General features: G+C 46.6%; 1 protein-coding gene across 6 annotated transcripts; it reads left to right on the forward strand.

The window, feature by feature from the left end:
• Positions 1-28,843: 28,843 nt before the first annotated feature.
• C1QTNF4 (C1q and TNF related 4) lies at positions 28,844-60,514 on the forward strand. Of its 6 annotated transcripts, none has more exons than XM_063944559.1 (3): positions 28,844-28,947; positions 57,331-57,458; positions 58,717-60,514. In XM_063944559.1, the coding sequence occupies exon 3, from the start codon at positions 58,722-58,724 to the stop codon at positions 59,829-59,831; it is 1,110 nt and encodes a 369-aa protein (XP_063800629.1). In that variant the 5' UTR covers positions 28,844-28,947; positions 57,331-57,458; positions 58,717-58,721; the 3' UTR covers positions 59,832-60,514. The 6 variants fall into 6 exon arrangements, with proteins under 6 accessions (XP_063800629.1, XP_063800631.1, XP_063800632.1 ...); XM_063944560.1 differs by lacking the exon at positions 28,844-28,947 and adding an exon at positions 29,053-29,179; XM_063944561.1 differs by lacking the exon at positions 57,331-57,458 and having other exon boundaries at positions 28,846-28,947.
• Positions 60,515-60,948: the final 434 nt, after the last annotated feature.

Raw genomic sequence — 60,948 nt, forward strand, 5'->3', positions numbered from 1 at the left:
CGGAACCCTTGTGGCGCCATATAAATAAAGGATAATAATAAGAATAATAAATAAGAATAATAAGTTACTGATGCACCATCCTGTTTATTTTTCTTTATAAAACACCAGAAAGTCAACTTGATGTGTCCTTGCTCCATATTAGGGCAGTGACTGATATGCCTGAATATAGTTACAGTATTTGTACAGCACTACATGATGTGTTGGTGCTATATAGTTAATGAATAATAATAATTAGTTGAACTAGAATGATGAAGAGGCCTAACTGCGTACTTTCTTCTAGAACTACTATTGCCATATTCTACATCCCCCCCACCCACCCTCAAAAAATGAGGAAAGCATATGAACAGCATCATAAAATAGCTCCATTGTTTTGCCATAAATGGGCATCCTTTATGTCCTGTCTGTTATTGCTGATGGAATGAGTGTGTCTGTTTTACACACACACGCGCGCGCGCGCACGCACGCACGCACGCACACACACACACACACACAAACCTATTGTGTTTTATTGGGATGGAGATTTTTGGTTGCCATGGTAACTTGCACTTTCCAGAGCTTGGATGTTATGACTGTGCCGTGGGCGGAATTGTGTTGTGGCGATCCGCCTGGGCTCTTGGTGTTCATCCTGTGTTTATCCCTCCTTATGTCCCATCGTTAGGTCACCAGCTTTGCCTGCAAGTACCTCGCTCCTCTGGGGAACGCAGCAGCTGCATTGCAGAGGGGTTATCTGAAGGTAGAACCAGCTGACATTCTCTCCTGTCAGTCACACGATCAGCAAACACAAACATCCAATGTTACACATGCATAAACTGGATTCAGTATGATATACCGGCTGCTGGGACCCCGCCGGCGGGCAGGAGATCGACGCCGGGATCCTGACAGCCGGAACACCGGCGGTGAGTGCAGTGTGTGTCCCCTCGCGGGCCCACTGCGCTCGCCACTCTTCGGGCCCGGTGGCACAGGCTTATATTTCCCCTCAGGTGGTGGCATGGGCTGCCGGTATTCCACCGGATGTCGGAATTACGGCATCGGTATCCTGACAGCTGGGATCCCGACAGCTGGCAAATTGAATGCCTCCCATTTATACAGTCTATAGTTCACAGTCCATTGCTGTAATCACTTGCTCGCAGAACAATAATCTGATCCTTGGTCTTCATGAGCTGGTAACATGGATTTCCTTATTTCAGCAGAGCCAGGCTCTGTAATTTACCCATCAGCTCTGTAAGGGATATAGGGGCAGATGTATGAACTGTTTTTCAGTGTAAAAACAGTAACTGCGCACGCTATTTGCTGCAGTTACCGCACCTCCTGATGTATGATTGAGGATTTTGGTATCTTTATCGTGCTGCGGTATGGGCCCCTCCCCTTTTCGCCATTGCCACCCTCTTGCCGGTGGTGTCGGGATTTACCAAATGTATGAAGGGCTTTTTCGGATCTCCGCTTCGTCGCCTGCAGTCTTCGACTTCGCCATTGGTTTGCATGCGGTGTGCCTCCCTAATCTCTGTTTTTCTGCCGGCGGCCATGTTTTTTTGTGATCTTTTCAATAAAGTTAATTGTATCACGTGACACCATAGCGTCCCTAGTGGTCTTCTGTGGGCTTGTTTAGTCTGTTTGAAGCTGGTTAACAGAGGTCGCGCACGCGCACTACTACAGGCGCGGAGGACTGTGGGAAAGAGGTCTCGTGCGCATGCACAGACCTGCACTAACGCACGCTAGGGCACAGGAGCACACTTCACGCCAGCCCAACATAGCGCAGCGGTAAGAGACCTCGCATGGGGGACATACATTCAGGTGAAGTGCGGGAGCATATCGCTGGCAAAACAGCGATATACCCCAGCACCCATGATGCACCAAAAAGAAAAAAATTATACATCTACCCCAGTGTTTTTCTATTTTTTTATTTAAACTGTTTTTTATTAAAGTCAGCAGACAAATCATCACAACAGTACATTTCCAAAAGAAGGGGACAAGATCATCGCATATCATATATGTCAATATAAAACATTCGAGCATCCAAAGCATGGAAAAAAGGTTGTCTGCTTATTTTCCAACATCAAAACATGTAAAAGGGGAACATTCTAATAAAACAGCTTAGGAAAATATAGGAAAGAATAGAAAGAGAGGGAAGGAGAGGGAAAAAGAAAAAGGGAAAGTTGTGAAATGTAGAGGTAGGTAAGAGCATCTGCACAGAAAGGATGAGTCCTTCGGGAGATAAGGGGGAGGGCCCATTAAATTAGAGAGCTGAAACATGCTAGAAAGACACAGTATACATAATGGGAGAAGAACTAAGTAGTTATATAAGACCGATACACAGGTGACTCCTTGAAGTCATACCAGGGAAACCAGATGGCTGTGAAGTCAATGGTTTTCCCAGATGAGAAGGAGATAAGGTCTTCCATATCCAAAAAGTAATCAATCTTTTTAAACCATAATTTAATCGAGGGCGGTGAGGTGGATCTCCAAAGAGTTGGGATAACCGCTTTTGCTGCTAAGATGTCGCAATAGGGAGCATTTGTAGGAATGCGCGCCCGCGGAGGTGTGATTGAGGAGCCAAAATCCAGGGTCTTTTGGGACTACATCCCCCACTATCAGTTCGGAACATTTAAATACCTCTGTCCAGAACGGAGTTATAAGTAGAGATGAGCGGATTCGGTTTTACTCGGTTCTCAAAACCGAATCTTATTGGCTATCCAAAACACGTGACATCCGTGAGCCAATAAGATTCGGTTTTGAGAACCAAGTAAAACCGAGTAAAACCGAATCCGCTCATCTCTAGTTATAAGAGGGCAATCCCACCATATGTGCACAAAGCTCCCTGGGGCGTTTCTACATCTCCAGCAAAGATTCGAGAGAGAGGGAAACATTTTATTAAGAACAAGAGGAGTCCTATAACACCTATATATGAGTTTATAGAGAGTCTCTAATGTTGATAAATATAAAGAGCTCGCCTGGGCGTTGCTAAATACAGCATCCCAATTGATCTGTGTAGGTAGCCCTGGCAGTTCCCTCTCCCAGGAAGCCATAAAGGTAGGAGGTTGCGGAAACAAGTCTTCCATGATAAGCGCATAAATTTGGGAGATAGTATGTGTAGGAGAACTAGGAGAGACGCACATTTTTTTCAAATACGGTGAGAGCCCTAGTTATATTAGAAAGGTTCTTCGAAGATGTTATGAAATGATGAACCTGCATTTCGATATAATGTGGGAGGCAACCTTTCTCCAATATAACCCATTGTTTGCGATCTTTAGCCCGTGACCATTCCAGAATCCTATTCAAATGTACGGCATGATAGTAGCTAGAAATATGTGGAAGTTGTTGCCCGCCTTGATGTTTTCTCCTAAATAAAATATTGTGCTTAAATCTAGGTGTGTTGCATCCCCAAACAAATGCCCGCGTAAGAGTCTGGACGTCTCGGAACCAAAGTAGGGGGATGTGTATAGGAAGGGTTTGGAGGAAGAATAGTATCCTAGGGAGGGCATTCATTTTGACAACATGGATCCTGCCAAACCACGATAATCGCAGGGCTTCAGGGCTCGACGCTGCTGCAAGGTCGACCAGGCGAGATCAGGAAATAACTGAATCTTGTCTCCTTGAAAGTCAATACTATCCAGCTGACGGGCCGCCCTCATTATTTCCTCTTTTTGGACATAATAGTGGAGCCTGCAAATCACATCGCGTGGCCTGTCAGACGACAAGCCGCGAGGACGGAGGGCACGGTGTGCTCTATCAAATATAATGTCCTTGTTTGGGTCCAGGTCAATAAGTTCTCCAAATATAGTGGTTAAAGCATTCGTCAAGTCAGCCTGTTGGACGCTCTCGGGCAGACCCCTGACCCTGATATTATTTCGCCAGCCGCGATTATCCATATCTTCAATACGTGATTTGAGAAAGGAGATATCACCCCTCTGATGAGACAGAACCTCCCGAAATTTAGTTAGAGTATCAATGCTAGACGACTCATGTCGTTCCAATATATCTACACAGACCGCAATTTGAGACATGTCTTGTCGAATCGCTGCTACTTCCTGAGTGATGGTGGAAAGCAAGCGAGCCTCCAAGGCCGAAAAATCCTGTTTCGTGGGAAGTGATTTAACATGAGATAGGATCTCGCTAATCTCTGCAGACAAAGAGGAGGCCTGTGGAGGCTGCGGGTTCCCAGGGGACGACATGTCGTCCACCAAACCGTGCAGAATCGTTTAATATCGGTGTAGTTAAGAACTGACGTAGATCCGACGAATGTCAGGCTGCAGGGGACCGGCTTGGTCTTGGCCTTTTTTTTCCTTTATGCCTCTCACCATGAGATCGGTCTTCAAATAAGGCAGTGCAGGGTTACACTTTCACATGACCTTGGCAATATAAAAACATGTGGGTCGTCGTCGTGCAAAAGCCCCCACGCGGCCTTAGGGCGACATCAGGCAGGCAGACACATAGTTAGGGAGCTGTACGGCTAATCACAGCGACATAACATCAGGGCTCGATCCAGTCTGGATGTAGATAAGGGACACCGTGTGCCAGAAAGCATGCGGCTGTAACACTGCTCCCCAGGTTCCGTGCCCCCCCCCTTCCTCCCCCCCCCGGCTAGAGGGGTCAAACTGGTTATGAATGGCAGCAGCGAGCAATAATTTTGTGAGAGCTCCGATAAGAGCAGGGAGCTGGCTGAAGCAAATGGGGAACGCACCAGGGCCATAAGCAGTATGCGGGCGGCAGTGAGGTCACCACCTCTAATACAGAGTACAGCCCTATGGTCAGGGCCGGTGCAAGGTTTCTCGACACCCTAGGCAAAACTTCAGCCTGCTGCCCCCCCCCCACCCCCCCCCTCCCAACCACACACTGGTACCTACTATCCAGCCTCAGGTGAAAGTGTAAAGGTAGCATCTTAGACGTTTAACAGCAGCAGCTGCATTAAGTTAAATAAGGGTGCACCTCTCAGTTATCCTTAATTTTGTGATAAGCAGACCCCTTTTGGTCACATCCCTTTTGTAGGTTGACCACACCCCTAAGATGGGCCCCTACCACTACATTTTCCCAGTGGGCCCTTCATGCCCCAGTCCGACATTGGATCCTGGTGTCCTAGGCAGCTGCTAAAGTTGTCTAATGGTAGAGCCGGCCCTGTTCCTACCTTTATGTGTGTCTGTTATTACCCAGTTTTGTTCTATCAGTGTGTGTAATTGTAAAGCGCAGTGGAATATGTTGTGCTATATAAGAAACTGTTGATAATAATAATAACTTGTGATGTATATATTAGAGATGAGCGGGTTCGGATGTAACGCAACAATTAACGCCTGTTCGGTTTTATCCGGATGTTTCTTATTGGCTACCCAAAACACGTGACGTCCGTGAGCCAATAAGATGCCGTTTTGAGAACCGAGTAAATCCGAGTAAAACCGAACCCGCTCATCTCTTTTTTATATATATATATATATATATATATATTAGTTAACAGTTGCTCAAAATTTAACAAAGCGCACGCCCCCCACAAGTGCAATTATGGCTTATTATGCATTATTTCTCAACAACTTAACCACTTAGCAAAATTATGTGAATGTATTGCAAATCTTCATCACACACCCTATCAAATTACACCTGAAACATCAAAATCAGGGTTGACATTTCGGAGTAGTTGCTCTCACTAAAAAAAAAAAAATGTGTCTAGACGATTAAATTAACTCTCAGTCTCTCTCTCTCTCTCTCTCTCTCTCTCTCTCTCTCTCTCTCTCTCTCTATATATATATATATATACATACACACACACACACACACACACAGATGGGGGCCCGCCCCTGGCTCAACAGCAGGCTGATGTGCAGTGAGTGCACTCCCAAAGTGTGCACTGAGGCAGCTCCTGGTCTCTCCGCACATCACCCAGGGTCCAGAAATATTAACCAGAAAAATCCTAAATACAATATGCATTCATAATACCCACACTGCTTTTTGTTTATCATACATGTTCACACGACTGCACAACAATGGGGGTAATTCAGAGTTGATCGTTTGCTGACGATTTTCGCAGCGCAGCGATCAGGTCTATACTGCGCATGTGTATGCACCGCAATGCGCACGTGCATCGTACGGGTACAAAGCGGATTGTTGCTGAGCGGTGGTTTTAACGAAGAATCCATTCGCACAGCCGATCGCAAGGAGATTGACAAAAAGAGGGCGTTTATGGGTGTCAACTGACCATTTTCTGGGAGTGGTAGGGAAAACGCAGGCGTGTCCAGGCGTTTGGAGGGGGTGTGACGTCAATTCCGGGACCAAACAGGCTGAAGTGATCGCAAGGGCTGAGTAAGTTCAGAGCTACTCAAAAACTGCACAATCTGTTTTTGCAGAGCTCGGCTGCACAGGCGTTCGCACACTTGCAAAGCAAAAATACACTCCCCTGTGGGCGGGGACTATGCGTTTGCACGGCTGCTAAAAGTAGCTAGCGAGTGATCAACTTGGAATGAGGGCCACTAGCCACTATAGGACAGCTCATAAAACTTTAATTTGGATACAAACTACCATAAAAAATGCATAACATCAAGATTATGCCAACACTTTGAAGACTATTTAGGAGAAAAATATAACATATTATTTATGGTAATAAGCCTGCACTATAATACTACTATCTATTGGGACGGCACTTTATCTGATGGACATTTTGCCAAGAGATCCCATATTTCTGGAATATGAAAATGGACACAATTTTCAAAGTGAAGTGCAATCTATAAAACATCCCTGGATTGTGAAAGGGGGGTAATGCCCAATATGCCATTAGTAATCCTAAATATATAACATGCAAATATGGAAAACGGTGAGTCCCTTGTATGCGCAATTTAGCAGCCAGACAAGAAATAAACTTCAAGGAGTTTTTCTCAAAACACTTTTTAAATACACACAAAATCTTAAAACAATAAGCAGTTTCACTGCTTGTGCTAAATATTTAAATATATGTACATTCCTTCAATACTTATATCAATGGAGTAGTGGTTTTGCACACAGTGTTTGATCCACCGTATTAATCAGTGAGCCAATGTCAGGATTCGTTAATGTGGTTTTCTCCACCAATGACATGCAACACAAGACAGGGGAAAACGCATAGTATAATACGTTTTAATGCGGACACATAAAATAAAAAACACAAAGTTCTAAACACAAAGGGCCTAATTCAGACCCGATCGCTCGCTAGTGTTTATTGCACGGCTGTGATCAGGTCAGAACTGCGCATGCATATGCACCGTAATGCGCTGGCACGTCACACGAGTACAAAGCGGATCGTTGCTGTGTGATGGGGTTTGAGAAGAATACATTTGCATGGGCGATCATAAGGTGATTGACAGGAAGAGGGCGTTTGTGGGTGGCAACTGACCGTTTTCAGGGAGTGGTTGGGGAAACAGGCGTGTCCAAGCGTTTGCAGGGCGGATGTGTGACATCAATTCCGGTCCCGGACAGGCTGAAGTGATCACAGCGGCTCAGTAAGTCCTGGGCTGCGCAGAGACTGCACAAAATGTTTTCGTACCGCTTGGCTGCACATGCGATCGCACACTTGCACAGCTAAAATATATTCCCCTGTAGGTGGTGACTATGTGAACGCAGGACTGCAAAAAAGCCCTAGTGAGCGATCAGGTCTGAATGAGCGCCAAAGTTCTAAAACACTGGAGGTGCACATGTGCTATGTGACCTAACGGTTATGCAAATCAATGTAAATATTAATTAACAAAATAATGACACAATAGTCTCAAATGTGGGGTATGCGATCGCAGGGTTAAGGGGGGTGTAATTACTGGGGTGGGCTGTAATATGCAGGATAAAATCGTGGGAGAGGGGGTGTTACATGCGGGAGGATGAGGATCAACCACAGCAGCATTTGATCAAGTGGGGATTGCTGGTGATTTGTGGGCATTGGGCACCTACAGTAGATTAATATTTAAAGGTTTACACTTCCGGTACATACAAGGCTGTGTGGGACTTTGACGCAATTTGATTCTATGGGTGTCAGCACATCAGTGCACACTTCACCATGTTATTAAACTAGATGAACACACATTCGTATTACTGGCTTGCCAACTTTATTATTTTGTGCCAAAAATTCAATATACAGTATTAGTAAAAAATAAAAAAAAAAGTTAAATGAACGGGATGTAGTTATGTGACCGATTACCGACGGCTACATCCCGGCCCCTCACGATCTCAACAGATGGCATGCCGACTAGCAGGGACTATTCCCACTCATGGGTGTCCACAACACCCATACGGTGGGAATAGAACCTATGCAGGTTGCCACTGATCCCGCAGCGTGGCGAGCGCAGCGAGCCCACAAAGGACTTCTTGCGCTCGCTCCACCCTGCCAGCATTCCACCGCCGGGATCCCACGGTCGGTATGCTGACCACCAGGATTCACCACCACCAGTGGCGGTAAAGCACACCCAACCCAAATGAACACTCCATAAAAATTATATATGTAGCACATGGCCCGCAGCAAAATATAGTCGCTAATTCATTCTTGTGTGCAAAGCATGCCACCAAAATGTTACATTTTATTTAAATTACAGAAAACAATCTGAATGACATAGTGTATTTTGAAAACATATACCTAATATACATAGTTTGAGGAAAAGAGGTTGCACATTTTGCAGAATACAAATAACTACTAGATTTTGTAAGTTTTATAAAAATGTATGTGAGCATTTAATACACACAGCACGTCCATGTACTCTCACTTTCACGGGGGTGAGAAGGTAACATATGGGATGTAATCGCGGAGGGGGGGGAATCATTTGCAGGAGGGGAGTGTGTAACAATCGCAGGGGGGAGGTCGGTTAACGAGCGGAATGCAATCGCGGGAGCGGGGGGGCAGCTACTGTGCGGGATTGCAACCGCGGGAGCGGGGGGGGGGGGGGGCAGCTACTGTGCGGGATTGCAATCGCGGGAGCGGGGGGGGGGCAGCTACTGTGTGGGATGCAATCGCTGGAGGGGGGGCGGCTAATGTGCGGGATGCAATCGCAGGAGGTGGTGGTAAACATGACGGTTGCTATCACGGGAGGGGGCGGGTAACATGAGGAATGCAGTCGCGGGAGGGAGGAGCGGGTAACATGCGGGAGTCTTAATTGTGTGGTGCTGGGCGGGAATGTACTAGGTTCTATCACGGAGAGGGGAGGGAGCATTGCAGAAGCAGGCGCGCTACAGTTCATAACATTATACCTAAAAAGAGCCGCCCTGCTTATCCACGAAGGGTTTCACTTACACTTTACACTGTCAGTGCCGGCTTTTAACAGCAGTTGGGCGGCTGCGGCAGCCCTGCTCCTCACCTCTTAAGGAAGGAAGGAAGGAAGAGGAGGAGCTCAGCTGAGCTAAGGAAATAGAGTATTCTTATATCAGCAGCCTGCGGCGCCGCCCTCCAGTGGCCGGCGCCCATAGGCAGCTGCCTAAAGCTGCCTAATGGTGGCGCCGGCCCTGCCTATGGTCACCCCCTCTCCCCCCGCTGGAGCCCCACAGACTGCAAATCTGAGGATCGTACTCACTTCTGGGGCCCAGCGGGAGAGAAACAGCAGGGAGCAGGCGTGCAGCAAAGATGGCCGCCGGGCGTCTATAGGCCCCGTCTCCCGCAGCGAGTCCCGGAGTCCCCAGGCAGCGGAGGTAGGCAGCGGGGAGCATCTACTAGCCGCGGCCGGCGGCAATATGAGGAGCGGAGATCTAGGAGAGGTCCGCGGCCCGATCCGGATGACACTGGAGCCGCCGCCGGTCCGGGGAAGTAATCGAGGCCCCGGCTTGTGTGAGCCCTGTAGGCCGCAATCCGCAGGAGCGGTAAAAACCACTCCCCGATTCCACGGCACTAGCAAGGGCATTGCAGGGGGAACAGGAGGGGCAGGGGTACAGCTGAGGGTAGTGAGGGAGCCCAGAGATGGGGTTTATAGAGAGAAAGGAGCCCCGGGGCGCAGGAGCTCTTTCAGTACGTGACTGCCTCCATCAGCAGCCAGGCCACGCCCCCCTCCAGTGTTTTTCAACCACTGTGCCGTGGCACACTAGTGTACCCTGAGCAGTCTCCAGGTGTGCCACCATAGAAGCACAGCCAGGCCCGTCAGTATTTTGCCGCTACTGAGGCCCTGGAACGATCAATACTGATGTGTTTAGTGGTTGCAGAGCCAGTTCTAATTTTGGACCCGGGCAATGTTGGGCTCTTCTGGCTTTCTCAGATGTGGCTCAGGTGTTACTTATGGAGAAGCTGCGACAAGACATCCTAGGACACGCCACTGCACCATGCATCACCATTATATTTGAGTGTGCCTTGGCAATATTTAAATCTTGTTCAGTGTGCCGCGAGTTGTAAAAGGTTGAAAATCTCTGTTCTACTCCATAAATCAATATAAACTGTTAATGGTCACAAAGATTGCAGAAAATAAACAATCAAACCACAAAAATGTTTTACTCTTTGGAATACCCTAACGCTTATCATTTACATGGTATACCCCGTAATATAGAAGATTACTATACCTAAACTGCAGGTTCCCCTGTGTAAAGCCTAGAAATACTATCTGCAAAACTTCAGATGTTTGGCATAATTACAAGTGGAATTTTGCAAGCTATTGTTCTTAGGGCCTAATTTAGACATGATCGCAGCAGCAAAATTGTTCTCTAATGGGCAAGACCATGTGCAGTGCAGGTGGGGCAGATGTAACATGTGCAGAGAGAGTTACTGGCTGCTTTATTTTTACACTGCAATTTAGATTTCAGTTTGAACACACCCCACTCAAATCTAAGGGCGGGATGTATTAACATACATCGCCGCCCATCGCAGTGATGTTGATCGCATATGTACTAACATATGCGATCAGCATCGCATTGCGGTGACGGAGGCTCCCCGCAATACCTGTGAGGTGGTGTGCGGGGGGTCTCCATCACCTCCCTGGGCTCTCCACATTCCTCCCACACCGGTAAGCAGCAGCAGGCTTTCCCTGGCACCTCCTCCTCCTCCCTGCAGCCGGAAGGACCTCTGGTTGCGTTGCTAGGGGGAGGAGTAGTTTACCTTCCGGGTCCAGGCTTCCAGGAAGGTATGCCGGGGGGAGGGGGGTCGGCGGAGGCGGCGGGGGGGGCGGCGGAGGTGGCGGGTTGCGGCGGCCGGCGATAAGAAGCCCATAGGCTTCTATAGGGTATCGCCATCTACAGATGGCGATACCTTCATGGGCGTAAATTGTGGCGGCCAGGTGTTATTACATATATGAAAATGCGATAAAAACCCCGAAACTGGGTGTTTTATCGCATTTTCCCTTTAGTACATCCCGATCTAAATCTCTCTGCACATGTTACATCTGCCCCACCTGCAGTACAACATGGTTTTGCCCATTAGAGAACCATTTCCCATAGGACCTTCCACAGCTAGTGCATTATACTGGTCATTATTGAGATTAATGTTCCAGAACATACTGCAAAGCATGATGGTGATGACAAGATTTGGTCCTATGGACAGTTAAAGCAAACAGATTTATATTTCTGCAGGAATTATAGGAGCCCATACTCAGACAGAGAACTGTACCTGACATACAGTAGGTTGACAGTACAACAGATGGTGAGTTCAAAGACGCACTAAGCGATATTTCTGCATCTATTGACACCTAAAGTGGTTGTTTCAGCCGTTGCGCATGCAGATGCACAGCTGCACACCAGGGAAAGGCTTTGTAGCATCATTAGCACAAAAAGCAAGCACAACCGCAGAAACAGATGCAGCCACCTCTGCACCCAACTTGATATCAGCCCCCATGTGCTTTACAGGGCCGCCAAGAGCTGAATGGGGGCTGGGTAATAATACCATGTGAAGTGTGTGACGCAGCATGGCACGATGCAACCAGGCGCTGCCAGGCCCCTGCTAAAAGCCTAAGCCCAGGTACATGTGTGATAGTATGCAAGAGACGTCATTACATCATTACTTATTTTCTTCTCCATGAATGAAGAGGAGTTGAGAAGAGGAGCTGTATGCTCAGGCAGGGAAGTTGGGAAGTGGAAGAGAAGATGAATAAAAAGAATAGAGAAAGAAAATTAGATATTGAGAGAAGAGTATGTAAGTTGGCTTTCTGCATGTTTGAGAAAAACCTGAGTGATAATCAAGTGGGCACATGCATGTGTGAGAAAAGCTGCTGTGCAGGGGGACATGTGTGAGAAAAGCTGCTGTGCAGGGGGACATGTGTGAGAAAAGCTGCTGTGCAGGGGGGTATGTGTGAGAAAAGCTGCTGTGCAGGAGGCATGTGTGTGAAGAGCTGCTGTGCGGGAGGCATGTATGAGAATAGCTTCTGTGCAGAAGGACAGGTGTGAGAAAGGCTTCTGTGCGGGGGGACATGTATGAGAAAAGCTGTGCAGGGGAACATATGTGAGAAGAACTGCTATGCAGGGGGGCATGTGTGAGAAAAGCTGCTGTGCAGGGTACATGTGTGAAAAATGCTACTGTGCAGGGGGACATATGTGAAAAAAAGCTGTTGTACAGGGGGACATGTGTGAGAAGAGCTGCTGTGCAGCGGGGCATGTGTGAGAAAAGTTGCTGTGCAGGGGGGCATGTGTGAGAAAAGCTGCTGTGCAGGGGTACATGTGTGAAAAAAGCTGCTGTGCAGGGGGACATGTGTGAGAAAAGCTGGCTTGCAGGGGGTGGCATCTATGTGGAAAGCTGCTAGGGGGTTGGGGGGGGGGGCATGCATTTACAAATATGGAGGGGAGGGGGAGCCGAAAACATTAGAATGGAAAAACAATACAATGGTAAAACCTCAATCTTTATACTGTATATGAATTTATTTTCCAAATTCCCCTCTAGAATATCCCAGGCCAGTGCTGGAAAACAACAAGAGCTTCAGTGGGTGAGTATGTGCCAAGGAGTGATGGTGAGTGAGGGGAATTACAGTGGGTGAGTTATAGTGCCAGGGAGCTATGGTGAGTGAGGGGAATTACAGTGGGTGAGTTATAGTGGCAGGGAGCTATGGTGAGTGAGGGGAATTACAGTGGGTGAGGTATGGTGCCAGGTAGTTATGTGAGTGAAGGGAATTACAGTGGGTGAGGTATGATGCCAGGGAGTTATGGTGAGTGAGAGAAATTACAGTGGGTGAGGTATGGTGCCAGGTAGTTATGTGAGTGAGAGGAATTATAGTGGGTGAGGTATGGTGCCAGAGAGTTATGGTGGGTGAGGGTAATTACAGTGGGTGAGGTATGGTGCCAGGGAGTGATGGTGAATGAGGGGTATTACAGTGGGTGAGATATGGTGCCAGGGAGTGATGGTGAATGAGGGGTATTACAGTGGGTGAGATATGGTGCCAGGGAGTGATGGTGAGTGAGGGGTATTACAGTGGGGGTGGGATGTACTGTGAGTGATTGTGGGCCATCGCAACGATGCTAATTGCATATGTACTAACATATATGATTACTATCGCAATGCGATGCCAGGGGCACCCTGCGATCTCTGATGGCTCGGAGGAGAGGGTTTGCGGCGGCCACCGTCACCTCTCAGCAGCGGGAGGTGACGTGATGTGTGCTGGGAGTCCCTGGGTTCCTCCTCCCTGCAGCCGGAAGGAGACAAGGCTGTGATGCGGGGGAGGAGGAGGTGGGGGATCCTGGAGCTGAAGAAGCAGACTGCCAGGACACAGGTGAGGGGAGGACAGCATGAGCAGCGGGTGCGGCGGTCGTGACGGGTTGCGGAAAGAAGCCCATGGCGTCTATAGGTTATCGCCATAAATAGATGGCGATACCCTCCGCGGTGAAACGTGGGTGGCCAGGTCTTAGTACATTTGAAAATGTGGTACACCTCCTGAAAATGAGGGTTTTACCGCATTTTTTCCTTAGTACATCCTGTCCTGGGTGAGGTATGGTGCCAGGTAGAGATGGTGAGTGAGGGGAATTACAGTGGGTGAGGTATGGTGCCAGGGAGTGATGGTGAGTGAGGGGAATTACAGTGGGTGAGGTATGGTGCCAGGGAGTGATGCTGAGGGGAATTACAGTGGGTGAGGTATGGTGCCAGGGAGTGATGGTGTGTGAGTGGAATTACAGTGGATGAGGGATGGTGTGTGAGTGGAATTACAGTGGGTGAGGTATGGTGCCAGGGAGTGATGGTGTGTGAGTGGAACAGTGGATGAGGGATAGTGTGTGAGTGGAATTACAGTGGGTGAGGTATGGTGCCAGGGAGTGATGGTATGTGAGGGGAATTACAGTGGATGAGGTATGGTGCCAGGGAGTGATGGTGTGTGGGGGGAATTACAGTTGGTGAATATGGTGCCAGGGAGTGATGAGGAGTGAGGGGAATTACAGTGGATGAGGTATGGTGCCAGGGAGTTATGGGGAGTGTGAGGAATTACAGTGGGTGAGGTATGGTGCCAGGGAGTGATGGTGAGTAAGGGGAATTACAGTGGGTGAGGTATGGTGCCAGGGAGTTATGGGGAGTGTGAGGAATTACAGTGGGTGAGGTATGGTGCCAGGGAGTGATGGTGAGTGAGGGGAATTACAGTGGGTGAGGTATGGTGTGTCAAAGTCAGAAAAATATCACGCTACACATTGCCATATATGCACCTCATGCGTGTGCCCGCTGCACGTGCATGAGCCCTCCCGTGCGTGCGTATACTCGCAGTCACGTGCACTCGCAGGCGCACGGTATGCGCATTTACGGTAGAGTTTGTGTGCGTCTAGCGGGCGACTCAATCGTTACATATTTTAGTCATATAATGTATTTTGTAGATTATGGTCCCTTTGATAGAATCTGAAAGTTTAGTTAATGTAGTATGTTCAGAGACAAAGAGATCCCTCTTTGTTTGATACGAAGGGTCAGACAGGGGTTACACAGTGGTGTTTAGTATCCATCGGAAGAGTATATAATTAGCAATATTCCGGTGTTGGTTAGAAACGGATTAATCGCTCGTGCGTATAGTTATGACTATAAGAAGTTTATGGACATTTGCTATATTTGCAGTTTATTACCCATGCGGCGGGAAACCTGAGTTTCCCTCCCACCTGAACAGTTTGAAATAGTCACAGCCCACCTGTATGAACCAACCTATGACCTTTTGTTATAATGCGGAGACGGATTCCTGTGTCCAATGAACAATAAGAATGTAGGGACCATTGTACTGTACTGTGTATAGTGTATATAAAGACAAGCCGACCTGGGCCAGCTCCACTCTACTCTTCTCAACGGTTCTCATCACTGATAATCGGGAGCTGGATATCCAGGAAGGCGCATGCGATTGTTTCCCCTTGTGCGTAAGTTCTCTGCAACCATTTTACCTCCTATTAATGTTGTAAGCCATTCTCTCTCTCCTTCCCCTTTAAATGTAATTGTGTCACTATTGTATGTTAACGTGTAGTAATTCTGTTAGGTGTTTATGTTAGTTTGGTAGTGTATAAATTGTACTGTGTATCCTTTTGCAATCGAACGTTCATTCTCTCCCTTAAAAGGTGTTAGAACCTTAGACCGGTATTTGAGTGTTTATTATATTGCTAAGTGTTCTCAGAGCGTCACGGATGCTCATACAGCTTTTAAACTAACAAGGTTACACTGCGTTACATTTACACCTTATCACTGCACAAAGGTTTACAGTATAAGTACATTACTTATGGTATAGTTATTAAGGTTTAATTCTGTGAGCGTCAGCGCCGCTTGTGATCTCCTCGTGGTCTCGAGCGTCCGCTACGCTGGTAGCGTATCATTACGGTAGTCGGCAGCCTATAGCGTGCTTGCCTCTACGCATTAAGCCGTGAGCGAACGTGCCGCTTGTGCGTCTCGTCCACGGCTAAGCATCTGCTACGCTAAGTGCGTAGCCTTACGGTACCACATACTCCAATAGTGTACTGAGTCTCTTAACCTTTTAGAGTGTTTAATATAGGATAAATCAGTAGGCTTTATCAATTGGGGGCTCGGCCACTCTTCACATATCTGCACTAGGTAACTTTAGCAGACATTATCGGTCAGCAAAGGGCGGGAAGGTGGTATCCCTCGCAGTGCTGACCAGATAAGCGTCTACTTCGCTTAGTAAGGAGTGCTGAGGGAATCCGGAACCGGAAGGTAGGAACAGTACGTTATTGTTTTTTTTTAAACTGTTTAGTTTCTGTTTTGCGTACGTACGCATAAGCACACACACCTGTATTTCTTGCTTAGTAGTATTTGTCCGTATCTCATTCTCCTGATTGCCACATACTAGTGATAACGTGCTGAGAGATTTGTTGTTATTAATAGTTAAAAGATAAAAAAGTAATATTTAAGGGAATAATTGTAAAGGCACGCACACAGTCTCGCCTAGAAATACAAGGGAGATTTGGGTGGTGTTCAGTGAATGATTACAGTTAAAGATCATTTACATTGATAAACGTGTAGTTGTGTTACTGTGGACGTACTTGGTTTGTGTACACGTGTCCTTACAAGGGCGGGGCGTACACGACGCAAGGGTCGACGCACGGAGCGTATATTACGCAACGGAGCGTACGGATACGCCCACATAATACAAACCGCACGATAGTATTGTTTTTAGTAGGCGATAAGGAAGTAACGCGATAATAACGCAAATCTATCTCAAATCCAAAAGTTAAAGTTAAAAGAAAAACCTTCTCTGTTGCAATTCTTCTGGGTTAGGCTAATACCGAATGAAAGGAATTCTGTACAGAAATAAGAGTGTTCGAATGTAAGAGTGTGTATATATAAGATTTCTATTTTTTTACGGACGTGAGAACCATAGGCCATTAGAAAGAGGTACACCAGCGAGAGTGATAGCGTGGGGTGGCTTGGGAGGCGTCCCTTGTTAGTCTCGACATATTATGAGCAGTAGAGTCTGCTGTACATAACAGACCAGGAGGTCAAGGACCAGGAGGTTCAGGTACAGCAGACTAGAAGTAGAGAGCACAACCGAAGAGGGTTGGTGCGAGACCCATATAGGCCAGCAAAGCTCATTGCTGAAGAAATTTGCAGCCGAAATTTTCGATTCCACTGATCGTTCCGCACATAAGATTAGTTGCTTGTGTGCAGATACGATTGTACCGCATGTGATTGTGTGCATTAGCGTGTCTTGAATATTCATAAGAACGCTACTTGCACATTGTTAACGTGATTTGTGTAATTTTTTTATTTTAAGGGAAGTAGCCTGATCACTCAGGGACATTCCAACGACTGATACTTGCTGGGGAGGGTAACATACTCCCACACGCCCGAGCAAGTAGACGTTCATAGGTGCCCTAGGTTGGGTACGGAACCTCTGGGAACTTTGGTCGCCGTATTGGCCAGCGTGGGCGGAGTTAAGTGGGCGGACCTCGAGGCAAAACCCCCACCGCAGCCTTACCCCGGGCATCTTGGTTTTTGTAAGGGTTGCCGAAGACCCTGATTTGAAGTCAGAGGTAGTGAAAGCAGCACCTGCAAAGATGGGGGCCAGTTGTTCAGGTAAGGGGCGATCAACCGAGGTTCAGGTTGATTTGGTAAACCGACCAATCGGGTCGGCAAGGTATATCATGTGTGAGAAATATGGTCATCACACAGAAATGTTGTGCAATGAATGGGAAAGGATGACTGTGCATGACGGGGAGAAGTTTCCCCGGGTAGGTACTTTTAACCCAGAAGTGTTACAGAATGTAAAGAGAAGAGTTTGCCTGATTAAATCTTCAAAAAGGCGTATTAGACATTATGACTATTTAAAATTGTGGCAACAGGAAAGTGAAATGCAAAGAAATTTAACTTACATATCTGTCTCTCATCTTGGGAAGAGAGACATGGCAATGGAGAGGATTATGGCTGCAGAGAATGGCACGATGGTGTACGATAAAAATGCACTTAGTAACTGTATTAAGACTGAAAGTAACAAATGTAATAATGTTTATAAAAATGAAAGTGTCAAAATTACAAATGTTAACCTGTGCAAGTTGCACCCCATGTTAAACTCCCCTCAGGATTACCAGCGAGAAAGTGAAACCAGCACGATGTCGGCACCGTTTCCAGTAGCCATCCTACAAGACATCCAGGTGGACGCGACCAAATCGGTAAAGGCAATAATCAAACCCCCTAACGGAGGGTCAGGTGAGGTCGTGTCCACAGGTACGTACGGTGTTATATATCACGCACAAACAAATGTACCTCATAAAGAAGAACCAACACAAGATGATGTAATTGAACTTAGCCCTGTCAGGGTGATCACAGTCCCCAATGGGGAGACTGACGCTCAGGGAATCATTCCCGCCAGGGACAGTGCAATGCGCCGTCCCTGGTCCCGGACAGAATTGAGATCAATCATGTCTGAATTCCCTGATCCTAGGGAAGATCTAGCTTCATGTCAGATATTTATTAAAGAACTAGGAAACTCCACAGAACCCACCAACAAAGATTGGCGGACAGTGCTGAGGGCATGTTTGCCCTCCAGTGTTGACCCTGCGAAATTTATTGCTGATTGTAAATTAGACACAGAGGTACCTTGTACGGAGGAACACAATCAGGAATGTATTAAGCAGATCAACCGACAGTTGGAAGTATATTTCCCATCCATTGTGGAATGGGAAGAAATCTTCTCCATAAGACAAAGAGAGGGGGAAATCACTTCTAATTACTTTCATCAGGCACTGCAGGAAATGGCTAGATACACTGGTATAGAAGATATTAAGACAAATGTACACTACAGGAAAGTAGCAGTTTATGTGTTAATAAATGGTTTAAAGAAAGTATTAAGAACGAATATACAAGCCTCTCTACCTAACTGGAGAGATATCTCAGTGGACGATTTGAAAGAGTCCACTATTAATCATGACCGGAACATCAAAAGCAAGCCACAAACCCCTGTGAATAGGTCAAAAGTAAGAAGGTGTTACAACTGCTTAAGGGAAGGTCATGTTGCACGAGATTGTAGGTCTAAAAACACACACAAGTTATATACACCCCCTAGACAACGACATGACCATAATAGTCAAAGAACCAGGGAAGCACAGGGAGAGCGGTTGATGGTGATGAGCATCCAAGCAGTAGAGGAGGCATCAAATCAACCAAAACCCCAGGCCGCTGGCACATGGAGGAAGCCAAGGGTTTGTTATCTTTGTAAAAGAGAAGGGCATTATGCCAACAACTGTAACAACCCACATAAAATCAGACCCCCTAGACAGAAACACGAACAGAGTTATGACACACCAAATTATAATCAGGGATCATATAGGAAGAATTTTGGGCCACACCCATGATATGTAGTCAGGAAAGGTGATCATTAGGACTGATGGTAAGCCTGAGGTTATTGTTAATAAATTGGGAGGTCATTCCTTGAAGACACAGGAATGACCGGGTAAAATTTGTAATGTATCTGTAAAATGTTTTTTTTTTTCCCCATCTCTGACGGTCATCGGCAGGACTCAAACATTACATAGCTACTTGGTCTTTGCAGAAGTCTACCAAACCCCAGCATGACCTACCCGCATCAATGTATCCTGGCCAGATACAAAGGGTGGAGTATGGAAATGCTGGTGGGAGGGACTGCGCAAGGATACCATAGGACATGTAGATGTGACAGCCTGATGATGAACGGAAGATCTGACAATGTTTTTTTTTCTCTCCTGATTTTCCTGTTGTTGTTTATTGTTGATTTATGTGACGCATATATATATATGAACGGTTCTCTCTCTCTTGTTGTTTTTTTTCTCTCTCTCTCTTCTTTCTCATGTTCTCATAACGTTACAGATGGTATGTCACACATCAGTTGGATAAATGGTAATGCAAGATTTATTCTCCTTACAGAAAGAGCACTGAACTAGAAGGAATATTGTATCACCAGAATGTTTAGATGACTGAGAGACAGCACCTTTGAGATGACAGCAGAACAAGAAGAACAACAAGACTAGAGAACTAATTATCGTAACAAGTTTCTCTCCCCCTCAAACTGTTTTTCTGTACCCCCATTACAAATTTCTCCTTTTCTCCTCCTGTAAGATGGACTTGCCCCAAGAGACTGTGATATGGATTTTCCTGTTGACCATGATGTTGACCAGAGCAGTCTGTTTCGGTGAGAGTACCAGTGAGGTCGAGAAAGGATCCAGAATGGGTTTCTGATGACTGAGACGGAGGTGTTAATTTCCAATAACAACACAATCACCGAGCAAAGGCGAGTACTGGAAAACGATCTAGCAGCCATGTTATTCGTAAACATTGTAAAGGATTGTTAGCTAAAGAGAATTGCATCTGTAGGCATTGTGATAACTTAGTTGAGGATGGGTGCATCAAGAAATGTCAGTCCAGTTTTTACATTAACATGGACCGGCATCCATTGGGTGACTATCACTCATTAGTGGGTAAGGTGTTAAACCAAACAGACTGTTGGGTATGCTCTCAAGTACCTCAAGGCCATAGCAAATCAGGACTAGTACCATTCCCTTTAACTATAGGGGAGGTACTTGAGTTAAGTGGTGGGAGGCCGGTGGACAAGAGGTTTAATATCTCTAGTCCTCCTAGTTTGAAGCTCCACCAATACCATGTGGATAGGTCCTTAGTGTGCTTTAACATCTCCAATCCCCGAAAGCCGGGAAATTGGGAAGTGTCATGGAGTAATCAAACCATGACATTCTCACATAGAGCCGACAGATTGCCCATAGACACAGAACTTATACGCCAGATAATCGACCATAGGAAATTCTTTCGGTATAGGTACACCTTAGGAAGTAGGATCATGCGAGTTGGAGAAGTATCACCAGGATACTGTGCACAGATCGTACAAACTGATACGTGTACTAAACAGATGGAAGAATTAGGGTTAGGAGAGTTCACATGGAAAATCTGTCATATAGTTATGTCACACTCCGTCCCATATTTTCTCCCCGATGATGCATACTTCATATGCGGGAGGAAGGCGTATAAGTGGCTTGCCCCAAACTCAGAAGGGTTATGTTATATTTGAAAAGTACTGCCTGAGGTAATGACTGTATCCCACACTAAAATGAAAGATATTCACCGCAGTGCCCAAGCTCCTTATACTCACACTCATTACGAGCACATCGTTAAACGGCACCTGATAGAAAGAACAGAGCATCCGGCTTCTGACCTGATCCATGAATCCACCGGGATTCAATTCCTAATCGCGTTAGATATCACTCGTACCGCCAGAGGAGTGATAAATTATAAATATATATCTGCGCTTGCAAATTTATAAGACAATATCACTGAAATGTATGATGACACATTCAGGTATACTGGGAGAGAGTTACAAGCCTACAAAACAGAACTGGTTCAGCATAGGATGATTCTCAATTATCTCACGGCTGTGACAGGCGGGTATTGTGTTACCCTAGCGACTCAGTATGGAATAAAGTGCTGCACGTATATTACAAACAGCACTGAGGACCCAGCCGAGGTCATAGACCAAAAGATGGATGACATTTTGCAATTAAAATGGGAGTTCCGAAGGAAACACAATCTCACCCTTACTGCTGTGGGTAATGAGCTGACCGGTTGGGTGTCATGGTTAAACCCACGAAATTGGTTCTCTGGTTTAGGAGAATGGGCTTAAGGAATTATAATGGATGTAGGTAAATTTCTTTTGTGTATTCTGGGTGTCATCATATTGGTCGGTCTGATATTTAGATGCGTTCGGGTTTTAACAAAGTGTAAACGTAGCGCCCGAGTGATGAGTTTAAGAAGTGAAGATACTGTAATAACAACGACTGATTTGATTTACGACCCAACCATTGAGACAATGTTGTGATGAAAATGTGATTCCACGGTCCGTTTCTTTCACCCGTTTCTCCTTTGTTTTCCTCCAAGGTAAAAAGACATCCGCTTGGAAGAAGAATTTGACAACCTTTTACACAGACCACTGATGGACAATGCCATAGACCCCCCATATCCCTAGAGACTTTAACTTTACGCTAGCCCAACACTTTTAAAAATTGTAAGTCTATGGACATTGAGAAAGCTTTTTGCTCGCATTTTTGCAAAAGCCCAAAGAGACTACAGTCAACATGTACATCAAGACAAGACACCAGACAAGACTTCAATCAACAAATGTATATTAAACTCACATAGTTTATGACTGCATTTACCATAATTGCTCCTTATCTTCATTTCTACAACCTTCAGGTAATGACACTCATAGTCGATAGGGAATACAGGCACAGATATCAGTACTCACATATCCCCCCATTCATGTATCATCAACTAAAATGTGCTCCCCCATTTTGTTGCAACCAAAAAAACCGAAACGAGCTCGGTAAAGTTTGACAGCCCATCCACAGACCCGTACCACGGGATAAGAAGGAATTCAAATGTATACTTCGCAATACCTCGAAGCTTGATTTAAAACACGTACGGCACGATGATACATGACCCCTCAAACATGGACTCATACATACATGCTTCTACTATCTCACTAGGTCATACCTTTTTCCCACCTTCTTCTCTTCTCCCTTACCCAATCATAGAAATGTATTATACATGACATATATTTTTCTCTTTTTGAACTGTTTTAGGAAGTGGCAGTTATTGGTGACTGCCAAAGGGTGGACTGTCAAAGTCAGAAAAATATCACGCTGCACATTGCCATATATGCACCTCATGCGTGTGCCCGCTGCACGTGCATGAGCCCTCCCGTGCGTGCGTATACTCGCAGTCGCGTGCACTCGCAGGCGCACGGTATGCGCATTTATGGTAGAGTTTGTGTGCGTCTAGCGGGCGACTCAATCGTTACATATTTTAGTCATATAATGTATTTTGTAGATTATGGTCCCTTTGATAGAATCTGAAAGTTTAGTTAATGTAGTATGTTCAGAGACAAAGAGATCCCTCTTTGTTTGATACGAAGGGTCAGACAGGGGTTACACAGTGGTGTTTAGTATCCATCGGAAGAGTATATAATTAGCAATATTCCGGTGTTGGTTAGAAACGGATTAATCGCTCGTGCGTATAGTTATGACTATAAGAAGTTTATGGACATTTGCTATATTTGCAGCTTATTACCCATGCGGCGGGAAACCTGAGTTTCCCTCCCACCTGAACAGTTTGAAATAGTCACAGCCCACCTGTATGAACCAACCTATGACCTTTTGTTATAATGCGGAGACGGATTCCTGTGTCCAATGAACAATAAGAATGTAGGGACCATTGTACTGTACTGTGTGTAGTGTATATAAAGACAAGCCGACCTGGGCCAGCTCCACTCTACTCTTCTCAACGGTTCTCATCACTGATAATCGGGAGCTGGATATCCAGGAAGGCGCATGCGATTGTTTCCCCTTGTGCGTAAGTTCTCTGCAACCATTTTACCTCCTATTAATGTTGTAAGCCATTCTCTCTCTCCTTCCCCTTTAAATGTAATTGTGTCACTATTGTATGTTAACGTGTAGTAATTCTGTTAGGTGTTTATGTTAGTTTGGTAGTGTATAAATTGTACTGTGTATCCTTTTGCAATCGAACGTTCATTCTCTCCCTTAAAAGGTGTTAGAACCTTAGACCGGTATTTGAGTGTTTATTATATTGCTAAGTGTTCTCAGAGCGTCACGGACGCTCATACAGCTTTTAAACTAACAAGGTTACACTGCGTTACATTTACACCTTATCACTGCACAAAGGTTTACAGTATAAGTACATTACTTATGGTATAGTTATTAAGGTTTAATTCTGTGAGCGTCAGCACCGCTTGTGATCTCCTCGTGGTCTCGAGCGTCCGCTACGATGGTAGCGTATCATTACGGTAGTCGGCAGCCTATAGCGTGCTTGCCTCTACGCATTAAGCCGTGAGCGAATGTGCCGCTCGTGCGTCTCGTCCACGGCTAAGCATCTGCTACGCTAAGTGCGTACCCTTACGGTACCACATACTCCAATAGCGTACTGAGTCTCTTAACTTTTTAGAGTGTTTAATATAGGATAAATCAGTAGGCTTTATCAGGTGCCAGGGAGTTATGGGGAGTGCGAGGAATTACAGTGGATGAGGTATGGTGCCAGGGAGTGATGGTGAGTGAGGGGAATTACAGTGGGTGAGGTATGGTGCCAGGGAGTTATGGGGAGTGCGAGGAATTATAGTGGGTGAGGTATGGTGCCAGGGAGTGATGGGGAGTGAGGGGAATTACAGTGGGTGAGGTATGGTGCCAGGGAGTGATGGTGAGTGAGGGGAATTACAGTGGGTGAGGTATGGTGCCAGGAAATGATGGTAAGGGGAATTACAGTGGGTGAGGTATGGTGCCAGGAAGTGATGGTGAGTAAGGGAAAATACAGTGGGTGAGGTATGGTGCCAGGGAGTGATGGTGAGTGAGAGGAATTATTAATGTGATTCATAGTATCTGTGTGTAGTAGTAAGTATCCACAGCCTTTGCTCAGTACTTTCTTGATGGACCTTTGGCAGCAGTTACAGCCTCAAGTCTTTTAGAATATGATGCCACAAGCTTGATACACCTATGTTTGGTCAGTTTCTCCCATTCCTCTTTGCAGTACCTCTCAAGTTCCATCAGGTTGGATGGGAAGTGTCGGTGCACAGACATTTTCAGATCTCTCCAGAGATGTTCAATTGGCTCTGGCTGGGCCACTCAAGGAAAATCACAGAGTTGTCCTGAAGCCACTCCTTTGATATCTTGGTTGTGTGCTTAGGGTCGTTGAAAGATGAACCGTCGCCCCAGTCTGAGGTCAAGAGCGCTCTGGAGCAGGTTTTCATCCAGGATGTCTCTGTACATTGCTGCATTCATCTATCCTGACTAGTCTCCCTGTTCCTGCCACTGAAAAATACCCCCACAGCATGATGCTGCCACAACCAAGCTTCACTGTAGGGATGGTAGTGGCCTGATGATGAGCGGTGCCTAGTTTCCTCCAAACATGACGCCTGGCATTCACGCCAGAGTTCAATCTTTGTCACATCAGACCAGAGATTTTTGTTTCTCATGGTCTGAGAGTCCTTCAGGTGCATTTTGGCAAACTACAGGCGGGCTGCCATTACAGTGCTTTTTACTAAGGAGTGGCTTCCGTCTGGGCACCCTGCCATACAGGCCTGTTTGGTGGATTGCTGCAGAGATTGGTTGACCTTCTGGAGGGTTCTCCTCTCTCCACAGAGGAATGCTGTAGCTCTGACAGCGTGCCCATTGGGTTCTTGGTCACCTCCCTGACTAGGGCCCTTCTCCCCTGATCGCTCGGTTTAGACGGGCAGCCAGCTCTAGGAAGAGTCCTGGTGGTTCCGAACTTCTTCCATTTACGGATGATAGAGTCCACTGTGCTCATTGGGACCTTCAAAGCAGCAGATATTTTTCTGTACCCTTCCCCAGGTTTGTTCCTCAAGACAATCCTGTCTTGGAGGTCTACAGACAATTCCTTTGACTTCATGCTTGGTTTGTGCTCAGACATGCACTGTCAGGTGTGGGTCCTTATATTAACAGGTGTGTGCCTTTCCAAATCATGTCCAATCAACTGAATTTACCCCAAGTGGACTCCAGTTAAGCTGTAGGAACATCTCAAGGATGATCAGTGGAAACAGGATGCACCTGAGCTCAATTTTGAGCTTCATGGCAAAGGCTGTGAATACTTATATACATGTGATTTCTAAGTTTTTTTATTTTTAATACATTTGCAAAAATCACAAAAAAAAACTTTTTACACGTTGTCATTATGGGGTATTGTGTAGAATTTTGAGGAAAAAAATAATTTATTCCATTTTGGAATAAGGCTGTAACATAACAAAATGTGGAAAAAGTTAAGCGCTGTGAATACTTTCCGGATGCACTGTAAATACAGAGCTATAGCTAAGGCGGTGTGATATGCACCACCACCAAGGGTGACTGCTATTGCCCCCACACAAACTGAAGGGTAGGGGGCACTGGTGTTCTCTCTCACCCAGGGCACTAAAGTGTCCAGTTATATCTCTGGTTTCTTGACATACCGGCAGTAACGTGACAGCAATCACCATCACCCGGGACAGCCTCTTATCGAAGCCGCTGACCTGCCAATAATTTCTTTTATAAGTAGCCCTGATACATAATTTCTCACTGCTGTGATGTGGGACGATAAGAAATGGAACATTTCAGGGGCCCCACCAATGATAACTAGACCCCTTCAGGACCATTTGTTAAACTGAAGGTGTTTAGTGGAAGACACTTTCTGCTGCCAAGGTAAGGTGTATTATCATATTTGATAATAGTTTATATGTAAACATTTATTTCCCTATTTTAGGGGGTCTTTCCGTGTTGATCGCTCGCTAGCTACTTTTTGCATAGTCGGCGCCCACTGGGGAGTGTATATTTGCTGTGCAAGGGTGTGATCGCATGTGCAGCCGAGTGGTACAAAAATAGTTTGTGCAGTTTCTGAGTAGCTCAGAACTTACTCAGCCGCTGCAATCACTTCAGCTTGTCCAGTCTCGGAATTGACGTCAGACACTCGCCCTGCAAAAGCTTGGACATGCCTGCGTTTTTCCAAACACTCCCAGAAAACGGTCAGTTGACACCCACAAAAGCCCTCTTCCTGTCAATCTCCTTGCAATCGGCTGTACGAATGGATTTTCCATTAAATCCATCGCACAGCAATGATCCGCTGTGTACCCGTACGACGCGCCTGCGCATTACGGTGCATACGCATGCGCAGTAGTGACCTGATCGCTGCGCTGCGAAAAACGGCAGCGTGCGATCAGGTCGGAATGACCCCTTAATGCACAGTAATATAAGGGAGCTACTATATATTCTGTGCAATCCTTTACTGTCTAAAACCATCTGAAGTCATGAAGTAGATATCAGGATGTCTCTGTACATTGCTGCATTCATCTATCCTGACTAGTCTCCCTGTTCCTGCCACTGAAAAATACCCCCACAGCATGATGCTGCCACCACCAAGCTTCACTGTAGGGATGGTAGTGGCCTGATGATGAGCGGTGCCTGGTTTCCTCCAAACATGACGCCTGGCATTCACGCCAGAGTTCAATCTTTGTCACATCAGACCAGAGAATTTTGTTTCTCATGGTCTGAGAGTCCTTCAGGTGCATTTTGGCAAACTACAGGCGGGCTGCCATTACAGTGCTTTTTACTAAGGAGTGGCTTCCGTCTGGGCACGCTACCATACAGGCCTGTTTTGGTGGATTGCTGCAGAGATTGGTTGACCTTCTGGAAGGTTCTCCTCTCTCCACAGAGGAATGCTGTAGCTCTGACAGCGTGCCCATTGGGTTCTTGGTCACCTCCCTGACTAGGGCCCTTCTCCCATGATCGCTCGGTTTAGACGGGCAGCCAGCTCTAGGAAGAGTCCTGGTGGTTCCGAACTTCTTCCATTTACGAATGATAGAGTACGCTGTGCTCATTGGGACCTTCAAAGCAGCAGATATTTTTCTGTACCCTTCCCCAGGTTTGTTCCTCGAAATAATCCTGTCTTGGAGGTCTACAGACAATTCCTTTGACTTCATGCTTGGTTTGTGCTCAGACATGCACTGTCAGGTGTGGGTCCTTATATTAACAGGCGTGTGCCTTTCCAAATCATGTCCAATCAACTGAATTTACCCCAGGTGGACTCCAGTTAAGCTGTAGGAACATCTCAAGGATGATCAGTGGAAACAGGATGCACCTGAGCTCAATTTTGAGCTTCATGGCAAAGGCTGTGAATACTTATATACATGTGATTTTTTTATTTTTAATAAATTTGCAAAAATCACAAAAAAAAACTTTTTACACGTTGTCATTATGGGGTATTGTGTACAATTTTGACGGAAAAAAATAATTTATTCAATTTTGGAATAAGGCTGTAACATAAAAAAAATGTGGAAAAAGTTAAGCGCTGTGAATACTTTCCAGATGCACTGTAAATACAGAGCTATAGCTAAGGCGGTGTGATATGCACCACCACCAAGGGTGACTGCTATTGCCCCCACACAAACTGAAGGGTAGGGGGCACTGGTGTTCTCTTTCGCCCAGGGCACTAAAGTGTCCAGTTATTTCTGGTTTCTTGCCATACCGGCAGTAACGTGACAGCAATCACCATCACCCGGGACAGCCTCTTATCGAAGCCGCTGACCTGCCAAGAATTTTTTATAAATAGCCCTGATACATCATTTCTCACTGCTGCGATGTGGGACGATAAGAAATGGAACATTTCAGGGGCCCCACCAATGATAACTACACCCCTTCAGGACCATTTGTTAAACTGAAGGTGTTTAGTAGTAAGGTGTATTATCATATTTGATAATAGCTTATATGTAATCATTTATTTCCCTATTTTAGGAGGTCATTCCGTGTTGATCGCTCGCTAGCTAGTTTTTGCAGCCGTGCGAACGCATAGTCGCCGCCCACTGGGGAGTGTATATTTGCTGTGCAAGTGTGTGATCGCCTGTGCAGCTGAGTGGTACAAAAATAGTTTGTGCAGTTTCTGAGTAGCTCAGAACTTACTCAGCCCTTGCGATCACTTCAGCCTGTCCGGTCCCGGAATTGACGTCAGACACCCGCCCTGCAAACACTTGGACACGCCTGCGTTTTTCCAAACACTCCCTGAAAACGTTCAGTTGACACCAATAAACGCCCTCTTGCTGTCAATCTCCTTGCGATTGGCTGTGCGAATAGATTCTTCGTTAAATCCATTGCACAGCAATGATCCGCTTTGTACCCGTATGACGCGCCTGCGCATTGCGGTGCATGCGCAGTAGTGACCTGATCGCTGCGCTGCGAAAAACGGCAGCGTACGATCAGGTCGGAATGACCCCTTAATACACAGTAATATGAGGGAGCTACTATATATTCTGTGCAATCCTTTACTGTCTAAAACCATCTGAAGTCATGAAGTAGACATTAGTCGGCTGGGAGGATTTATTTTAAATATGTGTACAGTTTTAACAATACCTTTACTTAAATGGTGGGGCTATAGTCATCATTTCCTATAAGAACCTTCTCAGACTGCAAACTCCAGCTCTTTATTACCTGTCCATGATTTTGTGCTCTGTACAGGCGGACCCCCCCTCACTGCACCCTCTCCCCTCCAGCGCCCCCCTTCACAGCCCTGCACCAAATCCTTCTTCCCTGTGTCACCAACTACAGATAAAGACAGAAGACAAGTGACAGCCAGGAGCAGGACAGGTAGGTGCAGTGGGGTGGGTGCTGGGGGGTACCAAGGATACAGAAGGGCAGTGGGGGATGAGGCTCAGGGAAGCAGACAGCATCAATATATAGAGTGATGATAGCAGTATAAGGGAGGGGGCAGGGAAGGAGCTGCAAGGATGCTCTGTTACAGTAGCACTAGTTTCTGCAGTGGTACCTGCCCAGGGAAGAGACTTATAGGAATAGCATCCAACCTGCAGCACTGAACCAGGTAACTAGCCACAGATCATCCCTTTATTCTGTAACCCCGTCATCCTGCATTTATCTGGCTCAGCCTGTCTGTTCCTTGCACCCCCTGTGGCATCTGTTTTCCTGGCTGCCCCTTCTTATCAGCCTCGCTCCCTCCTTGGTGGAGAGACATTTTCTCTGGAGAGATCTGGCATTGATTGGCGTCACGTTCTAGTCACCCTCCTGTCCAGCAGCTATTCCACATGCCATCTTTCTTTTCAGCCTGACAGCGCAGGCAAGGTACCCCGGGACACAATCCCAGATGCCCTCATTCCTAGAGAATAATATTATCCTGATAATGGGAATAGTTGTCTGGTGTGACTGGATGAGTGTAACCGCACAACGCAAGATCATTTGCCAAACAGCCTTATTGTTAGAACATATCTATATATATGTGTGTGTGTGTGTGTGTGTGTGTGTGTGTGTGTGTGTGTGTGTGTATATATATATATATGTTATTTGCTGCATAAAAAGTAGTCTGCAAATTGTGACTATGTACTATTTGTATATTTGTATGCAGCAACTGTGTGTGTGTGTGTGTATGTATATGACATACAAATAGTGTGCTTTATACGTGTTTGTAGCAAATAAACACATAGAAGTGTGTATACCTGCTTGCACCATGTTCCTGTATAGTACATGTAACTGTATTATTATTATTATTATTATTATTATTAATGTGTATTTTTTCTTACTTTTGCAATTTACTATTAACATGTATTTTATACAAGCTGATTGTTGGGCGCCTCCGGTGACTGTTTGCTTTGGGCCCCTTAATTTCCCTACTCCAGCCTTGCATATATATACAACGTGTATATATATAATGCCTCTCTCACACTGAAACGTCTGACACGGGGAGAGAGATGCAGGAAGAGAGTCGGATACTTTACAACCTTGAAACGGTTAAAAAACAAGAACTTATGGTTAATTCATGACATGAAGGCAACACTAACAAACCCTCCCTTGTTACATTCCCCCCTTAGCTGGCGTTGTGCAGTGTGGCAGGAAATAGCGGTGAAAATAGGAAGGTTCAGTAACAGCTTCTGGGGCTGATACACAGAGCGTAGGAAATGGATATATTCTGTCCCAAATTATTATTATTATCCTTTATTTATATGGCGCCACAAGGGTTCCGCAGCGCCCAATTACAGAGTACATAAATAATCAAACAGGAAAACAGCAACTTACAGTTGATGACAGTATAGGACAAGTACAGGGTAAATAAACATAGTTACATCAGCAGATAACACTGGAATAAGTATCAGGAGGCAGAAGACTGCTGGATGTGGTACAGTTGAAGATTATTAAAGTAAGACAAAGGATAAGCACATGAGTGAAGAGGGCCCTGCTCGTGAGAGCTTACAATCTAAAGGGGAGGGGCTGTCAGTGCTGCGGAGGGATGAGCTTTATTTCCTTACACAAATGGGATGAATGAAAATAACACCTTGTATAATACACAACCACTTAGAGGACTATTTATCATATTGCGGCACTGTCGCTGTTTATCGCAGGGATAGAAAATCTTCTGTTGCTACAATTTACCCCCCAAAAAGTGTGTTGGGCAGCCGAGCGCAGTTCCGCTCCCTAGTGATACTGACTAGCAGCCAGAAGAAGACCCATATCACTTTGCAGGCCAGACTGCGCAAGTATAACCGGCTTGATAAATTAGTCCGTAAAAGCTTTTCTCTAGCTGTGATAAGGAACCATAGAAAATGTTCCAACGTTCTCTTTGGCCAATACGGAAATATAGGCCCTACAGAGAACCAGATTCAGAGCTGGGCGCAGTGTCGATGTTGAACACAGTAGAGTGATTTTTTTCCCACTGCGCATGCATCGGAGTTGCGCTGCGCATGTGCCGCAATGGCGGTCGAAGGGAGGATTCATTCACAAAGTGATTGACAGTCAGTGACAGTCTGTGGGCAGTAACGGGGGAGTGGTGACTTGGACGATGGCATGTTGCAGCTGTGTTGTGGGCGTGTCACTGCCCGCTACTGCGACCCCATACTCAGTCACAATAGCGCCGGCGTCTTAGTTCTGCTTGCCAATTTGCATGGCTATAGAGTTACTTAGAACTAGAAGATCGATGTTCCACTGATGTGCGTCTGATGGTAGCGCCTTCTTACAAAAGCAGTAGATCTGAGACACCCTCAGTGTGTCTCTCAATACAAATGTCAGCGGCTGCAGCATTTGCATATTTTCGCATAGCTGTGACGACATTTGCGCACGTCTCTGGATCAATCTCAGCTATTAATTACAGCTGTCAAAATATGATTTATCATTTAGACTCCTCATTAATCTGAAATAGCAGATAGGATTTGGGTCAGTGTTCATCTGAATCCTAAATGATGCATTCCCTAACCTATATATCTGCATATAGCGGGCTGCATTTGCCCAGTAAATAATTGCTATCTTGCTCAGACACAGAACAGGTCAGGCATCATCAAGCACCATATAACCAGTCTACTCTATACTGCGTGAGATTACCAGGAGATAACGTAATGTAGGCGCAAACTGGCACAATGCAGCCATATTAGTAACCAATCAGACTCCTGCTTTCCCTGCCTGTACTTGGCTACTTTTTGGACCTCTGGGAGACCCCAGAGGGGAATTGTACAGGACAGGTACTGGGGGTGTAATGATGCAATATTTGTAATCACTGTTGCATTGTACTGCTCAGCTATGTAAATCAGGTCATCACATGTATTTAGAGTTGGGCGCATTAATGCGGACAGCGCCGTCCTCAGACTTCCACCAGTGAGAGCATCTGTAATAGCTATTATCTGCATTTGCACCATCCGTATCCTTGGTGCAGGAGATCCGGCTGAATTTTAATGGCTCTCTGCATACGCTCACCTCTAAATACCCAGCAACTGTCAACATGGGACACTTACCCTATGTGCGAACACCCCATTACCACCCTGCTGCCACACAGTAACACACTTTTAGCCACTTGTGAGATGCACCCGAGATGAATTATTCATAATTGCTCTAAGCTGTGTATGCAGGCAGCGACACATGCACAGATTGCTAACAATATGAGACCTGTCTGCATTTGGAGTTGCATGCAGCACAGAATCAGGCCCACTTTTTGCTAGGACCTCTAGAGGTTGATTCTGAGTCTGGCGCAGAGACGTCCTGCTGTACATCTTTTGCAGCAGTCACGTTTGCGACTTTATGCCAATACTGCAACAAGCCCATCCCTGATGTACAGCCATGCGTCTGAGTGTGCAGGGACTGAGACGCTCACTTTGTGTGTCTTTGAACACTCAAATACCACCGAAGCTTGCATTAGCCCTATGCTAGGTGATCTTTTCTGTATGAGTATGACCTAAAGTGGGAGGAGTGACACAGCCTGGACACTCCCATAAGACAGGACATCTCCATGGGTCTGTGTAGCCACCTCTTAGTCACCACCTAGGAACAACAATGTATTTCTCAGGCCGTGGTTCTCAATCGGCCCTGCGACGTGGTATGCCAGTGGGACAAATGCCCAGTGCAATTTTTGTGTGACTTTGGGGGCATTTAGCAAAAATCAAATTTCCAGTGTAATCTGGGTGCAATGTTAGCATCCAATATAGCACTGAAGGATGCGATCTTACCAGCGCCAAGTATAAAGCGGCACTTGCTGGGACAGGGGCTCTGAAAGGAGCCCGTCCCTGCGATGTGCTCAGTGTAGAAGCTCTGCATACACTGTCCCGCTGACCACACATGCACAGTTACCATTTCCGGAGAGGGATCCGGGGAAACCCCTCTGCCGGCTAGGTTTGTAATGTGTGGCTCATAGGCTTAGCATTCCGCAAGTTGGAAAATCTGGCAGCATCGCATCCCCCATAGGGGTGGTCTTCAGTTTGCCTGTGGGCGGGCTCCCGACGACCAGCATACTGGCGCCGGAATCCCGACCGCCGGCATACTGACAGCTTTTCTCCATCTTGGGGGTCCACGACCCCCCTGGGAGGGAGAATAAATAGTATAGCGCGCATAGCGTGCCACCGTGTCCGCAGCGTGGCGAGCACAGCCAGCCCGCAAGGGGCTCCTTTGCATTCACCCAACTGGCGGTATGCTGACGGTCGGAATTCCGGCGCCGGTATGCTGGCCGCCGGGAGCCCGACCACCGGCATAACATACTACACCCTACTACCCCCATAGAACCCTATGGGTATGCAGCTGCCGGACGGAATGTTATACATTTGAGGGATACTAAATATTTGTGCCCATCACCCCACCACCCTCCGCCAAAAGCACCCGTTGACAACAAGCCGCAAAAATTTTTTTGATAAATGATCCCTGTGGCATATATGCAAATAAAAAACTGGTCCTAAGTGGGGTCCTGGAATCTGCTTTCCTGATCAATTGACCATCAAATTTCCAATATTGAGCACAGCCTCCCTCTGCCTGGAATCATTGGACAATAACATAGGGACACTTAGGGGTTTATTTACTAAAGGTCGATTTTTTTTATTTTTTATATTGATTTCAAATTTACTATGATCGATGTTGGGTTTCAGGGGCTAAAACACACATTTATACCACTCACATCGAATCAATAACCTGGGTTATTGACTGTACGACCTGGGTAGAGGTGCAGTGTGAAAGCACCAAAGTGAATATCACGGGTCGAGCAACCCTGCATTTCAACCAGAGTTAAAAGAAGGGTTAAACACGAGTCGGACCCAGGTCGTTGTGCAGTGTGAAGGCCTCTGACCCAGGATATTCAACCCGGTTCTCAGAAAAAGGTGCTGATTGGCTGTTTACATGTCTGCCCAGAGCAGTCCCCAGCCTGTCCTTTTATTTCCTCTGAAACCTCATCAATGTGAGCCAGAAAAGTCCATTTTAAATCACATCACAGTGTTTAACATGGGTGACCCGGGTTCAGCGTGAAAGGCACCAACCCGGGAATAACTTGGGTTGAAACCCTTAGAAGTCGATTCAGTAAGGTGCACTGCAGTATGTCTGATAATTTTAGAACAGCGGTAGAAATAAATGCTAAACCAGTTTTTTTCAGCATTCAATTCTGCTGGTGTTTTAAAACTATTGCGGCGTGATGTAAAAGAGTCCGAGATCGCAGGATGATCTCGGACTTTTTTTTTTTTTTTTTTTATGAGGCAACCACTTAAAAGTAGAGATGAGCGCCTGAAATTTTTCGGGTTTTGTGTTTTGGTTTTGGGTTCGGTTCCGCGGCCGTGTTTTGGGTTCGACCGCGTTTTGGCAAAACCTCACCGAATTTTTTTTGTCGGATTCGGGTGTGTTTTGGATTCGGGTGTTTTTTTCAAAAAACACTAAAAAACAGCTTAAATCATAGAATTTGGGGGTCATTTTGATCCCAAAGTATTATTAACCTCAAAAACCATAATTTCCACTCATTTTCAGTCTATTCTGAATACCTCACACCTCACAATATTATTTTTAGTCCTAAAATTTGCACCGAGGTCGCTGTGTGAGTAAGATAAGCGACCCTAGTGGCCGACACAAACACCGGGCCCATCTAGGAGTGGCACTGCAGTGTCACGCAGGATGGCCCTTCCAAAAAACCCTCCCCAAACAGCACATGACGCAAAGAAAAAAAGAGGCGCAATGAGGTAGCTGTGTGAGTAAGATTAGCGACCCTAGTGGCCGACACAAACACCGGGCCCATCTAGGAGTGGCACTGCAGTGTCACGCAGGATGTCCCTTCCAAAAAACCCTCCCCAAACAGCACATGACGCAAAGAAAAAAAGAGGCGCAATGAGGTAGCTGACTGTGTGAGTAAGATTAGCGACCCTAGTGGCCGACACAAACACCGGGCCCATTTAGGAGTGGCACTGCAGTGTCACGCAGGATGTCCCTTCCAAAAAACCCTCCCCAATCAGCACATGATGCAAAGAAAAAGAAAAGAAAAAAGAGGTGCAAGATGGAATTGTCCTTGGGCCCTCCCACCCACCCTTATGTTGTATAAACAGGACATGCACACTTTAACCAACCCATCATTTCAGTGACAGGGTCTGCCACACGACTGTGACTGATATGACGGGTTGGTTTGGACCCCCCCCAAAAAAGAAGCAATTAATCTCTCCTTGCACAAACTGGCTCTACAGAGGCAAGATGTCCACCTCATCTTCACCCTCCGATATATCACCGTGTACATCCCCCTCCTCACAGATTATCAATTCGTCCCCACTGGAATCCACCATCTCAGCTCCCTGTGTACTTTGTGGAGGCAATTGCTGCTGGTCAATGTCTCCGCGGAGGAATTGATTATAATTAATTTTAATGAACATCATCTTCTCCACATTTTCTGGATGTAACCTCGTACGCCGATTGCTGACAAGGTGAGCGGCGGCACTAAACACTCTTTCGGAGTACACACTTGTGGGAGGGCAACTTAGGTAGAATAAAGCCAGTTTGTGCAAGGGCCTCCAAATTGCCTCTTTTTCCTGCCAGTATAAGTACGGACTGTGTGACGTGCCTACTTGGATGCGGTCACTCATATAATCCTCCACCATTCTATCAATGTTGAGAGAATCATATGCAGTGACAGTAGACGACATGTCCGTAATCGTTGTCAGGTCCTTCAGTCCGGACCAGATGTCAGCATCAGCAGTCGCTCCAGACTGCCCTGCATCACCGCCAGCGAGTGGGCTCGGAATTCTGAGCCTTTTCCTCGCACCCCCAGTTGCGGGAGAATGTGAAGGAGGAGATGTTGACAGGTCGCGTTCCGCTTGACTTGACAATTTTGTCACCAGCAGGTCTTTCAACCCCAGCAGACTTGTGTCTGCCGGAAAGAGAGATCCAAGGTAGGCTTTAAATCTAGGATCGAGCACGGTGGCCAAAATGTAGTGCTCTGATTTCAACAGATTGACCACCCGTGAATCCTTGTTAAGCGAATTAAGGGCTCCATCCACAAGTCCCACATGCCTAGCGGAATCGCTCCGTGTTAGCTCCTCCTTCAATGTCTCCAGCTTCTTCTGCAAAAGCCTGATGAGGGGAATGACCTGACTCAGGCTGGCAGTGTCTGAACTGACTTCACGTGTGGCAAGTTCAAAGGGCATCAGAACCTTGCACAACGTTGAAATCATTCTCCACTGCGCTTGAGACAGGTGCATTCCACCTACTATATCGTGCTCAATTGTATAGGCTTGAATGGCCTTTTGCTGCTCCTCCAACCTCTGAAGCATATAGAGGGTTGAATTCCACCTCGTTACCACTTCTTGCTTCAGATGATGGCAGGGCAGGTTCAGTAGTTTTTGGTGGTGCTCCAGTCTTCTGTACGTGGTGCCTGTACGCCGAAAGTGTCCCGCAATTCTTCTGGCCACCGACAGCATCTCTTGCACGCCCCTGTCGTTTTTTAAAAAATTCTGCACCACCAAATTCAAGGTATGTGCAAAACATGGGACGTGCTGGAATTTGCCCATATTTAATGCACACACAATATTGCTGGCGTTGTCCGATGCCACAAATCCACAGGAGAGTCCAATTGGGGTAAGCCATTCCGCGATGATCTTCCTCAGTTGCCGTAAGAGGTTTTCAGCTGTGTGCGTATTCTGGAAACCGGTGATACAAAGCGTAGCCTGCCTAGGAAAGAGTTGGCGTTTGCGAGATGCTGCTACTGGTGCCGCCGCTGCTGTTCTTGCGGCGGGAGTCCATACATCTACCCAGTGGGCTGTCACAGTCATATAGTCCTGACCCTGCCCTGCTCCACTTGTCCACATGTCCGTGGTTAAGTGGACATTGGGTACAGCTGCATTTTTTAGGACACTGGTGACTCTTTTTCTGAGGTCTGTGTACATTTTCGGTATCGCCTGCCTAGAGAAATGGAACCTAGATGGTATTTGGTACCGGGGACACAGTACCTCCAACAAGTCTCTAGTTGGCTCTGCAGTAATGATGGATACCGGAACCACGTTTCTCACCACCCAGGATGCCAAGGCCTCAGTTATCCGCTTTGCAGTAGGATGACTGCTGTGATATTTCATCTTCCTCGCAAAGGACTGTTGAACAGTCAATTGCTTACTGGAAGTAGTACAAGTGGGCTTACGACTTCCCCTCTGGGATGACCATCGACTCCCAGCGGCAACAACAGCAGCGCCAGCAGCAGTAGGCGTTACACGCAAGGATGCATCGGAGGAATCCCAGGCAGGAGAGGACTCGTCAGAATTGCCAGTGACATGGCCTGCAGGACTATTGGCATTCCTGGGGAAGGAGGAAATTGACACTGAGGGAGTTGGTGGGGTGGTTTGCGTGAGCTTGGTTACAAGAGGAAGGGATTTACTGGTCAGTGGACTGCTTCCGCTGTCACCCAAAGTTTTTGAACTTGTCACTGACTTATTATGAATGCGCTGCAGGTGACGTATAAGGGAGGATGTTCCGAGGTGGTTAACGTCCTTACCCCTACTTATTACAGCTTGACAAAGGGAACACACGGCTTGACACCTGTTGTCCGCATTTCTGGTGAAATACCTCCACACCGAAGAGCTGATTTTTTTGGTATTTTCACCTGGCATGTCAACGGCCATATTCCTCCCACGGACAACAGGTGTCTCCCCGGGTGCCTGACTTAAACAAACCACCTCACCATCAGAATCCTCCTGGTCAATTTCCTCCCCAGCGCCAGCAACACCCATATCCTCCTCATCCTGGTGTACTTCAACACTGACATCTTCAATCTGACTATCAGGAACTGGACTGCGGGTGCTCCTTCCAGCACTTGCAGGGGCGTGCAAATGGTGGAAGGTGCATGCTCTTCACGTCCAGTGTTGGGAAGGTCAGGCATCGCAACCGACACAATTGGACTCTCCTTGTGGATTTGGGATTTCGAAGAATGCACAGTTCTTTGCTGTGCTGCTTTTGCCAGCTTGAGTCTTTTCATTTTTCTAGCGAGAGGCTGAGTGCTTCCATCCTCATGTGAAGCTGAACCACTAGCCATGAACATAGGCCAGGGCCTCAGCCGTTCCTTGCCACTCCGTGTCGTAAATGGCATATTGGCAAGTTTACGCTTCTCCGACGACAATTTTATTTTAGGTTTTGGAGTCCTTTTTTTTCTGATATTTGGTGTTTTGGATTTGACATGCTCTGTACTATGACATTGGGCATCGGCCTTGGCAGACGACGTTGCTGGCATTTCATCGTCTCGGCCATGACTAGTGGCAGCAGCTTCAGCACGAGGTGGAAGTGGATCTTGATCTTTCCCTAATTTTGGAACCTCAACATTTTTGTTCTCCATATTTTAATAGGCACAACTAAAAGGCACCTCAGGTAAACAATGGAGATGGATACTAGTATACAATTATGGACTGCCTGCCGAGTGCAGACACAGAGGTAGCCACAGCCGTGAACTACCGCACTGTACTGTGTCTGCTGCTAATATAGACTGGTTGATAAAGAGATAGTATACTCGTAACTAGTATGACTATAAAGAAAGAAAAAAAAAACCACGGTTAGGTGGTATATACAATTATGGACGGGCTGCCGAGTGCCGACACAGAGGTAGCCACAGCCGTGAACTACCGCACTGTACTGTGTCTGCTGCTAATATATAGACTGGTTGATAAAGAGATAGTATACTCGTAACTAGTATGTATGTATAAAGAAAGAAAAAAAAACCACGGTTAGGTGGTATATACAATTATGGACGGGCTGCCGAGTGCCGACACAGAGGTAGCCACAGCCGTGAACTACCGCACTGTACTGTGTCTGCTGCTAATATAGACTGGTTGATAAAGAGATAGTATACTCGTAACTAGTATGTATGTATAAAGAAAGAAAAAAAAACCACGGTTAGGTGGTATATACAATTATGGACGGGCTGCCGAGTGCCGACACAGAGGTAGCCACAGCCGTGAACTACCGCACTGTACTGTGTCTGCTGCTAATATATAGACTGGTTGATAAAGAGATAGTATACTCGTAACTAGTATGTATGTATAAAGAAAGAAAAAAAAACCACGGTTAGGTGGTATATACAATTATGGACGGGCTGCCGAGTGCCGACACAGAGGTAGCCACAGCCGTGAACTACCGCACTGTACTGTGTCTGCTGCTAATATAGACTGGTTGATAAAGAGATAGTATACTCGTAACTAGTATGTATGTATAAAGAAAGAAAAAAAAACCACGGTTAGGTGGTATATACAATTATGGACGGGCTGCCGAGTGCCGACACAGAGGTAGCCACAGCCGTGAACTACCGCACTGTACTGTGTCTGCTGCTAATATATAGACTGGTTGATAAAGAGATAGTATACTCGTAACTAGTATGTATGTATAAAGAAAGAAAAAAAAACCACGGTTAGGTGGTATATACAATTATGGACGGGCTGCCGAGTGCCGACACAGAGGTAGCCACAGCCGTGAACTACCGCACTGTACTGTGTCTGCTGCTAATATAGACTGGTTGATAAAGAGATAGTATACTCGTAACTAGTATGACTATAAAGAAAGAAAAAAAAACCACGGTTAGGTGGTATATACAATTATGGACGGGCTGCCGAGTGCCGACACAGAGGTAGCCACAGCCGTGAACTACCGCACTGTACTGTGTCTGCTGCTAATATATAGACTGGTTGATAAAGAGATAGTATACTCGTAACTAGTATGTATGTATAAAGAAAGAAAAAAAAACCACGGTTAGGTGGTATATACAATTATGGACGGGCTGCCGAGTGCCGACACAGAGGTAGCCACAGCCGTGAACTACCGCACTGTACTGTGTCTGCTGCTAATATAGACTGGTTGATAAAGAGATAGTATACTCGTAACTAGTATGTATGTATAAAGAAAGAAAAAAAAACCACGGTTAGGTGGTATATACAATTATGGACGGGCTGCCGAGTGCCGACACAGAGGTAGCCACAGCCGTGAACTACCGCACTGTACTGTGTCTGCTGCTAATATATAGACTGGTTGATAAAGAGATAGTATACTCGTAACTAGTATGTATGTATAAAGAAAGAAAAAAAAACCACGGTTAGGTGGTATATACAATTATGGACGGGCTGCCGAGTGCCGACACAGAGGTAGCCACAGCCGTGAACTACCGCACTGTACTGTGTCTGCTGCTAATATATAGACTGGTTGATAAAGAGATAGTATACTCGTAACTAGTATGTATGTATAAAGAAAGAAAAAAAAACCACGGTTAGGTGGTATATACAATTATGGACGGGCTGCCGAGTGCCGACACAGAGGTAGCCACAGCCGTGAACTACCGCACTGTATTGTGTCTGCTGCTAATATATAGACTGGTTGATAAAGAGATAGTATACTCGTAACTAGTATGTATGTATAAAGAAAGAAAAAAAAACCACGGTTAGGTGGTATATACAATTATGGACGGGCTGCCGAGTGCCGACACAGAGGTAGCCACAGCCGTGAACTACCGCACTGTACTGTGTCTGCTGCTAATATATAGACTGGTTGATAAAGAGATAGTATACTCGTAACTAGTATGTATGTATAAAGAAAGAAAAAAAAACCACGGTTAGGTGGTATATACAATTATGGACGGGCTGCCGAGTGCCGACACAGAGGTAGCCACAGCCGTGAACTACCGCACTGTACTGTGTCTGCTGCTAATATAGACTGGTTGATAAAGAGATAGTATACTCGTAACTAGTATGTATGTATAAAGAAAGAAAAAAAAACCACGGTTAGGTGGTATATACAATTATGGACGGGCTGCCGAGTGCCGACACAGAGGTAGCCACAGCCGTGAACTACCGCACTGTACTGTGTCTGCTGCTAATATAGACTGGTTGATAAAGAGATAGTATACTCGTAACTAGTATGACTATAAAGAAAGAAAAAAAAACCACGGTTAGGTGGTATATACAATTATGGACGGGCTGCCGAGTGCCGACACAGAGGTAGCCACAGCCGTGAACTACCGCACTGTACTGTGTCTGCTGCTAATATAGACTGGTTGATAAAGAGATAGTATACTACTAATATTATATATACTGGTGGTCAGGTCACTGGTCACTAGTCACACTGGCAGTGGCACTCCTGCAGCAAAAGTGTGCACTGTTTAATTTTAATATAATATTATGTACTCCTGGCTCCTGCTATAACCTATAACTGGCACTGCAGTGCTCCCCAGTCTCCCCCACAATTATAAGCTGTGTGAGCTGAGCACAGTCAGATATATATATACATTGATGCAGCACACTGGGCTGAGCAGTGCACACAGATATGGTATGTGACTGAGTCACTGTGTGTATCGTTTTTTTCAGGCAGAGAACGGATATATTAAATAAAACAAACAACTGCACTGTCTGGTGGTCACTGTGGTCGTCAGTCACTAAACTCTGCACTCTCTTCTACAGTATCACAGCCTCAGGTCAATCTCTCTCTCTCTCTCAACCCTAATCTAAATGGAGAGGTCGCCAGCCACGTCCTCTCCCTATCAATCTCAATGCACGTGTGAAAATGGCGGCGACGCGCGGCTCCTTATATAGAATCCGAGTCTCGCGATAGAATCCGAGCCTCGCGAGAATCCGACAGCGTCATGATGACGTTCGGGCGCGCTCGGGTTAACCGAGCAAGGCGGGAAGATCCGAGTCGCTCGGACCCGTGAAAAAAAACATGAAGTTCGGGCGGGTTCGGATTCAGAGAAACCGAACCCGCTCATCTCTACTTAAAAGGCATGGTTCTGGCTCATTTTTGTCCCTTTAAAAAAATGTCCAGCATCCGTACCTCCAGCAATCTCGGACTACAGTACATCCCGCCGTTGGTATTAAAACCCCCAATGATCAAGCTGTGCCTTAATAAACCTATGTGTTGGAACATACATCCCAACTGCTCCCAATAAGACATGACAGTCCTAATTTGAGGGGACTGTCCTCCCATACTGCTTGCAGGAAAGTTGGGAGATATGTCTCATTTCTGGTTGCGCCTTCATGTGTAGAAGCAACTAGTGCGCGCGGCATTGATGGGGTGTATGTATCAGTGGGGGACAGGGCCCCCTTCTTGTTCTGTCAAACTGAAGTTGGGAGTTATGTTTAGAATGCCAGCTAAGGAATTGCAGAGAAGCGCTGATCTAGAGACCACAGCTAATTGCTGATTGGCTATTGCAGTCAGCACCTAAGACATAAGTTCCTTTGTGTGTCACTTCTGCTATCACACCGATATGTCTTCATTAGTGTAAGTAGCACAACAGAGATGTTGGCTTTGCTTACTCAACCAAAGAAGAAATGTTAAGACAGGGATTTCCTGCGGCAATTAATCACAAGGACTGCAGGTCTCAGTGGGGAAGAACATACCACGCTGGGTGGAACTCGTGATGTGAGATAGGTTCCATGCTTGACCTGCTGATTTTATGCACTAGACAGGGCGAGGCACAGCTGGATGGGAGCTAGGCCTTGATTCAGAGCTAGACTACCTGCAGCACTCCAACTGGTGTGTGGAACTACAAGTCCCACATTTTTGTGCTCATTTGTAACGGGCTGTAATTACATTATTACATATAACACTCCTGTGTGTGAAATCCCATTACGACTGGCAAAATTGCATTGAAGTGTCCAAAAAAAAAAAAATCAATGGAGGAATAGGGCAGAGGCTCTTGTGTTTGGCCCAATACTGCCTTCATATATCAACCTCCGGACTGCACTCTGCGATGGGATATGCCACAGAAGCTCAAATGTCAATGGTCACAATTAATGACAACTTTTCCTTTGTTTTCTTCTAAAATACCAAATCCTCCAACAGTGCCGAGCCGAAAACCGGTACAAATAAGGGAAGGTGTGTGGTCACAGCTAAAGGGGCATGGCTAAGTGGCGCTCTCATAGGCTTTACTAGGAATGGGAGATGCCGAAAATCGGTACAAAGACACTTTTGGTGAGTACAGACCATAAAAATTAGGTACTATACAGGGGTGTATCTATGGGTCTGAGTGCCCCTGGTGAAGTAAGGAACTGGCGCCCCCCACCTCCCCCACCAAGGGACACAGATGGGGGATTTACAGATAGGCTGAGGTCAGGAACAATAGGGGAGAATTACAAGGAGGGTGTGGGTAGGGACAATGAGGTGGAGGGTTTACAGGGAGGCTGAGGTCAGGGACACTGAGGGGCAATTACAGGAGTGTGTGGGCAGGGACACTGAGGGGGTATTACGAGAGGGTACAGGCAGGGACACTGAGGTGGAATTACAGGAGGGTGTGGGCAAGGACACTGAGCGGGGAGTCACAGGGAGACGGAGGTCAGGGACACTAAGGGGGAATTACAGTGAGGGTTTGGGTAGGGAAAATTAGAGGGAGGGGCTACAGGGAAGCTGAGGTCAGGGAAACTTGAGGGGCAATTACAGGGAGGGTGCAGGAAGGGACACTGAGAGGCAATTACTGGAGTGTGCAAGTAGGGATACTGAGGGGGAGTCACAGGGAAGCTGAGGTCAGTAACACTGAGGGAGAATTACGAGGAGTGTGCAGGCAGGGACACTGAGGGGGAATTACGAGGAGTATGCAGGTAGGGACACTGAGGGGGAATTACGAGGACTGTGCAGGCAGGGAGACTGAGGGAGAATTACAGGGAGGGTGCAGGCAGGGACACTGAGGGGGAATTACGAGGACTGTGCAGGCAGGGACACTGAGAGGGAATTACGAGGAGTGTGCGGGCAGGGACACTGAGGGGGAATTACAGGAGTGTGCAAGCAGGGATACTGAGGGGGAGTCACAGGGAAGCTGAGGTCAGTAACACTGAGGGAGAATTACGAGGAGTGTGCAGGCAGGGACACTGAGGGGGAATTACGAGGACTGTGCAGGCAGGGAGACTGAGGGAGAATTACAGGGAGGGTGCAGGCAGGGACACTGAGGGGGAATTACGAGGACTGTGCAGGCAGGGACACTGAGGGGGAATTACGAGGAGTGTGCGGGCAGGGACACTGAGGGGGAATTACGAGGAGTATGCAGGCAGGGACACTGAGGGGGAATTACGAGGACTGTGCAGGCAGGGAGACTGAGGGAGAATTACAGGGAGGGTGCAGGCAGGGACACTGAGGAGGAATTACGAGGACTGTGCAGGCAGGGACACTGAGAGGGAATTACGAGGAGTGTGCGGGCAGGGACACTGAGGGGGAATTACGAGGAGTGTGTGGGCAGGGACACAGGGGGAATTACGAGGACTGTGCAGGCAGGGACACTGAGGGGGAATTACGAGGACTGTGCAGACAGGGACACTGAGAGGGAATTACGAGGACTGTGCAGGCAGGGACACTGAGGGGGAATTACGAGGACTGTGCAGGCAGGGACACTGAGAGGGAATTACGAGGAGTGTGCAGTTAGGGACACTGAGGGGGAATTACGAGGACTGTGCAGGCAGGGACACTGAGAGGGAATTACGAGGACTGTGCAGGCAGGGACACTGAGGAGGAATTACGAGGACTGTGCAGGCAGGGACACTGAGAGGGAATTACGAGGAGTGTGCGGGCAGGGACACTGAGGGGGAATTACGAGGAGTGTGTGGGCAGGGACACAGGGGGAATTACGAGGACTGTGCAGGCAGGGACACTGAGGGGGAATTACGAGGACTGTGCAGGCAGGGACACTGAGGGGGAATTACGAGGACTGTGCAGGCAGGGACACTGAGAGGGAATTACGAGGAGTGTGCAGTTAGGGACACTGAGGGGGAATTACGAGGACTGTGCAGGCAGGGACACTGAGAGGGAATTACGAGGACTGTGCAGGCAGGGACACTGAGGAGGAATTACGAGGACTGTGCAGGCAGGGACACTGAGAGGGAATTACGAGGAGTGTGCGGGCAGGGACACTGAGGGGGAATTACGAGGAGTGTGTGGGCAGGGACACAGGGGGAATTACGAGGACTGTGCAGGCAGGGACACTGAGGGGGAATTACGAGGACTGTGCAGGCAGGGACACTGAGGGGGAATTACGAGGACTGTGCAGGCAGGGACACTGAGAGGGAATTACGAGGACTGTGCAGGCAGGGACACTGAGGGGGAATTACGAGGACTGTGCAGGCAGGGACACTGAGAGGGAATTACGAGGACTGTGCAGGCAGGGACACTGAGAGGGAATTACGAGGAGTGTGCAGGCAGGGACACTGAGGGGGAATTATGAGGACTGTGCAGGCAGGGACACTGAGGGGGAATTACGAGGAGTGTGCAGGCAGGGACACTGAGGGGGAATTACGAGGAGTGTGCAGGCAGGGACACTGAGGGGGAATTACGGTTAGGGTGCTGGTAGGGACACTGAGAGGGAATTACGGGGAGGGTGCGGCCAGGGACACTGAGAGGGAATTACAGGAGTGTCTGGGCAGGGTCACTGAGGGGGCAGTTACAGGGATGGTGCGGGCAGTGACACTAAGGGGGAATTACAAGGAGGGTGCAGACAGGGACACCGAGGGGATATATGCACACACACATACAGGTAAAAACCCCTCTCTAGGTGTGATTGCGCTACATGTCCCAGCAAATCCAATTGACAAGGTGTGCTGGGACTTGTAGTCTCAACACAGCTGGATAGGCAGTCACTGGTCTAGATACCTCTCCATACAGAGCTCTTTGTAACCTGTGGTCCAGACTGCCAGGATAGACCATGCAGTGCAGCTACAGTACCGCAGAAAATGAGCAGGTATGCTCACGCTTCACTGCTGACTGGTGCTGAGTGTAGTGGCTTGTGTTTGGTGATTATTGCTTTTCTACAAAAGAAATGCTATATGGGCAGGAGATCAAATACGTACGTTTGTAATTCTTTAGAATATTCATCAAAGAGCTCATAGAAATAGTAAGAAGATTATCCTTCTGACTTATGTTGAGAAAAACCTTTGGTATAACTCCTGTAAATACTTTATGAAATATATGTTCAGGCATGAAATATTTAAGTAAAAAGAAAAAGTGAGATATAAATATATATATATATATATATATATATATATATATGCATGCATCCAAAATGAACGGCACTCAGAGACTGTCATAAATGCAAAGGTATGTATTGAAGTATATCTATTTATATATATATATATATATATATATTTTTTTTTTTTTTTCATCTTTAAATAACAAGTTAAGAACCTTTTAAACATGTATCTGGTCATATCTCTCTGGAGGGGGTCTCAACAAATGTGGCTGTTACAGGTTCACAACTTAAGACTGTCATTTCATGTCAGAAGAGGGTGGAGAAGGAGGGGGAGGATGTCACAGTGCACAAAGCTGGATTACATTTAAATGTACTCATGCTTGTGGAGCATGTATTGTATGTCTTGACACTGTACATATTCCAGAACAAAATGTACATAAGTCCGAGCAATGCAATGTCATCTGTGTGTCAGTTGAATATCCACTTGCTACTGAGTAGGCATTCCTGGGTTATAGCAGGGTATTCTCACGTAGGCAAAGTTCAGTGCAGGTGAGTTGAAACAATTGCAGTCCGCAGGGTATGTAAATATGCTTATTTTGAAATGCAACTTTTGCAAGTCTGCGCCAATAATGATGACATGTATCAAACCAAGCATACAGATAAGAGTCGGATTCAACACAAGATAAGAAATAATAACAATACTGTAGTAGTAATAATAATAATATTAATAAATATATATGTATAACTACGCATAAGGACGAATGTATTCACTTTTTCCCATGAATGCACCAGGCTCTTTGTTACACAGACTTTCAGCATGTCATGCAAAGACTGGGTGTCTGAAAGAGGGGACAGGATGTCACTTCCAACGGTTCTCTGCTCACTACACTGTGTCATGTGACTGAGGTTGCCATGGTAACCATATAAATGTGCTGAATTTTCAATTTTTTAATACCAGTCTGAAGAGACAAAACAAGAAGAAAATGGAATTGTAACCCACTTCTTACAGCCTGCCACAGCCGTTAAGTGAGAAAAGCACAATTTATTTGTCTAAGTGGTTGCTGTACTTAATTTCATTCACCTTAGGTTGTTCTATGAATTCTCCTCTCCCCAGTTGTTGGTCAGAAGTTTCATGGTTCAGTGACAATATTTTACCTGAATGTTCCAGCTATTGGCCATCGTAACACGACTTAGGGGCTGAGTCACATGCTGCTGCGATTGCTTTAGGGTCCTTTGTCGTAGTTCCACCTGTAACTTTATGCTAATGCTAGTATCAGCCCTTCCCCTGGGGTACAGCCGCACGTCTGAATGCAGAAGGGCTGGAAGGCCCACTTTGAGTGGCTACAGTCACTAACGGTATGCTGTTATGTGACTGGCGGTCGGGAGACCGCCGGTCACGATACCGACGCCGGGATCCCGAACACTGAATAGCCCGCCGGTTGGCATGCCGACCAAAAGTCCATGACACCCATAGAGTGGGAATAGAACCTGTGGCGAGTGCAGCGACCTACCGAGCCCTCAAGGGACTTCGCTGCGCTTGCCCCCCCACCCCTGGCGTCCATATGGTGACCGAACCCAACCCGTCGCTAACATCAGGAGGACAATTGGTACATGCACCAGCCCCATCCTAGTAGAGCAGAGTATTGTACACAGTGTGACCGATTAAGCACCAGTCCACAACCACTCCCACGACATGCCACCAACAATCCCATAAGTATGAATATCTCTGTGCACCTGCATAGCCACCTGCCAGTCACTGCCCAGGAATGCCTAATACATTCCAGAGTTAGTGCTCACTCTGTCCTGTGACTCACACACCATGGAACGCATGTGCCGCGCCGCCCGCTCAGAATGTCCACTGGAGTACGACCTTCCCTCGGGGATCTCCCATATAGTGGGTGACTATGCTTTAAAAGCACGCCTAGGTTTGTTAAGAGGTGGAGGATGTGGCATCCTCTTGATGTGCGCTGGTTGGACCGTCTAGGTGCTGTGTACCAAGGCAGTTCGGACTGCGCAGCCTGTACACGTTGTAAACATAATTTCTCACAAAATGCTGTTACTTCAAATTCAGATTTCTGTCCGCATCTCTGTTAGGACATGAACCTATAAAATGCTGCTGTTTTAACTCGTATTCCCCATTTTATAGTAGTTTAAACTTTTTTTTTTGTAGTATGTAATACATCAAATATTCCATATTTCTCTATCGTCCTAAGTGGATGCTGGGGTTCCTGAAAGGACCATGGGGAATAGCGGCTCCGCAGGAGACAGGGCACAAAAGTAAAGCTTTTACAGGTCAGGTGGTGTGTACTGGCTCCTCCCCCCATGACCCTCCTCCAGACTCCAGTTAGATTTTTGTGCCCGGCCGAGAAGGGTGCAATTCTAGGTGGCTCTCATAAAGAGCTGCTTAGAGAGTTTAGCTTAGGTTTTTTATTTTACAGTGATTCCTGCTGGCAACAGGATCACTGCAACGAGGGACAGAGGGGAGAAGAAGTGAACTCACCTGCGTGCAGGATGGATTGGCTTCTTGGCTACTGGACATGAAGCTCCAGAGGGACGATCACAGGTACAGCCTGGATGGTCACCGGAGCCACGCCGCCGGCCCCCTCACAGATGCTGAAGCAAGAAGAGGTCCAGAATCGGCGGCTGAAGACTCCTGCAGTCTTCTTAAGGTAGCGCACAGCACTGCAGCTGTGCGCCATTTTCCTCTCAGCACACTTCACACGGCAGTCACTGAGGGTGCAGGGCGCTGGGAGGGGGGCGCCCTGGGAGGCAAATGAAAACCTTTAAAAAGGCTAAAAATACCTCACATATAGCCCCAGAGGCTATATGGAGATATTTACCCCTGCCTAAATGTACTAAATAGCGGGAGACGAGCCCGCCGGAAAAGGGGCGGGGCCTATCTCCTCAGCACACGGCGCCATTTTCTGTCACAGCTCCGCTGGTCAGGAAGGCTCCCAGGTCTCTCCCCTGCACTGCACTACAGAAACAGGGTATAACAGAGAGGGGGGGCAAAATAAATGGCAATATATCAATATAAAAGCAGCTATAAGGGAGCACTTAATCATAAGGCTATCCCTGTCATATATAGCGCTTTTTGGTGTGTGCTGGCAGACTCTCCCTCTGTCTCCCCAAAGGGCTAGTGGGTCCTGTCTTCGTATAGAGCATTCCCTGTGTGTCTGCTGTGTGTCGGTACGTGTGTGTCGACATGTATGAGGACGTTATTGGTGTGGAGGCGGAGCAATTGCCAAATATGAGGATGTCACCTCCTAGGGGGTCGACACCAGAATGGATGCCTTTATTTGTGGAATTACGGGATAGCGTCAACTCGCTTAAGCAGTCGTTTGCCGACATGAGGCGGCCGGACACTCAATTAGTGCCTGTCCAGGCGCCTCAAACACCGTCAGGGGCTGTAAAACGCCCCTTGCCTCAGTCGGTCGACACAGACCCAGACACAGGCACTGATTCCGGTGGTGAAGGTGACGAATCAACCGTATTTTCCAGTAGGGCCACACGTTATATGATTTTGGCAATAAAGGAGATGTTACATTTAGCTGATACTACAGGTACCACTAAACAGGGTATTATGTGGGGTGTGAAAAAACTACCAGTAGTTTTTACCGAATCAGAAGAATTAAATGACGTGTGTGATGAAGCGTGGGGTGCCCCGATAAAAAACTGCTAATTTCAAAGAAGTTATTGGCTTTATACCCTTTCCCGCCAGAGGTTAGGGAGCGCTGGGAAACACCTCCTAGGGTGGACAAAGCGCTAACACGCTTATCAAAACAAGTGGCGTTACCCTCTCCTGAGACGGCCGCACTTAAAGATCCATCAGATAGGAGGATGGAAAATATCCAAAAAGGTATATACACACATGCAGGTGTTATACTACGACCAGCTATTGCGACTGCCTGGATGTGCAGTGCTGGGGTAGTTTGGTCAGAGTCCCTGATCGAAAATATTGATACCCTGGACGGGGACAATATTTTACTGTCGTTAGAACAAATAAAGGATGCATTTCTTTATATGCGTGATGCACAGAGAGATATCTGCACACTGGCATCACGGGTAAGTGCTATGTCCATTTCGGCCAGAAGAGCTTTATGGACACGACAGTGGACAGGCGATGCGTAGAGGAGTTATTTGGGGTCGGTCTATCGGATTTGGTGGCCACGGCTACGGCCGGGAAATCCACCTTTCTACCTCAAGTCACTCCCCAACAGAAAAAAGGCACCGACTTTTCAACCGCAGCCTTTTCGTTCCTTTAAAAATAAGAGAGCAAAGGGCTATTCATATCTGCCACGAGGCAGAGGACGAGGGAAGAGACAGCAACAGGCAGCTCCTTCCCAGGAACAGAAGCCCTCCCCGGCTTCTACAAAAGCCTCAGCATGACGCTGGGGCTTCGCAAGCTGACTTGGGGGCGGTAGGCGGTCGTCTCAAAAATTACAGCGCGCAGTGGGCTCACTCGCAGGTAAATCCCTGGATCCTGCAGATAATATCTCAGGGGTACAGGTTGAAATTAGAGACAGAGCCACCTCGCCGTTTCCTGAAGTCGGCTTTACCAACATCCCCCTCAGAAAGGGAGACGGTTTTGGAAGCCATTCACAAGCTGTATTCTCAGCAGGTGATAGTCAAGGTACCTCTTCTACAACAAGGGAAGGGGTATTATTCCACTCTTTTTGTGGTACCGAAGCCGGATGGCTCGGTAAGGCCTATTCTAAATCTGAAGTCCTTGAACCTGTACATAAAGAAGTTCAAGTTCAAGATGGAGTCACTCAGAGCAGTGATAGCGAACCTGGAAGAAGGGGACTTTATGGTATCCTTGGACATCAAGGATGCGTATCTCCACGTTCCAATTACCCCTCACACCAGGGGTACCTCAGGTTCGTTGTACAAAACTGTCACTATCAGTTTCAGACGCTGCCGTTTGGTTTGTCCACGGCACCTCGGGTCTTTACAAAGGTAATGGCCTAGATAATATTTCTTCTTCGAAGAAAAGGCGTATTAATTATCCCATACTTGGACGATCTCCTAATAAGGACAAGGTCCAGAGAACAGCTAGAGATGGGTTTAGCACTATCTCAAGAGGTGCTAAAGCAGCACGGATGGATTCTGAATATTCCAAAATCCCAATTAATGCCGACAACTCGTCTGCTGTTCCTGGGGATGATTCTGGACACAGTTCAGAAAAAGGTTTTTCTTCCCGAAGAAAAAGCCAAGGAGTTATCTGACCTGGTCAGGAACCTCCTAAAACCAGGAAAGGTGTCTGTACATCAATGCACAAGAGTCCTGGGAAAAAATGGTAGCTTCTTACGAAGCAATCCCTTTCGGCAGATTCCATGCAAAGGGATCTGTTGGACAAATGGTCAGGGTCGCATCTTCAGATGCACCTGCGGATAACCCTGTCGCCGAGGACAAGGGTATCCCTTCTGTGGTGGTTGCAGGAGGCTCATCTATTGGAGGGCCGCAGATTCGGCATGCAGGATTGGATCCTGGTGACCACGGATGCCAGCCTGAGAGGCTGGGGAGCAGTCACACAGGGAAGAAATTTCCAGGGAGTGTGGTCGAGCCTGAAAAAGTCTCTTCACATAAGCATTCTGGAACTAAGAGCAATCTACAATGCTCTAAGCCAGGCGGAACCTCTGCTTCAAGGAAGACCGGTGTTGATCCAGTCGGACAACATCACGGCAGTCGCCCATGTAAACAGACAGGGCGGCACAAGAAACAGAATGGCAGAAGCTGCCAGGATCCTGCGCTGGGCGGAGAATCACGTGATAGCACTGTCAGCAGTATTCATCCCGGGCGTGGACAACTGGGAAGCAGACTTCCTCAGCAGACACGACCTTCACCCGGGAGAGTGGGTACTTCATCCAGAAGTTTTCCACATGCTATTAAACCGTTGGGTAAAACCAATGGTGGACATGATGGCGTCTCGCCTCAACAAGACACTGGACAGTTATTGCGCCAGGTCAAGAGATCCGCAGGCAATAGCTGTGGACGCGTTGGTAACACCTTGGGTGTACCAGTCCGTATATGTGTTTCCTCCTCTGCCTCTCATACCAAAGGTATTGAGGATTATACGGCAAAGAGGAGTAAGACTAGTGTCTCCGGATTGGCCAAGAAGGACTTGGTACCCGGAACTTCAAGAGATGGTCACGGACGATCCGTGGCCTCTACTTCTGAGAAGGGACCTGCTTCAGCAGGGTCCTTGTCTTTTTCAAGACTTACCGCGGCTGCGTTTGACGGCATGGCGTTTGAATGCCAGATCCTAAAAGGAAAAGGCATTCCAGAAGAAGTCATTCCTACCTTGATAAAGGCAAGGAAGGAAGTCACCGCGAAGCATTATCGCCGTATTTGGCGAAAATATGTTGCGTGGTGCGAGCAGCGGAGTGCTCCGATGGAGGAATTTCAACTGGGTCGTTTTCCTACATTTCCTGCAATCAGGATTGTCTATGGGTCTCAAATTGGGATCTATTAAGGTTCAAATTTCGGCCCTATCAATATTCTTCCAAAAAGAATTGGCCTCAGTCCCTGAGGTCCAGATTTTTATCAAAGGAGTACTGCATATACAGCCTCCTGGGGTGCCTAAGGTGGCACCGTGGGATCTAAATGTAGTTTTAGATTTCCTCAAATCCAATTGGTTTGAACCACTAAAGAATGTGGATTTGAAATATCTCACATGGAAAGTGACTATGTTACTGGCCCTGGCTTCGGCCGGGAGAGTATCTGAACTGGCGGCTTTGTTTTATAAAAGCCCTTATTTAATTTTCCATTCGACATAGGGCAGAGCTGCGGACGCGTCCGCATTTTCTCCCTAAGGTGGTATCAGCGTTTCACCTGAACCAGCCTATTGTAGTGCCTGCGGCTACAGACGACTTGAAGGACTCCAAGTTGTTGGACGTTGTCAGAGCCTTAAAAATATACATTTAAAGGACGGCTGGAGTCAGAAAATCTGACTCGCTGTTTATACTGTATGCACCCAACAAGTTGGGTGCACCTGCTTCTAAGCAGTCGATTGCTCGTTGGATTTGTAACAAAATTCAACTTGTACATTCTGTGGCAGGCCTGCCACAGCCTAAATCTGTTAAGGCCCATTCCGCAAGGAAGGTGGGCTCATCTTGGGCGGCTGCCCGAGGGGTCTCGGCATTACAACTCTGCCGAGCAGCTACGTGGTCAGGGGAGAACACGTTTGTAAATTTTTACAAATTTGATACCCTGGCAAAGGAGGACCTGGAGTTCTCTCATTCGGTGCTGCAGAGTCATCCGCACTCTCCCGCCCGTTTGGGAGCTTTGGTATAATCCCCATGGTCCTTTCAGGAACCCCAGCATCCACTTAGGACGATAGAGAAAATAAGAATTTACTTACCGATAATTCTATTTCTCGGAGTCCGTAGTGGATGCTGGGCGCCCATCCCAAGTGCGGATTATCTGCAATACTTGTACATAGTTATTGTTAACTAATTCGGGTTATTGTTTAGGAAGCCATCTTTCAGAGGCTCCTCTGTTATCATACTGTTAACTGGGTTTAGATCACAAGTTGTACGGTGTGATTGGTGTGGCTGGTATGAGTCTTACCCGGGATTCAAAATCCTCCCTTATTGTGTACGCTCGTCCGGGCACGGTACCTAACTGGAGTCTGGAGGAGGGTCATGGGGGGAGGAGCCAGTACACACCACCTGACCTGTAAAAGCTTTACTTTTGTGCCCTGTCTCCTGCGGAGCCGCTATTCCCCATGGTCCTTTCAGGAACCCCAGCATCCACTACGGACTCCGAGAAATAGAATTATCGGTAAGTAAATTCTTATTATTGTAGCCATTTAAGTTGAACCAATATATGACTTTTTCCCATTCTTCCCCTTCAATAAATGGGAACTTTCACTGTCTGCAAATAATGACACTCTGCCAGATGGCAACACGGAGGAACCATTGAAATGTGTGACCTAATCTCTTAATAAGACTGAGCGGCACAGAGAGAATATTCTCCTCTGAATGTCGGGAGAAAGCATCTGTAAGACTATCCTGGCTAAGCAATGACTGGGGAGGTTGTTTCCCGCACAATACTGAACATATTTTCCTGGCTCCTCTCCTGTGACTGTAAGAATACAACTCCAATCCAGTTCGTCTGTTGCCTTGGAGACATTCTACAGTACATTCCCCTCCGGGCTCACTCACACTCCTGCCACTGCCTGGAACTCACATGGGAAGTGATACCTTTGATCATACAGCTTCAACTACTGTAACTATACACATTCATAAGCGCAATACAAATGACAGTATCTAGGACAAGAACTGTGCCTGATGGGTCTGGAGAGAAGATAATAATAGTCTGTATAATAAATGCTCTCCTTGGATTAATAGTCTACATGGCGCCACAGTGGTTCCGTAGGAGAAATACCGTAGCGAGAAAAGAGTTGTTGAGAGTTTTGAAGGAGAGTGAGAGGAGTTTGAACTTGATTCTGAGTGGAACAAGTGGCAGAGAGAGGAGGCATAGGTGAAGCGAGAGAAATCAGGTGGGCAGCAGTGGTGAGGAGGGAGTTGGCTGGCCGCTTAGAAACAGGCCCCAAGTCTACTAGCCCTGTGCCAGAAGCTTTGGAGCGCAGCCCTCCCCAATCCAACTATGAGGGTCATTCTGACCCGATCGCACGCTGCAGTCTTTCGCAGCGTAGCGATAGGGTCAGAACTGCGCGTACGCCCGGCGCATGGCCGCCCGGCGCTGCGCTACGATCGCCTCTGCCTGATTGACAGGCAGAGGCGGTCGATGGGCGGGAGGGGCGAAATGGCGGCGTGTGGCCGCCGTTTCATGGGCGCGGTCCTGCCAATGCAGGCGTGGCCGGACCGTGTAGGGAGTGGCCCGCAGCGGCTGCGTGACGTCACACGCAGCCACTGCAGGCCGGGGAGCGATGAGTAGCTCCCGGCCAGCACGCTAAAGCTGCGCTGGCCGGGAGCTACTCTTGAAGTGCAAAGGCATCGGCGGGGAGGGCTAGCCCTGTGCTTGGTATCCCCCCGCATGTCTGAGTTCATGATCGTAGCTGTGCTAAATTTAGCACAGCTACGATCAACTTGGAATGACCCCCTATGAGCCTAATTCAGGTTTGTTAGCAAACCAAAAAAGCAAGCACATGGGAAAAACCATGTTGCACTGCAGGTGGGGCAGATGTAACATGTGCAGAGAGATTTAGATTTGGATGGGGTATGTTCAAACTGAAATCTAAATTGCAGTGTACAAATAAAGCAGCCAGTATTTACCCTGCACGGAAACAATATAACCCACCCAAATCTAACTCTCTCTGCACATGTTACATCTGCCCCACCTGCAGTGCAACATGATTTTGTGTAAAAATAAAGCAGCCAGTATTTGTGGGCTACATGCAACCGCAGCCAGTATTTGCCCTGCACAGATTTCTGTTTTAACCCACCCAAATCCAAATCTCTCTGCACATGTTACCTCTGCCCCACCTGCAGTGCATCGTGTTTTGCCCAGTTGCTTGCTTTTTTTGCTTTACTTACAAACATGAATCAGGCACTTGGTGTTGTAAGTCCCTCTGTGACTGGACTGCCCCTATCTGCACCCTTAGTTCCATAGCACATCTACGATCATTTTCTCAGACATGCGGGGAAACACCCAGCACAGGGCTAGTCCGCCCGCATGTCTGGCTCTTACATTTATTGGCAGTCCAAAAAAAATTATTATTATTATTATTTTTTTTTTGAAACGTGATAGACACTGGTGATAGTTGAAGAATTTTGGCCAATCTATCAAGCCCCATCAATGTTTATTACTGCTGTAGTGCTTGGTTATCGCTGGTTTTGCCATTACCTGTACAGGTAACTAGCTCCAATTGGCTAGCTATCTGCCCACCCCCAGCCTCCTGTATCAGCTAGACAATGGGAGCTGGTTGGCGTTTTGGACTGCTTTGCAGCCCTGGCGTTGTAACCGCCACTTCTGCTGTCGCCTTTCCTCTAGGATACCTAGGGCTAATTTTACTAAGCGGTGCTTTTAAAACTTGAACTTAAAGGGGCAAAAATATTGAATACAAAATAGTCCTGATTTTATATTTCATCTTGTTGGCCATTTATATCCAGAGACCAAAACTGCCTCAGACCAGCTAGGGTTGCTATACGTTCTTCTGCGATCTTACCGGAATGGCGGTCTGCGCCACGACTTCCTGACAAAAGGCTTTGGGATGCACAGATGTCCTAGGTTAGTTGGAAGGGCGGCTGGAGGGGCGACCGCTGTCACAGTGAGGGCCAGAGTCAGACCCCACAGATAGACTTTACTTCACTAGGTGAAACTGTGACTGATGGGGGGAGGGGTGTCTATAAATGAAGCAGTGAAAAGAGTGGAGAAGTGAGCCTGTGGAGAAGTTGCCCATCAGCTGCTCCGTACAATTGTATAGTATGCAAATTATTAATGTTACTTCAATGCTGATTGGTTGCCATGGGCAACAGCTCCACTGGCTCACTTCTCCACACTTCTCACTGCTTCAGTGTGAGGGAGACTCACTAAAGGCCCGTACACACTGGTCGATATATCGGACGTTCTCCTGAACGGCCGATATATTGCGGGACCGTCGGCCAGTGTGTACGGCCGATACGTCTGTGAACTCCGTCGTTCACAGACGTATCGCGTCGGCCACGCAGCACAGCCGACGGCCAATATATCTACCGATATATTGGCGCCAGTTCATGACGTCAGTCCCCGACGGATCAAGCAGTGTGTATGCTGAACACACTGCTCGATCCGTCCATAGATATATCTGCAGATCAATTGATCTGCAGATATATCTGTCAGTGTGTACCCACCTTTAGACTGCTGCTGAGGCGCTGACTGTGTGTGAACAAGGGTGTGACAGTGATAGGTAACAGGAGACCTTTGTCAAGAATTCCAACAGTACATCAACACAGGCACCAGATCCCAAAAGGCTGCCTTATTGAGGGTGCTGCTCACCTAACACTGAGAAGGCCACCATTATGTTTGTACACAAATGAAAGCCCTCTCCCCTGACTTTTATGACACAGGAGAGAGAACCTACTTCTGCCAGCTCTGAGCAAAATTCAGATCTCATTGCAGAGTTGTGAATAGAACCAAGTAAAGAAAATATGCCTTCACCATCCATTTCCCCATTTCCATATTCTCACTCACTGGTTTCTGCACTGCTCTTGGGAGTCCAGACACTCTGGTGCACCATCTCCATACTTTGCTTGGACTGCCCTCACTCCACCCTGCTCCTCCACTAATGGGAACATCTTGCTCTGGAAACCTATGGCCCTAACACAACTGCACTAATCAAGATGTCTGTTTTGTGCCTCGTAAATGACCTCATCTGGTTTGTAATACAGAATATGATTTGTATACAGGTTCCTCCAGTGTGACCCTGGTGAAACTGGATCTGCAACCGTCGTTCACTTCTTACAAACTGTGGTCCAGAAAATCTGACTGTTGGTCCTTGAGTTAGCACAAAGCATCCCGATCGCCTTACAGCACGGTAATAAATAATTAGCATGATGCTTATCCCTATGATAAAAGTGTCAGGAGACACAGAAACGCGTCAGTAGAGGAGAGCGAGTCTCCTACTTGCTCATATTCCCTGCTACAGCCTGGTTGCGTGCAAGCTTCATATGCTAATTACCGATTGATGTTCTGTGAGGCCTATGCAAGGCTGCAGAGCTGCAGGAGTTCCGCAACAAAGATCCTCTCACACATATGCACTTCACTCATTGTGAAGGTAAGCAATGTAACAAGGCAATGAGGATGACTTAAAGGCAGGTAAGCAATGTAACAAGGCAATGAGGAAGGCTAGTCAGATGCTTGGCTGCATTGGGAGAGGAATCAGCAGCAGAAAGAAAGAAGTAATAATGCCACTGTATAGGTCATTGGTACGGCCTCATCTAGAATAATGTATTCAGTTCTGGAGGCCATATCTTCAAAAGGATATTAATACATTAGAAACTGTACAAAGGAGGGCAACTAAAATGGTGCATGGCCTACATCACAAAACATACCCAGAAAGACTAAGAAATCTCAATATGTATAGTTTGGAGCAGAGAAGGGAAAGGGGGGACATGATAGAAACTTTCAAATATATCAAGGGTTTTAACAAAGTCCAGGAGGGAAACATTCTCCAAATGAAGAGAAGCAATAGGACACGAGGACATGCACTGAGACTGGAGGGGGGGAGGTTCAGGGGAAATTTGCGGAAAAATTATTTCACAGAAAGGGTAGTGGACAAGTGGAATAGCCTCCCATCAGAGGTGGTAGAGGCTAAGACAGTAGAGCAATTTAAACATGCATGGGATAGACATAAGGATATCCTTACAAAGAAATAAGGATCAAATAAGGTTAGAGATAAAAATAATAATAATAAAAATAAAAAAAAATGGGCAGACTAGATGGGCCAAGTGGTCTTATCTGCCGACAAATTCTATGTTTCTATACTCATTTTTCATCCCGGGAAAGGGCACATTCTTGTCTATACACTATATGGACACAGTCCTTTGATTTTAAAAGTATATTACATTAAACTGCAAACTAACGATAAACTCGATTATGTAACATAAAACTGTAAGCTACATATGTACCATCAGGAAACTTGATTTTATTTGGTGTGTATTCATGATTTGGTATTAATACATAATAGTATAATGATAGCTTTATTATTTTTGTAAGTTTATGAGCCTTCTCCTAAAAGTTATATTATTTATTTATGTCACTAACATTATGCTTTTTTTTTTTCTTTTACTCAGCCAGAATGTTTGCCCCCAATACTTCTATTCTCCTTGGATTAATAGCCCATCTCCTTCTCCTTTACCCTGCGGCCCTCGGCACAGACTTCCGTTCTGCTTTCTCCGTTGCCCGTACTAGCAGTATGGAAGGAGGCCCAGAGATGGTCATCAGATTTGACAAGGTGTATGTAAATATTGGAGGGGATTTTGACCCCAAAGCTGGGATTTTCAGGTGTCGTATTCCTGGGGCTTATTATTTCTCCTTCACTATTGGAAAGTTTCCCAAGAAAAACCTATCGGTCATGCTGATGAAGAACAAGAATGAGGTCCAGGTGATTGTCTATGATGAGCATCATCACAAAGAGAGAAAGACGGCTAGCCAAAGTGCAATGTTGCAACTCGATTATGGAGATACAGTTTGGCTTCGGCTCCATGGCGACCCAAAATATGCCCTCTACAGCAATGTTGGACCTTATACAACCTTTAATGGCTATTTAATCTATCCAGATACATCCTACTATTTCCAAGGTGGCAGTGACTCCTACAAGCTTCAAAACTCCCAAAATACAATGATCTCTAAAGAGGAGTCCTCTGAGCAGAATGAAGTCTACAGAAAGAACACAATGGTAGCTGACCAACCAGCGATAGACTCAGACCCTAGGTCGGCTTTCTCAGTTGCCCGAACCCAAAGTCTCATTGGAACAGAGGACAGGAAGATCCAGCATCAACCAATCACTTTCGACACGGAGTTTGTCAACATTGGAAAAGATTTCAACTTGTCTTCTGGAGAATTCCGGTGTCGCATGGCTGGAGCTTACTACTTCTCTTTCACCATTGGGAAAATGCCTTCTAAAACCATGTCTGTCAAGCTGATGAAGAACCAGAATGAGGTCCAAGCAATGATTTATGATGACAGCCACTCCAAAAAGCGAGAGATGCAGAGCCAAAGCTTAATGTTGTCTCTGCAATCTGGAGACACAGTGTGGCTCTATAGCTACAGACACGAAGGCTACGGAGCTTACAGCAATCATGGAAAATATATTACATTCACTGGGTTCCTGGTGTACCCAGAAGCAGCTCCCAAGCAACATGTATCAGTAACAAACCAGAAACCAGAAATAATTACGGAGATTTGACGGATACGGTGACGGTACCAAATTATGACTTGCAAACAAGGCTGGATTTGATAGTAGGTGATCTAGGCACACGTCTATTGGTGCCTCAATAACAGAGGCACAAAGTGTGCGTCAACTCCACCCACATTACCACTCACAGCCCTCGTGTTTGTAGCACTGCTCATTTTATCATCGTCTGCACCCTCTGAAGCAAACGTCACTTATTTTGTCTTCAGCGTGACTGATCAAGTACAGATGTAGCCAGAATTATCCAAAAGTGATATCTCAATTGTCTCTGAAACCACTGTCTGAGTCATATCCCTAAGTATAATATGAGTAAGAGAATATAAATCATTTTGGGATAACATTGGCTGCATCCGTGTCTAGGCCTACCTAAACTGTAAATTCGGCCTTGTCTCAATATTTCCATTCCCGGGAGCTCTGTATTTGCACTCTTTATTTGTGTGTGTGTGTGTGTAGGTGAGCATGTTATAAAACGGCGTACTTGCATGAATGGGGTGATGCACCCCCTTACGTGCCATAACTCATTTCGATATAAGGGTAAAAAAAGCAATAGAAGGAGGAATCTATAGAACTAGAAAAGAACAGTGTAAGATATACAGGAAAACAACAGCGGACACTACATACATGTAATACAAGGAGTTGAAACAAACAAAAAAATAATAAAATTGTTTTCTAATAAACATGTGTTTGTTACTTTTAAATGTCATTAACAGCGTCTGTTTATTAAAATATGTGCGATTTAATTTACATGTATCCCTTGGGCGGATTCTTTGTTACTCTAGCAGTTAATTAAACCTGTTAATGAACGCTCATATCATCGTTCAGCAAGATCCACAGCTCAGTGTAGCAAATTCTGTGTCACGTACATCAAATTCTACCACTCCTGCAGGTGCTGTGAGAATGGGGGCTAATGGAATACTGGAACAGTACAGAAAAAAATAATTTTCACCCGCTCAGATGTCTATATTTATCAATCACAGCTGCCAATCAGCAGCAAAACAGCAGCAAATATAAAGCTATTTTTTTCATCCGTCAGCTATTAGAACATATTAGGGAGTGAAAACGTTACTTGGTGCTGTCATACTACAGGAAATAGTGCCACCCCCAATGCACA

Source organism: Pseudophryne corroboree, chromosome 11, assembly GCF_028390025.1.
Source record: "Pseudophryne corroboree isolate aPseCor3 chromosome 11, aPseCor3.hap2, whole genome shotgun sequence".
Classification (NCBI taxonomy): domain Eukaryota; kingdom Metazoa; phylum Chordata; class Amphibia; order Anura; family Myobatrachidae; genus Pseudophryne; species Pseudophryne corroboree.

What these genes read in the sequence shown, in the direction of transcription:
- C1QTNF4 (XM_063944558.1), top strand. Translation starts at nt 57,677, where the DNA reads ATGCACTTCACTCATTGTGAAG. An exon ending in GCACTTCACTCATTGTGAAG is followed by an intron (nt 57,699 to 58,716) that starts GTAAGCAATGTA and finishes TCTTTTACTCAG; the next exon opens with CCAGAATGTTTGCCCCCAAT.